The sequence below is a fragment of the Polypterus senegalus genome, chromosome 10 (genome assembly GCF_016835505.1).
Source record: "Polypterus senegalus isolate Bchr_013 chromosome 10, ASM1683550v1, whole genome shotgun sequence".
NCBI lineage: Eukaryota > Metazoa > Chordata > Cladistia > Polypteriformes > Polypteridae > Polypterus > Polypterus senegalus.
This window is the reverse complement of record NC_053163.1, coordinates 10467373-10539461: the sequence shown is the minus strand read 5'-3', so window position 1 is coordinate 10539461 and position 72089 is coordinate 10467373. Positions and strand designations below refer to the sequence as shown.

General features: G+C 41.9%; 1 protein-coding gene across 1 annotated transcript; it reads right to left on the bottom strand.

The window, feature by feature from the left end:
- Positions 1-19812: 19812 nt before the first annotated feature.
- hsd3b7 (hydroxy-delta-5-steroid dehydrogenase, 3 beta- and steroid delta-isomerase) lies at positions 19813-60848 on the bottom strand. The gene is made up of 7 exons (XM_039765149.1): positions 60746-60848; positions 52017-52209; positions 40033-40188; positions 34585-34693; positions 27582-27681; positions 23649-23811; positions 19813-21662 (listed from the first exon to the last, which is right to left on the bottom strand). Exons 2-7 carry the CDS (start codon positions 52171-52173, stop codon positions 21247-21249), a joined length of 1101 nt encoding a protein of 366 aa, XP_039621083.1. The 5' UTR covers positions 52174-52209; positions 60746-60848; the 3' UTR covers positions 19813-21246.
- Positions 60849-72089: the final 11241 nt, after the last annotated feature.

Sequence of the window (72089 nt, the reverse complement as noted above, 5' to 3'; positions counted from 1 at the left end):
AGCATGCACCGGTACAGCACGTTGCCGTACCCACCCCATAACGAAACAGCTCGGGATCCTGGTTGGCAACCCCCCATGGCAGACACATAGTTCGGTCCCACCCTCCGGAAATGACCCTGTATCTGCCACAGCTAACGTGACAAGTATCCAGCTGCAGTCAGGACAATTTTAGGCCTTTGACAGAACCGAGCACTTCAGACACCATGAGGCCTGTAACCTCCTTGAATTCATGTGAGAAACATGACAACGTTTTTACCTCTTGTATAACTGCATGATTAAATAATTTACTAACTGGATTCAGTAGACCTTTTTAATGTGATGTGTTGTTTTAACTTGAAAACTGATTCATTTACGTTTTTCGCACAAAAAAGTTATATAGTACTAGTGACTGGGAGCCCAATCGAATCGGGCTACAAATTCTAAGTTTGTGAAATCCATACTTTCTCTGCAAAGATTCATTTGTTTTTTTAAGTCCTTGAAATGATTTTGTTATCATGGCACTGATTTGTGCTTAAAATGGACCTTTTTGGCCGATGTAATGAAGAGCTTCCTGTTTAAACGGGGCTGCGAGATGTGAACTCAGCGGCACACCTCATTTGATTTTTTCCGGAAAACAAATTTTCAAAACAAACCGTATTTTACGACTCTAATCAGAGTCGGAGTAATAATTATGTTGGCGTGGTCATTTTAGATCTGAGATCGACTAAAATTTAAACAATGACCGCTGTTAATACCCAGCCGTTATTGCTCAATTTGCCAATAGATGTCAGAAGGACGGATGCCAAAACCGAACTGCCCAAAGATAGATTTCAACGTACGAAGCTAATGACGATACGTTCTAAATTATTTACGGTTCCAGAGCTGTCAAAGGGTTTAAGTCAGTCGACGATGTTAGTCCTGGAAAGTACGCCCCACCAAACCAACGTTCCAAAAAACAACTGAACTTACTGTTATCTGCTCGAACCAACACTGACTTGCTATACTCGGCCGTCCAGCGACGTCACTGAAGTATTCGAACATTCTTAGCCAATCATGCAATACTGCGTCCACATCTACCATATTATGCTCTAACTACAGAAGCAGAGTCCCATTGCATGGATCTAAATTGTATTGAGTCGAAGTATTGACGCAAACACCATACATACGGATAGTATCAAATTATATATAAGGATAAAGGGTGAGTCAAAATTATGTTAACACTAATGGATTATTTTTATCTCAACCACACCTTTCCAAGTCGATCGATAGGTCATGGTGGAATCACTCCCCTGATTTGACACTCTGTGATTTATGGTTGAAGAAGCGCATGTATAGCAGGAAAGTTCATTATATTAATGACCTGAAGGACAGAATACAGACTGTGGTATCATCTATGCCCCGTGAAATGTGCGTCCAGGCTTTAAATGGTACCGTTGCTCGTTGTTTTTTGTGTGTTGAACGTGATGGCGAACAACATGAGACATTCCTGTAAATCATCTTGCACGTATGAAGTATGTTTTATGAATAAATTGTTTCCACCATTCAAATGTTAACGTAATTTTGACCCCCCCTGTATATAAAACCAATTAGAAAAAAGACACATTCATTCTGTGGTTTTGCTTCAGATGCAGAACTGGGAGACCTCAATCGTTTAGAAGTTTAATAAATGCTGAATACACAGACATTTAACTACTGACTCCACAAGTTTGAGAACAGGAACTAAAGGCAACTGAAATCGATTTGACGGGCATGCAATATGGGCGCCAGTACACCAGCGAAACGTGGGGAGTGGCTCTTGGAAAGTGGGTGGAGTCAAATAGATGCGGCTGATTGGTTCGTCGTCTTACGGGCCTCAGCACGTCTAAGGTTGCTGAATCGTTCTGAAGCTTCGGTCTGTCTTCCCTGCAGCTGGACTCATTTGGTTTAATGTGGGTGTCACCTTGGCCTGGTCCACCCGCTCAGGTCCTCAACACTGAGGATCTAGTGAGCCAGATCACCATCGGGGGAATCGTTCTACATGGCCACAGTGCTGTAACTGACACTCCCTCACAATGCAAGTCATGTGCCTCATTCAGGACTCCGTGAGCAACACAAAGTGAAACCAGTGGTACCCAAGGATTCTCCGGAGTGATGCACATGAAGGGGAGTCCAGTCTTCATCTCAGGTCACTGGATAGCATCCATGTCTCGCAACCGTATAGCAAGACAGGAAGCACCAGGACTCTAAAGACTTGGACCTTCGTCCTTTTGCACAGGTATTGGGTAATTTGCTTGGGTAATTGAACAATTAGGGTCTTGTGATCATGATGTGTTTGTTTGAGAGTGTTTTTCAAAAGCTAAATCTTAAAGTTTATCAAACAGATTTTCAGCCGATGTGGCAGAGTAGAGTAAAAACTTACTGTAAGCATTTAAACCGCTAAAGGAGCTGTGGAGTTAGGACAGGTATTTGGTATACAATGCAGGAGAAGTTCATCCTCCAATGTAAATATAGACTTGAAATACGTTTTTTTTTTTTTTTCGACATTTTAGTAGTAAACAGATGGTGAAAATGTTGGTTAAGTATATTTAAGGAGCTTGACCGAACAGAAAGTGAAATAACAGATGTTGTAAGGTCACGTTTTTCGAAAGTTGTATGAGGAAGTTAGTACTTTCCCCACAGCTAAAGAGGATTATTATGAAGGTACTCAATGATTTGGAGATGCCGGAAATAATAAAAAAAAAAAGAGTATTTCCAGGATTAAGGAAGCTGGTGCCTACACGCTGTATACCAAGCCCTGTGACCAAAATAATGTTCACTCTTTCAAAGTTCTGGAAGATTTGCTTACACAGGAGATGTGTGTGGTTTGCCAGGAAAGGAGAATTGGAGCAAAGAGAAAGGAAAACATTAATTGAACCAACTTCCATGCCTCCTGAGGACCTCGCTACACACAATTAAACCCCTTCGTCTAACTTCCAAGCCCACTGCAGTGCCGCAGCCTTTTCCATTCACCTCCTCAGGTGAGCACTTGCCCTTTTTCTTCTACTGAACGAATGAACCGTTATACTAACTACAGGGTCACAGGGGTCTGCTGGAGCCAATCCCAGCCAGCACAGGGCGCAAGGCCGGAAACAAACCCTGGGCCGGGCGCCAGCCCACTGCAGTTAAGTGTTATGTAGGTAGGTAGGTAGGTAGGTAGGTTTGTTTTAAAATAAGCCCGATTTAGAAAAACGTGAGATAAAAAGTCACATAAAATTGTTGCACAAAATCGTTACACTTTTAGGCTTAGGATTTTGTATATATACCAGTAACGGCATACTGCTATAACGATAACGTGCAGTGAATACTCTTGACTTGTACTTTTCCTCTTCTTTCTCTGTATGTTTAGCATTCATTTGCTCAGAGGTTGATGCGCTTGCTGCTTCCTGAGCAGCTGTTCTTTTCTCCACCCTTCTTTCTTTGGCATCTTTTCGCGTTAAAACTGATTAAGTCAGTGTTTGTGTTGCAATTACTTAGTACGTTTTCTTTAATTTTTAACTTAAGCTGGCACTTAAGTCTTCAATCTGCCTCCAGAATGATTTATTATATGAAGAACTAGGGGAAGTGACGGCAAAGGTGGTAGCGATGAGAACGCCGCCCATAGGAATGCAACATACGGCTGCCCTGCTGGCCACTGCTGAGAGTTGATTCTACAATAAAATAAAATAAAAAGAGGAATAACCTTGGAGGTCAATCATCACCCGAAAAGTGGAGAGTAGATGTCACGTAATATATGTGTACCAAATTTCACGTCAGTAGTTCAAACAGTTTGCGAGGTACAGGTGATTTAAAATTCTGGACAGACAAATGAACAGTCATGGTAGCATATCTATCTATCTATCTATCTATCTATCTATCTATCTATCTATCTATCTATCTATCTATCTATCTATCTATCTATCTATCTATCTATCTATCTATCTATCTATCTATATATACACACAGTGGGATGCAAAAGTTTGGGCAACCTTGTTAATAGTCATTATTTTCCTGTATAAATCATTGGTTGTTACGATAAAAAATGTCAGTTAAATATATCATATAGGAGACACACACAGTGATATTTGAGAAGTGAAATGAAGTTTATTGGATTTACACAAAGTGTGCAATAATTGTTCAAACAAAATCAGGCAGGTGCATAAATTTGGGCACCACAAAAAAGAAATGAAATCAATATTTAGTAGATCCGCCTTTTGCAGAAATTCCAGCCTCTAAACGCTTCCTGTAGGTTCCAATGAGAGTCTGGATTGTGGTTGAAGGTATTTTGGACCATTCCACTTTACAAAACATCTCGAGTTCATTCAGGTTTGATGGCTTCCGAGCATGGACAGCTCTCTTTAACTCACACCACAGATTTTCAATTATATTCAGGTCTGGGGACTGAGATGGCCATTCCAGAACGTTGTACTTGTTCCTCTGCATGAATGCCTTAGTGGATTTTGAGCAGTGTTTCAGGTCGTTGTCTTGTTGAAAGATCCAGCCCCGGCGCAGCTTCAGCTTTGTCACTGATTCCTGGACATTGATCTCCAGAATCTGCTGATACTGAGTGGGATCCATGCGTCCCTCAAATTTGACAAGATTCCACCACCATATTTTACTGTAGGTAGCAGCTGTTTTTCTTGGAATGCGGTGTTCTTTTTCCTCCATGCATAACGCCCCTTGTTATGCCCAAATAACTCAATTTTAGTTTCATCAGTCCACAGCACCTTATTCCAAAATGAAGCTGGCTTGTCCAAATGTGCTTGAGCAGACCTCAAGCGGCTCTGTTTGTGCTTCCTCTGCATCACTCTCGCATACAGCATCTCCTTGTGTAAAGTGCGCCGAATGGTTGAACGATGCACAGTGACTCCATCTGCTGCAAGATTATGTTGTATGTCTTTGGTGCTGGTCTGTGGGTTGACTCTGACTGTTCTCACCATTCGTCGCTTCTGTCTATCCGAAATCTTTCTTGGTCTGCCACTTCGAGCCTTAACTTGAACTGAGCCTGTGGTCTTCCATTTCCTCAATATGTTCCTAACTGTGGAAAGAGACAGCTTCAATCTCTGGGACAGCTTTCTTTATCCTTCCCCTAAACCATGATGGTGTCTTCAGGTCATTTGAGAGTTGTTTTGTGACCCCCATGTTGCTACTCTTCAGAGAAAATTAAAGGAGGAGGGAAACTTATTTTGTGCAAAAGGTGGTTCTACTAATTATTGATTTAATTTATTTTTTGTGGTGCCCAAATTTATGCACCTGCCTGATTTTGTTTGAACAATTATTGCACCCTTTCTGTAAATCCAATAAACTTCATTTCACTTCTCAAATATCACTGTGTGTGTCTCCTATATGATATATTTAACTGACATTTTTTATCGTAACAACCAATGATTTATACAGGAAAATAATGACTATTAACAAGGTTGCCCAATCTTTTGCATCCCACTATGTGTATATATAGTTATAGATATAGATATAGATAGATAGATAGATAGATATGCTACCATATATATATATATATATATATAGATAATCTCGAGAGAGAGAGAATAGATTCATTGGACCAATAACGGTGCCTCTGTGAGTGAGTGTGTATGCGTGCATGCCAGGTCGAGGCTGATGTGTTCCTGGAGACCCCACCATAAAATTAATAAATCGCCATCTATCTGATGGTGTGAATCTTGGCATCAGCATGACCGCTACAAGCTAAAAGTGGTTGTGGGTATATCATGTAACGCCTGTGATGCCAGACGTGAGAAACTCCCAAGGGGTGTGACTGCCTGGACTTGCCCTATAGTTCAGATATACAGTATGAGTGGTAACAAAAGATTGAACTGTACAGGGTGGTTCAGGGAAGCGGGAAGTTTTGGAAGTAGGTGTTGGTGATGCTGTGGTGTCGGTAGTTTGGGACCAATGTAACCTCGTTCAGATCCCCTTGCCATTAGTTATAATGGAGCAGTGGAGTGGTGCGCAATAAGCATTCGCTGTGGAGACCTTTTATAAGAATGGTGATAGTGTGACTGGTATGCAAAAGGAATTTCAGCATCCTTCATGATGTTTTCTTCAAAATACAAAATGAATATTGAATGAATGTTGACTACCATCATTAATTGCATATCCTGTACAAACACATTTTATCATTAAATGCACAGGGTGGCCCATGTATACGACGTTTCACAGGCTGTAACATTTAAACTATTGTGTGAAAAGTATCGAAAATAGCATCACTGTGTAGCCTGAGAATAGGAGTGACAATGTGCTGGACTGGGCAACCCTTGCTGTGTTCGAATACAGAATGGCGACGAGTCGATTGTCGCTACAGCAGCACATACGTTATGTGCGTTTATACTCCGCAACACAAAAACTATGCGGTGGTGAAATGGAGGATGGCAGTTGAGTTTGGAGGCAGTGGCCCAAGTGTGCTAACCATCGCAAGTCAAGTCAAGTTGGTAGGCATGCACTGGTACAGCACGTTGCCACACCCACCACACCACGAAACAGGTTAGGATTCCGGTTAGCAACTCCCCAGGCAGACACGCGGTCCAGTCCTACCCTCCGGAAAGGACCCTCCATCTGCCTCAGCCAGTTGTTACGTGGACAACCCCTTGGCCTGGTCCAGCAACTCGGGTCCCCAACAATGAGGATCTTATGAGCTGGATCATCCTCGGGGAAACGCGCCACATGTCCGTAGTGCTGTAACTGACGCTCCCTCACAATGCAGGTCATGTGCCTCAATTCAGGACTCCGTGAGCACAAAGTCAAACCAACGGTACCCAAGGGTTCTCCAAAGAGACACAGTACTAAAGGAGTCCAGTCTTTGTCTCAGGTCACTGGATAGCGTCCATGTCTCACTAACTGGAAGCACCAGGACACTAAACACTTGGACTCTCGTCCTTTTGTAGAGATATCGGGAACGCCACACACGCCTTTCTAGTGACCTCATGACTCCCCATGCTCTCCCAATCCATCTACTGACTTCATAAGAAGAGTCACCAGTGACATGAATGTCACTACCAAGGTAAGTAAACTTCTCGATGTGGTCGACACTCTCTCCGCAGACAGACACATTGCTGATGGCCTTGCCCAAGAGCTCATTAAAGGCCATCGCAAAAATAAATGCAAAATTTCAACATGAGCGGTAATGTTTTGCAAGCAACCATAACGCCTTTTCAATCATCTACATAAATATGTGCCACCCTGAAATTTGTAATGTGCATATTCGTGCATTGAACGTCAATTGAAAATTTCCCAGTGCCACCCTGCAGAATATTATCAGTTACCACTTAACATGGTAAGGATAGTCAAAATTAAAAAATGGATAACACAACCATCCATCCATCCATTTTCTAACCCGCTGAATCCGAATACAGGGTCACGGGGGTCCGCTGGAGCCAATCCCAGCCAACACAGGGCACAAGGCAGGAACCAATCCTGGGCAGGGTGCCAACCCACCGCAAGACACACACAAACACACCCACACATCAAGCACACACTAGGGCCAATTCAGAATCGCCAATCCACCTAACCTGCATGTCTTTGGATTGTGGAAGGAAACCGGAGCGCCCGGAGGAAACCCACGCAGACACTGGGAGAACATGCAAACTCCACGCAGGGAGGACCCGATAACACAACCTTTTTTGTTAAAGTAATTTCTTTAACAAGAGCATAGCAATTTGGATAGAAGGTAAACCTGTATGCATGAGCAGTTGAATGAACAAACATTCGATTCCTACTTGTCTGCCTAATCTTCAGTCTTGTCCAGCATTTCTATTTTTTTTCCGAACATGGCACCATGGAGCCTTCACCAAAGGCTTAAAGAGGTGGCCGTTACTTGTTGTGATGTTCTGGAGCGTGAGGTGAATGAGGCATCGCCTTTCATGCTCGGGTGTTTTCTTCAGCAGTTCCCTAAGCTGTTTTCCAATGAGTGGACCACATCTTCCTCACTAATGTGTGACAATAACACCTCAATGTTTGACCTCATGTCAAGATAGCCCCCAATTCCCCCTCCATCTTCAAAGTAATGCGACAGAAGACGTTCAATTGCAACCTTTGTCAGCCTGACATGTAACTGCACCTATTGTATTGTATGTATTGGCCATTAATCCTACTAGAAACAGCACGCTTCCTCCCTTGGAAACGAAAGCCTGTGTTGTTAAGTTTTGTTCCTTGAATGAGAAATGTTGAAATAAAGTCATTAGCCAGCTTTGTAGAAACCTCCACATCCACAGTGGAAAGTGCGACTCAAGGAGTTTGAAGTTTTCTCCTTGGGGACCTTAGCCGATAAACAGGAATGGCTACTCCTCGTTGGACTCAGTGACCTGTGTCTGCTAAAATTCTTTCTCACATTCATATGTTTATTCCTGTCATCTTCTCTCTCTCGTTCTTCACATCCTTCTTTTCATGCCAACATCTGTCTTGGTTTGCATAATATGTTTAAGGCCGAGACATTCTTTCCATGTGAGGTTTGCATGGATTGTTTTGTTGTTTCTGGGAGGTATGCATGTGTGGGAGATTTAATGGGGGTTCCCTTCACCACAGTCTGGGCACTCCCATGTAAATATTTTTGGTTTCCATGCCACTTAATGAGTCACCAGGGCAAGGGCTTTCCTCTGCTTCCATGCCAGCTTGTGTTATGTTTGCTTCTCTTTTTTTTTTTTTTTATTTTGCTTATTATGTAGAATTTCACAATGGTGACAATCCTTAGAAAAGAAATTAGCATGTTGAGAGTCGAGCGTTAAAGGGTGGAAAGCTTAAGGTTGAGACGAACCTAAAGCAGAATCCAAGTGCGTAAAGATTGGACATCGTCTGTAATGAGTAGTCTTCCATTGTTGCATTCTCACTCTGTTTTCCATCTTCTTCTTCTTTTCTTTTTTTGACTGTTTGTTTGTGTAACCCTCTCTTTTTTTGTCCAACGGTCCAACTGTGGGCCTCTGTCTTTCATTCCACCCAATGGGTACGCAAATTCCCTTTGCTTATCCTCAAATCGTTAAGTCTCTGTTTTGTCTTGGTAGAGCTCTAGATCAGGGATCGCCGACTCCAGTCCTGGAGGACCACCGTGGCTGCAGGTTTTCATTCTAACCCTTTCTTAATGAGTGATCTGTTTCTGTTGCTAATTAACTTCTTTTGAATTCATTTTAATTTACTTGCTCTTGAAGACTCGGACCCCTTAATTGTTTTTTTTTTTCTTAATTAGCAACCAAACAATAATGAGATACAAAATGAGCCAAAACAACTGGTGTCCATCATACAATATCTGGAAATAGATAGATAGATAGATACTTTATTAATCCCAAGGAGAAATTCAGATACTCCAGCAGCAGAATACTGATAAAAAACAATATTAAATTAAAGAGTGATAACAATGCAGGTATAACAGACAATAACGTTTACCCCCCCAGGTGGAATTGAAGAGTCGCATAGTGTGGGGTCTCCTCAGTCTGTCAGTGGAGCAGGACGGTGACAGCAGTCTGTCCCTCAAGCTGCTTCTCTGTCTGGAGATGATCCTGTTCAGTAGATTCTCCATGATTGACAGGAGTCTCCTCAGTGCCTGCCGCTCTGCCACGGATATCAAACTGTCCAGCTCCGTGCCTACAATAGAGTCTGTCTTGCTTACCAGTTTGGCTAGACATGAGGCGTCCCTCCTCTTTAACCCCAGCACACCACCGTGTAGAAGAGGGTGCTCACCACAACCGTCTGATAGAACATCTGCAGCATCTTATTGCAGATGTTGAAGGACACCGGCCTTCTAAGGAAGTATATTTGGCTCTGTTCTCTCTTGCACAGATCATCAGTATTGGCAGTCCAGTCCAATTTATCATCCAGCTGCACTCCCAGGTATTTATAGGTCTGTACCCTCTGCACAGTCACCTCTGATGATCACGGGGTCCATGAGGAACCTGGGTCTCCTAAAGTCCACTACCAGCTCCTTTGTTTTGCTGGTGTTCAGGTGTAGGTACATCAATAATGATTCTCTGTGTAAGAAAGGACAGAGCCGACTATACTTCCTTTGAAGGCTGGCGTCCTCCAACATCTGCAATAAGATGCTACAGATGTTCTACCAGACGGTTGTGTGAGCGCCCTCTTCGATGCGGTGGTGTGCTGGGGAGGCAGCATAAAGAAAAGGGACGCCTCACACCTGGACAAACCGGTGTATGGAAGGCAGGCTCTATTGTAGGCACGGCGCTGGACAGTTTAACATCTGTGGCAGAGCGACGGGCGCTGAGCAGACCCCTGTCAATCATGGAGAATCCACTGCATCCACTGAACAGGATCATCTCCAGACAGAGGAGCAGCTTCAGAGACAGACTACTTTCACCGTCCTGCTCCACTGAAAAAAATAAAGTATCTATCTATCTATCTATCTATTTATCTATCTATCTATCTATCTATCTATCTGGTTTGAGTCACACCATTTAATAAAGTCTTTGATTAGGTTCCTATACTCCTCCTCCTGCCCACTCCTGATGTAGTCCATGATAGCAGTGTCGTCAGCAAATTTTGCACATGGCAGGACTCCGAGTTGTTTTGGGAGTCCGATGTATATAGGCTGAACAGAAAAGAAAAAAGAAAGATGAAGGTCTCAGGAATGTCGATCTGCTCAGGTCCACAAATCATTTTAACTCTGCTCTTAGAAAGAGAAAATCAACAATTTTGGAACTGTCTGCTATTGCACCATGAGAGTAGCAAAAAGCCACAAAACTAAGGAACGGGTTTAATTAACGACAGGATATGGCACCTCATTTAACAGCTGGTTAGGACCTCAAACTCCAACCATTTTCACTCTGACTTAGTTGGTCTTCTGATGGCTCCCTCATTTCACATTTAATTTCTGTTTGGGTGCCATTTAAGGATAGGAATGAATCAATGCAGAGGAACGATGAAGACATTCAGGGGAACAAATCTTAAAAAAACAAGTCAATTAAAATTAATTCAAAAGAAGTTAATTGGCACAAACAGGGCACTCATTAAAAAGAAAAAAGGGTTAAAATGAAAACCTGCAACCAGGGTGGTCCTCCAGGACTGGACTTGGCGATCCCTGCTCTTTATTACTCTGCTTTCCCCTTTTGTATTATTATTGTGTAGCCTTTGTCAGAATGCCTCAGATCTCACAGACTTACCACTGTGTATAAGGTATTGTAGTATAAAACATCTTCCCACCTTCCCTTCTACATTTATAACTTCAGGCAATTGGTGTAATAAAAGACAAGGCAGGAGTTAATTTACAACTTTTAACGTATTATTGATAATCTCTCTGTTATATAAAAAAATCTTGGGATGAGATGAGAGTTTTTAAGAGAGATACTTTCACATCCCATGAGGTGAGACTTTATGCCAAGAGATTTAACCACACCCAGGGCTGGAAATAAATGACAAAGAGTAGATGACAAAGTAGAACATCATAAAGAATTCAAAAATGTTGGCGTGATACACATGCAGAGCAGGTTAGAGATAACAAAAGTACTACAATTCGAAAGTCTCAAAAAAAGGATAGTAAAGATCGCATTAAAGCAAACAAAACGGAAATTATTACTTGGTGAAATAATGAAACAGCGAAAAGAGATCAGATATGATGTTTGGATTTAAACGTTAAGTCGGAGACTTGTAGATCGTCTAATTCGTGTTGCCATCAGGGAAAAGTGGTGTTTCTTCCCAATGAAGAGGCGTTTCCAGGCGAATTAAAAGATTGGTTGTTTGGTGAAAGTTAAAAAACAGACATATGTGAGTAGCAGAGACGCGAAGTGGCTGGCGCGTAGTGCAGGCCGTAGGGGGTTGGTGAGTGAAGCCCCCCTAATATTAATAAATAATAACAATAAGCAAAGTATAAGTGAATATTGGCAACTATACAACCTGATAAATGCTGATGTGTAGTTTCAACCGGCGCACAGACTTGTCTCTCTATTATAAAAAGAAATCTAGGAAGAAGACGAGACACGATTGTCTCAGAGACACTTTCACGTACCGCATCACAAGTCTTCGTGCCAAGCGATGTAACCAAACCTGGGGCCGGAAACCCTGCGAAACAAAAGCTTATGCAGAGATTTGGAAAAGTCCTGCGTGGTTATGTCAGACACATTTCTTGTAGAGAGAAAGAAACAATCACGGGCAGTTAAACATTGCATTGTCACGTTGTAATTCCAAACACAGAATCAAAATTCAATTGATGAAAAGGTAAAAGCGAAAAGAGATCGAATATATGGTGATAGGTGATATGACAAAAGTGTGCCGCACGAAATGCAGATAGCACGGCAGCAGCTGATTGAGCAAATGGAAACTGAATGTGTTTCCCATTGTATTTCCATTTAAGAGGGGGTGTCGGAGGAGCAACTGCATCTCCTTGGGGTGCGTTCAACCACCCTCTTCACAGCGCGAGCGGCAGAGATGCAAAGTGGTTGGCGCATAGCGTGTTTGGGGGGGGGAAGAGGGTGGGGGTGAGTGAGTGAAGCCCCCTAGTTTATTATTTAAAATATCTTGGCCTCATTTTTGATCAGCTTTCTTCAGAACAGACCACATGCCTGTCTCAATATGGCTGCTGAGCTATGCCTTTCATTGTGTCGTCCTTTTCATGGAAATGGTATGACAGAGAGATGCTCCTTCATGATGATGGTGTGAGAGAGAGAGAGGGAGGGGTAAAGCAAGCAAATTTCTAGACTCTCTGTCCAAACCCTACAAGCCGGCGTTGTGGTACTTAATGGATTCTAATTTAAAACCAAACAGGCAACTTTAGACCAGTAGGATTCTGGTGCAACACGATGGTTTCACACCTGCCCCCAGTACTATTTGTTAAGCTGATCTTTGCCAGCTTGGTAATTTGGCTTCCCTGTGGGGGCTGATTGAGAGAGTCCTGCGGAGAATCGCTTGCCAAACTGGTTTTAGATCCTTCCCCCTCCTAACCCTGTCATAAAAGTACAAAGACTCCGTCCTAAAGAGAGGAGGGTTTTTAACCATCAAACCATTGCTGTTCTTCTCAATAATGTAACACTAATGTTACATTTGCTTTGTCTAAGTTACAAATAAAGACATACAAAATATTTATCAACTTATATACAAACTTTCACACCCCAACTGTCTCTCAGTGGTGTTTTTCAGTGGAAACCGGAAAATGTTCATCAGACAAGATCACTAGTGAGGACAGCATATTTACTCTAGCTGTCACCAAAAAGACCATATTTAAAAAAATAGAAACGGACATCCTTTCTGGGCTTTAGGTATTAGTGCACAGACCAAATTCTTATTAAAAGACTCCCTAATGTTCAAACTGTTTTGTTTCTTTAGACCTTTGATTTTTATCTCGCCTTTTTGAACTTGGCACCCACTCGTCTTGCCTTCTTTGGTAAGGACTCCGGGATGAACTCCCAACAAGGTTTGCATCTTCTGATCCCTTTCATAAAAAAACACATTGTCTCATTCTGATCAACTAAGTAGAAGAAGAAGACGACGAAGACATTGCATTGATGTTGTGCTTTTCTAGAATCTCAATGCTTTACAAAGAGAGGAAGGAGCTGCCTCAACCACCACCAATGTACAGTATCCACCTGGATGATCCAATGGCAGCCATTCTTGTGCCAGTTTGCTCAAAACACATTAGTTAGTAGGTCATGAAGAGATGAGAGAGAGTTGTCCAATTAGAGATGGTGATGATTAGGAGGCCAGAATAGACAAGGCAGTGGTGAGAAATTTAGTGAGGACAATAGGAAATGCCCTACTGTTTACGAAATTTGCCCAGGGATGTTTCATGACCACAGTAGGTAATCAGGACCTGAAGGTCCCAGTCACTGTACTTGGGCAGTGGGATCCACACAAAGACCACAGGGTAAGCGCCATTATTACCCATCTCGGCCTAATTGTTTCTTCCATTAAAACTGTCCATCCATTATGGACTCCTGGCCAGGTAAGGTAGCGCTCTCCAACCCAGTCAGGACGTTGGTCATTCTGTGTCGCCACCAGGAGATGGGTGATCCGTTGTGGCAACCTTTAGATGAGAGCAGCCAAAAGAGGAAGATGAAGAATAAGTACCTGAAAAGGAGCATGTGACTCTGAGAACCAATCAAATCTAAAAGGGGACTATGCAGGGGCATGAGAGGGGTGAGGGAGAAGAGAGACAAGGAACAACACCAGAGAAATGTTGTTGATATTTCTGGGAAAACTACACTGCCTAAAGCAGGTGCTGGGTGATCCTGCATTCATTCATAGAAGGCATGTGATAAGGGGTCCATGGCAAAGCTCGATTGTTAAATAAATAATCGAGTTCCAGGAGTGTGTGCATGCAGGTGCCACTTTGAATTTGATTGAGGTGTTGGTAGATCACAAATTCACGCGCAAATGCGAGTGAGTCGGTCAGGTTTCTCGTTCAAACTTTGGAGTAGGTGGAGGAAAGAACCTGCACCCAGTCAGGGCTTTATTGGGATCCTGTATGGAAGAGAGGGGAGGAGAAAAAATGAAAAAAAGGAAGACATGGAGGTTAAAGCAAAGAAGGACACAGAAAAGGGCAGGAACAGGAGCGATCTGTGAGAGGAAACAGGCGCATGGAAAAGTGAGCCGTGGGTGAGGAGCGTAGGGCCAGATGCCCTAAGATGCGGGTAGAGTGGCTGCCTCTAGTGAGCACTTTTTGGAGCAGAGGCGACCAGCAGAAGCCTGCTCGAGTGTGGCATGGATGGAGAAAGGAGAAAAGCTTGGCACAGCATCCCGCAGACTGGCAACAGAGACCTGCGCCTGTCTCCACGTGCTAAGGAATTGGTAAGCATAGGAGACGTTGCATTTCAGAGTTAAGAACCAAGGCTCGTGGTTTTAAGAGGATATATTCACCCTCGATTTTAACCTCGTTTTAATGGAATTAATCATTTGGACATGTTCACTTCCACTCTTTAGCACCTGGTTTTATGGAATATTTATTTGTTTATGGACTAATTGTGATGCACTGGACTTTGGACACAGTTTTGTTGCAGTAAAAGCACTAAACCTTTGCATGGCCCATCTCAATTTATCTCGACTATCGACAGTTTCTGGTGAAAGAGGCTCCTGGGGACACCATCATGAGGGCAAGAAGTCTTGACGACACAGAGGATTATTCTACCTGTTTATGGAGAACACGGCAGAGGGCTTGACATGCGTGTGTTGAGGATGTTTTCCAGTATGGAGGTATGGCTTAGCATAACCCTCGCAGTAACAAACATTAAGAAACAAAAAAAAAAACAAACAGTATTTGTATGGATGGACATTCAAGGGTGTTTCATTTTACTCCAATTTTATTCCAATAACCCTTTGTTATTTGTGTTTTCATGTTTTAGCAGTGGAATGTCTTGTATTGTAATCTGTCTTTGTGGGGAGTGCACTGCAGCACAGAATTTGTGTAAATCGCTGATCGATTTGGTTACAATAATTTTGTTTCAGTCATCATTCTGCTTCCATGGGTGTGCTCTGTAAATGTTATGTTGGTTAGTAGAGATGTGGTGTTGGTCACTCGCACTTCAAATCGTTAAAACAGTCGAGACGAGACCAGGCCATTCAGCCCCACAAAGCTCACCGGTCCTATCCATAATAACATCGAGTCGGGTTTTCAAGACCTCTAAAGTCCAATGGGTCTACCACACTACTTGGTCGCTTATTCCCTTTGGGTGTGGTTCTCTATGTGATGAAAAACTTTCGATTGTTTCTGTGAAATTTACCCTCCACAAGCTTCCAGCTGTGTCCCCGTGTTCTTGATGAACTCATTTTAAAGTCACCATCTCGATCCACTGGACTAATTCCCTTCATAATTTGTAAACACTTCAATCATGTCGTCTCTTTATCTTCTTTTGCATAAATTGAAAAGGCTCAGCTCTTTTAAGCTTTCCTCCTAACTCGTCCCCTGTAGTGCTGGAATCAGCCTAGCCGCTCTTCTCAGGACCTTCTCTAGTGCTGCTGTGTCCTTTATGTCGCCTGGAGACCAAAACTGCACACAGGACTCCAGGGGCCTCATGTATAACGCCGTGCGTAGAACTCGCACTATAACATGGCGTAAGCACAAAAGCCGAAATGTGCTTACGCACAGAAAAATCCAGATGCAGGAATCTGTGCGTACTCCAACTTCCACGTTCTTCCGCTACATAAATCCCGATCAGCGTGAAAACTAACGCTCGTGCATGCGCATTTTGTAACGCCCCAAATCCTCCCAGAATTACGCCTATTTGAATATGCAAATCAATATAAATCGCCCTTAAGCGCAGCCTTCTGTGAAAAGACAATGGGAAAAGCACTGGGAAAATATAAGAATTTCAGCGAATACCAAGTGGAGGCAAAGGAAAACATACTATTTGTTCAAATAAACCGTGGTATAATCAACAAAATGAAGTTGATCGAGTGACATAGCGTGTTGGAGAAACTTGAAAGCTCACATTCACAAAATCGCACAGTGCCGGAAATAAAAAGAAGTCACATATCAAAGTTGCCGTGAAAAGAAGAGTTGTAAGCCCACTGTCTGAGTGTCATATGAAAGTTTATTAGGGTACAGAGAAAAAAGGCACACGGTGGGGAAAAAGCACGAAATGTCAACTTCAATCTCGACATTTCCACTTTAATCACGTAGTTTATTTTGTCATTTAGTAGAACATTATAAACTTCATCTTAAAATCGTTTAATTAACCAGTTTCTCAAATCACATCGTAATTAAAGTAGCACGTTAAATGCTTTGTTTTGTATTTGATCTTCTACTCGTATGTGATCTATGTGTGTGAATCACTACTTGCTTCTTAAACTGGCTCTCTTCCTCCAACTGGACACAGAGTCCATTACATTCGTGATATTACAGCTCTCTGAATAACTAAAATACTGAGATGTATACGTGATGTCATTTTCATGATGATAGGAGTTAAAGCACGTTATTAAACATGTGTTTCACTGCGATGAAATAATTTATTGTCGAAATTTGTCGCTGCGTTTTTATTTTCTCTTTCTGTGTTATATTCAATATATATTGGCGTAGCCGTCACTGCAGTCAGTGCTTTTCTTTCCCCAAGTAACCGATCGCCACACAATCAGCTCTGTAATAGAAGTTAAGCCATCTGTAAGCTTAGCCCGATTCTTCAAAACGCTTAAAGAACATTGAAATATCTTCGTAGTACATGTTTAATTATTCTATCCTTCACGACACTCCCAGTGAAGAATATAGATTATTTAAATGAAGTTAAAGTTTTATGTGTATAATTTAACAAACATATTTTGCTGCATTTCACCTTAAAAATGATATCGTCATCATATGTAAATACGCGCTTTATAAAGTGGCTCAGGTTGTGAGATATTATAACTGTAGTGCAAGTTTACAGTGGGGTGATTGTACTTATAAGTACAAACCGTTCTACAAGGAGCAATTGATTGAGTGCATTTAAAGTTCTTGGGATTAAACTGTTTCTGAACCGCGAGGTCTGTACAGGAAAGGCTTTAAAACGTTTTGCAGTGGCTGAGACAGCGTGTCCTTAAAGCTGTATACCGATAATTCTCTTTCCGATCAGCTGCTGCTGTGATTCACACTCAGATACAGTGATATAAATACTCCGAGTCGTGCAGTGAGAGTAATATGGAAAAAGATGATCCGCTGTGGCAACTCCTAACGGGAGGAGCTGAAAGAAGAAGACGACGAAAGAAGGTGCAGTGAGAGTAACAACGCTAAAGCAGTTATGGTATTTGGAATACTATGGTTGTTCCCTGAACCATTATATTGTTACGAGTTAATTACAATCAGATGCATTACACTAATAAACAATATGCGGTTAGTTTCTGTGTATTTATAAAGCCGCGTCATGAAAATAATGAGTAATCACACAAGAACAGTACCATTGCTTTGACGCTGGGTGCCGCCAGTTTGCAAAACCGAGCGGAGAACTTGCGTACGACAAGACATGAGGTACCGTGGAAAAGTGCGTGGCTTTACGCCAAGTGTAGGTTTTATACATTGCGATTTGAACGTGGAAAAGTTCTTACACAACATTTCTGTGCGTACGCACTGTTTATACATGAGGCCCCAGATGAGGCCTCACCAGTGTGTTATAAAGCTTGAGCAGAACCTCCTTGGTCTTGTACTCCACACATCAAGGCGCTATATAACCTGACATTCTATTAGTCCTCTTAATGGCTTCTGAACACTGTCTGGAAGTTGATAGAGTCGACTCCACTGTGACTCCTACATCCTTCTCATAAGGCGTACGTTTGAATTTTCAGACCTCCCATTATGTATTCAAATCTAATATTTTTACTCTTGAAGTGTAATACTTATATATTAAGTATATTTATTTACATTAAATTTCATCTGCCACAAATCTGCCCGAGCCCGTGTATTTGTTTATTTATTTAATTTTTGTGTTCCCTTTAGGGATCAGTAGCGCATACTATAATCGTGTCGTCTGGGGTTGAGAAAAGGGTCCCGAGGCGTGCGCAGTGCAAGCCATCCTGACCCACTGGGCATCGCATGTCCGGCATCAGTGGGAAAACAATGAAAAGTAGCCAATGAGCACCCGGAAAGAGAAATCAAGATTGCTTTATTGATTTATTTTTTTATTTGTATGTATTTTAATAAATACTATTACATATTATACAATTATTTCACTAGAATACAAAAATAAATAATTGTAAGTCATAGATACAACAAATGGAAGCAGATTAAACTTATTGCTTCTCCAGGTTACCCAGCAGGTTAGAACAAAACTTGCATTGGGCTCCCTGGATGTAGAAATGTAAATTAACAACATTTCATTGCATTTTTTTTTTTTTTTACATTAAAAAAATAATTTATAACTATATATTGATATGCTTATGCACATACACATTCATTATATGTGTGTGTTCATTGTATATACTTTATGTATACATACACACGTAGCATAATACATATTTTTTAATACTTTAAATTTTCAAGTACCATAACTGCAATTATAACAAATAGTTATTTTCTTTATTCTTTCATAATAAATTAAATATGATGATTATTGCTTCTGTATGAGTAGCACCGCTGTCCCCAACCCCAGTGACTGTCTGTCTGATATCAGAATGTTATCCCCCCAAACCCTCAACACCACCCTAGTCCCCCCCAGACTTTAAATTATGTGTGTAGGTTCTCTAAACAGACCTGGTGCCCACAATTGGGTTTAGGGAAGAGATGTGCGGATGGATGGGTTAAGAAAGTGAATGGAACCAGTAGACAGCCACTTGACTGGAACTTAGTTTACCCTTTGTTCCCATTAGTTAGTCTTTTACTGAGCCCTGTTAATCCAATGTCAGGTTTGCAAGGTGCAAGTGGCATTCCTATCACTTCTTAAAAAATGTTCATGCACTATAACATACCTTCTATCTCTTCTCTAATGGCAGCCTTTCTCACCTCATCTCCTTTTCTCCTTTCATCTGGCCTGGCTTTGTTCCCTTCTTCCACTCCTGTTACTTGTTTTGAACTTTTCAGTTGAATATCTGATGAAATGTGTGTGTGTGTGTATTGTCACACATGGGCATCTGAATATCACCTTTCAGACTCTGCTAAGGTAGGCAATACCACCCCAGGACAACAGGGGGCACTATCACTAATGGGATCAACTCTTTTTTCCCCACAGCTCAATGGGGGCAGTTGAGCTCCTCCTCCTTCTTTCTCCTGTGTGGACCCTATAAGAGCAGAAACGCCCAAAAGAAGGAGCCCGAGTTGGGGGGTGGAGTGGATGTGGAGCAGACGCACCCACATGAGCTTATAATTCTGTACGGCCAAATTGGTACAGAAGGCACCTGAGTGTATGTATATGAAGTTTCTGTGCTTTTACTTAACATTATTTCTAAATGCATTCAGCACTCTGACATTGTCAATGGGAATTCCAACATCTAACAATCACATTCTGTTGTGGTCGTGGCCACCATCATTCTTTTTTCTTTTTTTTTTTTACTTGTGTTAGCTGCCACCTAGCCTCTCTAAATGCCACAATGTGTCGTTGTGGCCACAGTTCGATTTCCTACACTCTTTAAAATTAAGGTGCCAAAGTGGCTCTTCAGAAAGAAACCATAGTTTTGGTTCCCAAATGGACCATCTACATGAAGGTTCCAGAAAGAACTTTGTATTAATTGAGGTCCATAGCAGGCTCCACAAATTGTCATGAATGGATGATGATAAATTTGTGACATACAAGTGGGTTCCTGCTTTTCAAAGGACTCTAACTGCATGCAATCACACAGGCTAAGTCCAGCTTTTCTTGATGTTTTAGGATCCTGCTTGGTAGCCTTAAAGATTTCTATTTTGTCCTCATATTAGGAACCTTTTCAAAGTCCAGAGAACCACAGACTCCAGTAAAGAGCCATTTTCGAACCATTATTTCCAAGAGTGTAGAGTCAGACTCTATTCTACTTATCTCCTCCTCCTCCTGTTTTTGAGCTATTCTTCTGCAGATACACACAATGTTGCTTTGTCACTTCCTCTGTCTGTTCTTCTTTTCCTGACTCCCCCTGGCTTGCACAGTCTGTATATGACTCTTATGACTTACCTACAGAATTCTGACAATTAAAATTAGAATGATGAAACATTTGGATGGCAGTGATGGGCAGGCTGCCCCTCTGCCAGTTTTTAATAGATGGGATGCACCCACCTTAAGGCTTCCATCTCCATTAGTCAGATTGTTTAAGTGTATGCAGTCAGTGCATGGAAATGGCAGTCTGCTAGATATGTAGGGTCAAGTAGGAACTTGTAGCAGTTTGTAGACACTGCAAAGAGTCTGAGTAAGCAGCTAATGGTAGCTCGGTCCTTAACACTGATCACAAACTCAGCAGATCCTCCTTAGTTCCAGTCTCACGTGAATTGGGAAATTCAGTGTGAAACACCACCATGGTTTCTTCTATGATAGAATCCTCTTCATATTTAACTTCTCCACCCCAATATTGAATATTCCCAAATGATCCTGCTGTTTTTTCCATTTTCTTACTACTACATTTGGCTTTCTTGGAAGCAAATACTTGATTTTGCAGTTTTATTGCATCTCATGGCAACAGGTTTGAAAAGACAATGTCAATTTAATGCTTGTTTTTTCTTCAGTTGAGAATGAGGATCCTCATACCGTGAGTGAAACCAAGAAAACCAACAAGGTGAGGAGAAAGGCAAGCTGTTATGAATGACAAAGATGGGTTTAGATGATGATTGCCAAGTCTTTTTTGATTCACCTATGGGGTGAAATTCCAGTTCTTCTCCCTCCCTTTCCACTTTCGCCATGCCTGCTGAGTGTCTGAGATAAAAGGTTTGTAGGTGGAACTGAGAAAGAGATGTTGCCACCCTTCTCATTTCAGTTTCTACTTGTCTTTCTGGAGGACAGGTTGTGCAAAGGAGGTTATCCAGCCAATGGTGCGCTCTCGACATTCGGACCACGGGTAGATAGGCTTGTAGTCAAAATGTCTTTCAGCTTTGTTGGTCTTGACGGTGAATGTGGTGGAAGCGATAGTCAGCGTGTAACGGTTCATGATAGGCGTGTAATTGTAGAAAGGCTTGAGCACCGTATGGAGGATGTCGTTGAGTCGGGCCATGAAGGACAGCACAAAATAGGGGATGCGGACTTCCTGAAAACCAAAAGAGGAGAGGAATTCCATGTTGAAATCCTCATAGCTCTTGTAGGGCGATTCATCGTAGCAGAAGTACACCTGCCCGCCTAGCACCTCGGGTGTTTGCTGGATCTTCTGAGCGGCAAGCAAATGCATCCAGGCAACGTTTCCTGGTGGGAATTAAGAAAAATGGTTATTGATCATGGAGATTATGAGTACAACAAAATGTTTGGATGAGAAGCTGGAACACACACCAAAGGATGCAACCTGTTACAAGATGGATTTTTAAAAGGATAATCCTATTTTACCGCTTTAACTTTTTCAGGGCTGATGTCAACTTCTGTTGAAACTCGGGGGGTAGAGGACGGTAATCATCTGTAATCTGCAACAAAACTCGCCCTTACATTTAAGTTTGACTCTCTTTGCTATAAGGAAAATTAAGTAGCTTTGTTGATTTAACTTTGATTCCCTGCGTCAGTAGCAAAGAGCAAACAACCTCTAAAATGGCATTGGAATCTGGCGAGAGACTAAATACGCCATGGACGTTTTACATATTATCGCGGAGTCAGACTCTGACTTGTCAGACTTGGAATTTGATGCAAGTGATTAGGAGATGGACATCGAATATTAAAGTGAGGTACCAGCATCAGCTGATCAGTGCCCAGTTGATCGCGGTGTTGAACACGTTTGTGTAGCTGCGGTCACCTGGGAGGGCCACCACTTATGATGACAAGAGGTACAAAAACCATATTGCGTTACACTGTGACTGACACTGCCACCTACTTGCTGTGTGAAGACAACCAGCCCACCGTGCATTCCTGCTGGCCATCGAGGTGCCCCCACGCAGCCACTGCCACCAGAGATGCCGAACATCCGCCAACAGCAAATACAGCCCATAGCAACAAACGTTTTATTTTGATTTATGTGTGAAACCATTGCTTTGTGTGCTTTTCAGAAAACTGAGTTTATATTTAGCCCTCAAAGAGTTAAGCAATTCTGTTATGGACCTACCAGGAATGGATATCGATCTGCTGATAAAAGGAGACCCCCTTTTGGAACCAAACGATTCTCTTTCCTTTCTTGTTAATTCTATGACATCTTATCTATAATTATTCCCCTGTTTCAAGGAGCATTTGTAACCATGATGTACACAAGCCTAGGGAATGGCGATGTCCCTAAGAAACTACTGGTTACCTACCAGCATACAAAATGTGTGGATCACAGATTGAAGACTATCAGATTTTGTCACTAAATTTTAGATTTTCAGGTGGAAGATCTTAATCTTCAGCTATTAACCATTCTGTTGGGAATGATCTTGGGATCCAAACCTAATAACAAATGTAGCGAGGCTCAAAAAGAGAGCCTACTGCTGTAAAAGAATCACTCTTGCAGTTAGAAGCTCAGTTGAGGATTAGCCAGTGGAGCTAAAGGAGAATGTCCTCCAAGTCTTAGATGATCTTTTTTTTATGGTACTACCACCAGTGGAAATGGTAGACCACAAGAGACATAAATATCAGGTCCAGGAATGAGGGGAAAGCAAAGTCAAAAACTAGCTAAATACCCCGTGAAAATATTAACTTGAGCATCGAGGTCTGTGGACCTCTATCTTAAAGATCGACCATCATGCTGTAGGAACAGGAGCCTTCAAAAAATGCACAAAAGGACTAAGCCAGGCCCCGCCGGGAGTGGCAGCCTTTCCAGGAGCTCCGTGTACGATTGTGAATTTCCCCTTGGGATTAATAAAGTATCTGTCTATCTCTCTCTCTCTGTCTATCTCTATCTCTAAAGATTGCAAAACAAAATGGTAGCATAACAAATTTACTGTAAAAAAAAATAGGAAGAAAGTCGCAATGAACAAATTGCACAGAAAGAAAGTGGAAAATTAGATTCTGCATCATCCAAATGCTAATATTAAAGACCCTCAACTGGCACCCATGGAGGATGAGCTGCAGACAGGTGAGTGAGTTCATCGCCGTAGTCAGTAGACCACTTTAAGAACGATGGTTGCTCCTTCCTCTGTTGTCATACTAATAGATTATTCTAACTGTTTTTCCCCTTCAGCCTGGAGTTGTGGAGCTGCTGTGAACCAGCATGTACAGGATCTAAAATAATGGAGAACTCGGTAAGGCACTTTAGCAAATAGGAGTGCGACTTACCTGCATATACACGGCCATGCTCGACTGTTGCTGGAATCGCCTGAGGGATGTACCCTCCCATCTTCACACCCCTCTCGTAGAACTGTTTCATCAGATCATGCCTCTCACCATAAATCCCCGTGGGTCGAAGGGCACAGGTGTACAGAGTCTTTCCATTTTTTACCTACAAAACACAAGAGAGGTTAAGGTTAGGTCAAGGAATGGGTTTGAGTTGGAACATCGCACTAAATCTAGGAAAACTTCGTTGGGGGTCTATCCAAATCCCACAAGAGCTACAAGGAGCAAGACCTGATACAGCAGGTAGGGTGTGGATATCAAAAATGTCAAAAAAAACTATCCCTAAAATGTCAACATCACTGTCTTTTGGTAAATTCCTTTCAGCTCACAGAGGCTTTCATAAAGGCAAAGAACAGAGTGAAAAGAACAGCTTGTGAGTGAATATTCTGAGAAACAAATGGTACAGTTGCGAAAATGCATTTGGAATAGAGGCAAGGCATAATATTTGAATTTGGAAATGAAACAGATAAATCTTTTCTGCTAAATGCAATCCAGGAATAGGAGCTTGTGCACACTTTAGTGTGGGGAGGTCTAGAAACTGGGTGTCATTACATAGGAATGTGTGATGCAAACATTGATGTAAGTGAAATCGGAGAGCTAGGAACTACAGAAAAGAGTATACAAAAAAAAAAAAATTTGCAGTATATCATGTAGTACCCTCTTTTAGAAAAAAAATAGTGGCACCCAGAAGCAGTCGTCTGGCAGGCAAGAAAACTGGCATGTGAGATCAGCAGGATTCACTCATCTATCCATGATCTTAATCTGACATTGAGGCCACATGGGCTGCAGACTTTCATAGCAGCAGTGAACACTAGAGAGGAACCAACCCGGAATGGAATGCCACCCTTCTGCATGGTACTGTTAGGCATTTAAACTTTCTGGATCTTATTTTGTTGTTTTTTTTTATTCTTCCAATAATGATTATTATTTAAAACGTTTGCCTTCAGGAATGACAATTGTCTAGATCGTTGTAATGTTCTAAGGCTTTTTCCAGTTTTGTGTGGGGTCACTGTATTGGACCAGCCTCCTCCATTCTCGTCTGTTGTACACTTCTTACCAGACCCTCATTCCACCCCTTCACACAGTCTATCCCGTTTCTCTTTGGTCATCCTCCTCTTCTCTGTACTGACACCTCCATACCCATGATTCTTCTCCCCACTCTTCTCATGACATAACTATGCCATTTTAACCTTCTTCCTTGTATTTTCTTTGATTTCCCCAACTTTACCGGAACATTCGATTTTCTCATTCCTAAACTCATCCAACTTTGTTTTTCCCATACATCCATCATTTCTGTAGCATCCAGTTTTGTTTCATGCACCTTTTTAACTGCCCAGCTTTCTGATGCATACAATATGTACTGGTCTGACCACTGTTTTATATGCACATGTAATTACAGTGATCCCTCGCTATATCGCAGTTTGACATTCGCGACTTCACTCCATCGCAGATTTTAAATGTAAGCATATCTAAATATATATCACAGATTTTTCGCTGGTTCGCGGATTTCTACGGACATTGGGTCTTTTAATTTATGCTACATGCTTCCTCAGTTTGTTTGCCCAGTTGATTTCATACAAGGGACGCTATTGGCGGATGGCTTAGAAGCTACCCAATCAGAGCATGTATTACATATTAAATAAAACTCCTCAATGATATACGATTTGCTTTCCGCGCGGTGCTTGATTGTTTGCTTTTCTCTGTCTCTCTCTCACTCTCTCTGGCTGACGGAGGGGGTGTGAGCAGAGGGGCTGTTTGCACAGGGGCTGTTTGCTTAGAAGATATGGACGCTCCTCTAAACAATGCCGCTTTATCGCGGTGCTTCAGCAGACTTAAAAGCACGTATTAATTTTTTGATTGTTTGCTTTTCTCTCTCTCTCTCTCTCTGACATTCTCTGCTCCTGAAGAGATCTATTTGCATTCTTTTAATTGTGAGAAAGAACTGTCATCTCTGTCTTGTCATGGAGCACAGTTTAAACTTTTGACTAAAGGGTGTTATTTCATGTCTAGAGGGCTCTAATAATGTTAACAGTGTGGGAGAGTTTATAAGGGCTTAAAATATATAAAAATAACCATACAAACATAGGGTTTCTACTTCGCGGATTTTCATCTATCGCGAGGGGTTCTTGAACGCAACCCCCGCGGCCCGCGATCGAGGAGGGATTACTGTATTATTATTTGTCAATTTACCACAATGATATTTTGCTACATCATTGTGTGGTCACAGTCATGTTGTTTTTTGACAGTGGCTTTGGTTAGCCAGGCGTATAGTTTGACACTGCACTGCATGTGACATCAATCACATGTAAGGTGGTGAAGTGCACTGTTCTGTTTCTAAACGTTTGGTTGAATGAAAGCAACAGTAAGAATCGAGTAATCTGTTATAGGTAAGGAAACGATATTTAGCCACAATTTGGCCTACAAATTTTTGCCTTACCTATTGGTTTATGTCCGTTGGCTTTTTTGATTCTTGTTGGCTGTGACTGTTGCTCATTTTTCGACTGTCCTTTGACAGTCTCTCAAAAGCTTAGTTTGCATTAAATTTGTTCTAATTTTGGAGAGATCTTTTCCTTCAAGTCCCTTTAGGTGCACACTCTCAGAGTCACGCCGGGCCAGCCAGTCATCCGCTTCTTTGAGGTTTGCACAGAGCACCAAGTGCACAAGTGATTGGGATTGCATACCAGTCATATTATTGACTGTCGCCAGAGGCCAGTACATTGTGTGGACATGGAGAAACGATAACCAGATAAGGCTGATTCGCCATCATCTTTGCACACTTGTATTTCATCTCAACAAAGGTTTGACATTAGAACACTCTAGACGAGAACAGGCCATTCAGCCCATCAAAGCTCATCAGTCCTATCCATTTCATTCTTCGAAAATAACATCAAGTTGAGTTTTGAAGTTCCCTAAAGTGCTACTGTCTACCACATTACTTTGTAGCTTATTCCATGTGTTTCACGGGTGTAGACATCTTTCATATGGGTTCAAATGACTAGTTTTATGATTGAGGATGGGCAGCTTGATGAATCACAACACATTTCGACCAGATGGATATGTCAGTTTGATGATGTTAGCTAAAAACTTTTTATGAGAAGGGTGTCGTGAGATTTGGGAAGGTGTGTATCACTTGTCTCAAGATGGTTTTGTAAAGTCTAGTGGAATGGCACCATGTATGTACAGGCAGAACTGTCAATGGATTCCAACCTCAACAGTGAAGTGGAGTCTTTTATGGATTGTGTCACGATCACCCGACTGAAAGGTTCAAAGAACTTGCATGGTTATTTACTGTTTACTTTCTAAAATAATATGATTGAAAAAGGTGGCGCGGTGGTAGCGCTGCTGCCTCACAGTTATGAGATTCGGGTTCGCTTCCCGGGTCCTCCCTGCATGGAGTTTGCATGTTCTCCCTGTGTCTGCGTGTGCTTCCTCCCACAGTCCTAAGACAAGCAGGTTAGGTGCATTGGCGATCCTAAATTGTCCCGTATGTGTGCCCTGCGGTGGGCTGGTGCCCTGTCCGGGGTTTGTTTCCTGCTTTGCGCCCTGTGTTGGCTGGGATTGGCTCCAGCAGACCCCCCGTGACCCTGTCATTAGGATATAGCGGGTTGGATAATGGATGGATGGATGGATGGATGACTGAAAAAGTCTTAAACCTACCAAACTAACAGAAAGTCAAACAGAGCAAAGGTTACACAAGAATAATAAAGATTTAGAATGAGAAGCACCTCAAAATGAACATCAAACTGAAATTGAGGCATTGCATTTCATGTGCCATAGGACTGCAGGTCCACTAGTAAGATTAAATGAATTGTAGTCATTCCAGGTACCTGGTAGTGTGGATGAACAGGAGTTGTCAAAGATGAGAGAGAGACCTACCTTTCTACCATTGGCTTCTATCACCATCTCTTCTGCTTTGGCTTTGCTCTTTGGGTACGGCATGCTGTGTATGACATTGTACTGCGTGTCTTCATCACCCCTTGAGATAACAGGAAAGAAGAAATAGAAAAGGTCAATGTTAGAGTACAATCAGACAAGCTAGTTAACATTTGTCTCACAAACTGAATCTCAGTACCTAACAAAGCATAAAATATTCTCAGATCTAACAAATTTGAAATGTTAGTATAATGTTAGGTGCAAACTTGGGTTATACCAGCTAGAACATGAGCGTAGGTTAAGGAGAAACCCAATATTGAAAACTTTATTAGAATACTACAGGGTGATTCACTCGCAAGAGGCCCCGGATATTCTGTAATAACTCCAGCTAGGATGAAGCAATCTGAATCAAACAATGTGCTCATCAGTATATGGAGCTTCGAACAAGCCGGGATGCCCCTGCATCAGAGTGATGAAGTAGGTGCCGGACAGCTGATGTTTAACCTCCATTTGCAACTTCTGGGTGCATACTGCCCACAGCCCTTCACTCAGTCGCTCGACTTCTCATCAGGATGGTGGTGTACAGTACTGAGCAGTGCATCTTCACAGTGCAAACCTGTTGGGTCACCAATTTGTTTAAGCGATGTCAGAGTCAACTGGATGACTGCGAGTTAACAGAAGGTTAGTTCCAGCAAGATGGAGAAATGTGTCACACATTAGCAAGGAGCATGGCAGAAACGGAGTTCTTCTTCGGCGTCAAGGTAATTTCAAAGGGGCTTTGACCACCACAGGCACTAGATCTGACACCACCAGATTTCTTCCTTTGGGGTATACTCTATCAGAGCAAGCCTCACTCTATGGAAGATTTGAAGGATAACATCCAACATGAAATTGCTGCTATTCCCTCCCCCCCCACCGAGACACTTGCCGATATGTTCAGGAACATGGAGTGCCGCGTCGAAATGTGTCTGGCAGAAAACGGAAACCATTTCCAGCATCGCATGTAATGCAGTCGATTACACATACGTCAAGGTATAGAACATATTTTTTTTTTTTTGGTTCAGATTGCTTCATCCTAGCAGGAGTTACAACAGAATATTTGGGGCCTATTTTGAGTGAATCTTCCCTGTACCTAAGCCATTAAGCCAACCAGTACTTGACATCTGTGGAGGAGACTTAGGCCCAAGTGGGTCACTATGTTTAAAATGACGCCGCTAGGTTCAGGAGGATCCGTACAGTTCCGATTTGGTTAGAAATGACACTTCTGGTCTCAGAGTAGTTCTCCGTGATTCTTTTTTGGCTAGGTTTGAATGTTAAATTTGAACTGATCAAGCTTGGTCAGCCAGTTGGTCAGCAGCCATCATTTTTTATATGGTTATAAGGATATGTTTCTTGGTGAGGCATGGAGGATTAGTACTAAATGGATCAGCGCCCCTTAGATCTTGTTAGACAGACATCCCAACTTCAAGCTAATCAATACTTGACTGAGGTCCTTTAGTAAATCATTATGGTTCAGGTCTATTGCTCCAATAGATCACACTTTTTTTCCAGATGTGCGATCAACTACTAATCAAGGAGTCACTCAACTCACTAAGAAATGCAAAGGTTAAGGAAGATCAATACTTTTTATATTTGTTTAGAAATGGAACATTAGGTCCAAGTAGAAAATATATTTCTTGTGTAGGAAGATGGGTAATCCTTAATGTCAAGTGGGCGTTTCAGGTCTTAGTCTTCGATCTTGTTAGGCGCATATATTCACGTACAATATACATAATTTCTCAATGTGGAAAGGGGAATTCGGATCAATGCTACATGGATCTGGTTAGATCGCTATGCCTAACTTCAAGTCAATCAATTCTCGTCATTTTCAGTGGTTGAGGAGATTTCTGTCGATCGTAATGGTTCAGATCTTCTTATTACCCAATACATCACTGTCTCTCTCAGATGTGGTGAGGATATCAGCCCAACGCTTATTAACATATTACTCATCTGGTTATAAATAGCAATTTAGGTTTCTATCTGAATTTGTACGCCTCTGGTGTGGTACAATGTGGATGTATATCTTCATCTGGATGTGAATTTCTCAGATTTGGTCTGTAATAATGATTGCAAAAAACAGGCAACCAGGACTGAAGGACATGTCCTACTCTGACAGACTCTGAGAACTGAACCTGTTTAGCCACGAGCAGTGTAGACTGTGTGAGGACCCAATCCAGGTCTTCAAAAGCATCGCTAAAGTAGATCCAGCAGAATTCCTTCAACTTAGCAGTGAATGACATACGCGAGGAAACCAGTGAACATTAAGGAGACCTACATTTAGGACTAAAGCCAGGCTAGCACTTCTTTATGCAAAGAGTTGTAGGAATCTGGGACAAATAACTGGAGACACAGAGTTGAAGTAGGAACTTTGACAACCTTTAAGAAGTATCTGGATGACATGTTGGGAGAGCTTAGCTATTAGCTAACTACAAGAGTATATATATTGAATATTTAGTGCTCAGTGAAAAGCACTACACAAATAATTGAGAAGAATTGCTCCGAATGTATACGTTAGACATCAACTCTTTCAATCATTTTCAGGAGATGATTTCTCCATTATGGGTATATAAGAACCAAAACATGTCTCTGCTGATGAGGCATAAAGACAACAACTAACATGTCCACCGCAGACCACACTCATGTATTCTCCCACACAGGCTCACTTCTACACCAAGAGTTGGAATCTGGAACAAACTACTGAGACATGGAGTTGAAAACCAGACAGCCTTCCAAGAAGATCTGGAGGACAAACAAAAAAGCTTGATAGACTGTATGGTCTCCTCTCATCGGTGTCAAATTTCTTAGGTTCTTATTTTTATTGTTGTATGGCAGGGTGGCGAAGTGGCAAGTACTCAAAGTTACCAATTCTGACCCAATCAAGTCCTTGCATTTTGCACATTTCCGTCACGTCCATGTGAGTTTTCTCCATGAATTCCTCCCACATTCAATATCCACGTTATTAAGCTGACTGACTCAGTGTGTGTGCGTTAGTGTGCCATGGTGTGCAGGTTTCTGCTTGGCACCTGATGCTGCTGAGAGAGGCAACAATCCCCCACAGCCGTGCACCGGAATGAGCAGGTGTGGAAAATGGATGGATGGATTTTTTTTACCACTTAAGCAGTTGCTGCCAAATTTATATTGACATTGCATGTCTTTTGATAGAAAAGAAAGTTTGAACACTTGGCTGGTGTATCTCATACACTGCGTCGTGCTCACTTTTCTTCCTTTTTTCAGGAATTTCTTGAGAGCCAGCTGGCCTGCATATGTGCTCTGTGTTTATCCTTTTAAGTCTCAGCACAACATTAAAAAGCTGACAGTCGAGTTGGCCCAGCTATAAAGAGACCAAACCCACCCTTCCTGTGTTAAGCCCAGCGAGACTAGTCTGAGGAATTCAATTTGCAGCCCGGGGGGTATTTGGCCTGGCATGGCCAGCAGGGTCTGGACGCTTAGTGGCCACATATTCCAGTTATTACTGCAATCCCCTGGTCTGCTTTGCACATACTGTATACTGCTATTCATTATTCATCATGGAGAAAAATCTAACAGTCTTTACATTCTGTGACGTTTTGCAGCTGGACCTCTCAGCTGATGTCAGCCAAGAAGATTAAAATGGAAACAAAGATTGGCAACAAAATAAACCGGACAGTGCCGAGTCGCTCAGGAGAGCTGGGTGGAGGCTTCCTCGCTTCACGCCGGTTGTGACTTGATGTGTCCTTTCATGCCTACAGTCCACAAGTTCTGACTCTGCCCCAGTCTGTAGGGTCCTTATTGTCACATAAACGGAGTACAATGAAATTCTTACTTGCATGTGTCAACACATTTGCTCTGCCTGCATGTCTTCTGCATTTCTCTAAGGTATTTATTGGACAATATTTGGCCAAAAATTGCCTGCGTTTTACACATTGCGAGCATACAACTGGATGACTTGACGTGTATAATGTGATACTTGTAGCTTATTTTTTCAGGGATATTTTGACCAAGGTAGGATGAAGACCCCTGCAGGCCCCTGTGTGACTTAGCTACTTAACAGACAGTTGATCATACTTTTAAAAAACACAGTGTGAGAACAATGAGCCATTTAATGTAACGCTAAGTATCTCTCACTCTTGAATTCAGCATGTGACTCAAAGAAATGCTTCACCACCACCTAGAGGAAGGGGGAACTCCCCCCTGGTCATTTCGATGTGTGGATACTCAATCACTTTATCAAGTAGGGCCTCCCCCCCCTTGGTCATTTCAGCATACCCATAATCGATTGGGGCTAGAGTTTGGCCAAAAGGCTCCTTGCCGTCACAGGCCCCTGAATGTATACCCTGATGGTAGATCCTCCCCTAGTTTTGACATTGTTTCCAGTGGCGCAATGTTCATCTCTATCGACGTCCAATTTATTGTAAAGTTTGTATTCTCTGTGAAAACCTGAGATTTAAAATTTTTCTCAGCCATATTTGCAAACTACATGAGGTAAGTAACACTTAAAAAATACATGCTTGGGACAGAGTATTCCTTTAATCACACTGTCCTTATCCTGTCTCAATAATATTAAATTAAGTGTTTCACCTTCTTGACGTTAACCCTAAGCCTCTTTCATGCTTGGAATGCTATATAAATACGACTAACCCAGAGTGTTTCTTGAGCTTGAAATTCTATGTAAATACGAGAGGATTACCCAAAAATAACCGGAATTGGTACCTGGTGTGCAATCTCGACTTAGCTGTGAATTTCGCTGCTAGGTGTAGCATACTTACAGTATTCTGTGCCAGTCTGCCAAGTGGCGTTGCTCTGTATTGTTCGTATGCCATTCCATGTTGTTTTTTCTTGGTACTTATTAAACGTGTTCTGCGATTTTTGTGATGGTGACCATAAAGAACAGCGAGTCTGTGTTAAATTTTGTTTTCTCTTTCGGAAAACAGCTGCTGAGACTGCAGAGATGCGTGAAACTGCTTTTAAAGAGGAAGCTTTAAGTAAAACGCAGGTCTACGAGTTTTTTTGTATTTCACATGAGGGGAAATGTCACTTGAAGACCAATCGAGATCTGGCTGACCTTCCACAATTAGGAGTGATGAAAATCTCGATAAAGTTTGCAATGCAATTTACGAAAATCATCGCCGGACTATTGAAGAGATTTCTGAATTGACTTGTGTGTCTTGGAGTTCTTGCCACCTTCCCTACTTGCCTGATTTTTGCTCTGTGAGACTTTTTTCTTGTTTCCACATATGAAAAAGGGACTCAAAGGAAAGCATTTTTGTACCGTGGAGGAAGCCAAAGAAAAATCACTGCAGGCCTTGGCCAACGTTCTTCTTCAGAAATTCCAAAACTGTTTCCACCAGTGGGAAAACCGTTGGGACGAGTGCATTCGTTCACATGGAGAGTTCTTGGAAGGAGACTAAAGTTTCAGTAAGTAAACATTACTAAAAGTCCTTTTGGGTACCCCCTCCTATGGTTAAGCCCAAGGGTCTCTTTGGTTAAGCTGTTATGATCCAAGTGCTAAGCCCAAATCTGCTGCCATGAAGTGGATAAAATAACATGCTGCAAATAAATCATGAAAATTTTTATGTGTTTTGCCACTCTACGGTAATTCATACACATTCATGAGTGGGGCGGAGCTTTGAACCAAAACGACCAATGGAATGTGAACAAAAAATGTAATGGCAACTTTAGAACAAACTGTAACTGAACCATTACTTGAATCAAGTGCTAGTGATGGCAATGTGAATTGGTCATCAGCCGTTGACAATAATAGACACACTGATGTATACGGCGCTGTACAACCAAACTGCCGTGATGTTCCTGGTGAATTCGATCGCATGAAGCCTCAGTGTACCAAAAAGGCAAAATGACTGCAATCAAGTAGAAAGACAAGAAAGACGTTAGCCCCCCTAGCACTATTCACAAAGCAACAACTGTCAATGTTCGTGTTGGGGGAAACATGGAAGACACTAAGCCTTGCTCTGTGGTTGCCTACGATAACACAATGGGTGCGTCGATCGTGCACATCAGGCTCTGAAATTCTACCCTCTCATGCGCAAGTAACAGAAAAAATATAAGAAAAACGTGTAAAGAGACCCGCTTGTACTGTACCATTTGCGACGTTGGGATGTGCGTTGGTGACATGTTTAAAAACATATCACACGGAAAACGCGTCTTAAATCTGCTGGACACCCCACAGATCTCTCCTACTGTGTTTATGCTGACATTTTGTTATTAACATGCTTCTGTTTTACATAATAACTTTTTTTGTTGTTGTTGTTGTTGGAGGTAAGCAACACTAAGGAAGTGAAATCTCTTGCTTTTTATTTTCTGGAGGTGGTTGCCATGCTTCACAATATTTTGCCTCATAATAATAAAAAACTAATTTAAACTGAGGTCTTCCACCCTCCACTCCCACACTTTAAACTTTTGAGCGCCTGTTTTTGGCCAACCTGCTAGAATTAAAATTACCTTCCTGGAAAAAATTAGCCTGGTAGTGAAATGTGGAAAACAGAGTGCTGCACGGAGCTCATTTTTCTAAAAAACTGGCTCTCTCAGTTACCATTAACTGACTCCTCACTGCCCTCTCACCTCGACTTCAAGCTCCCTAGGGGAGGCTGTGCTGTGTACTGCTTGGCATTCCCCTCACCCTGGCACAGAAGCACTTCTATTACTGCACTGCTTAGCTAGCTGTGCCACGTGCCTGTCAGACGCCATGCTCTTTCAACCACTGGAATGAGAGTTAGAAGAGTTTTTGGCCGATTCCTGAAAGTTTTGGGTGGCTGTAATTTTTTCTGTACACTTTTTTGGCAGAAAGAAGTGAACATTTTAAGTTCTGTTTAGAGAGTGGCTGAGGGACTCATACATCAAGACGCTGAAATACGTAAAACAGACTTTGGACATGTATCCAAAAATATTTTATTTCTTCTCATTTTTCTAAATAATGTACAAAGAAGATGTGCAGTTAAAGACAAAACCAGCTGGAGAAATGCAGCCTTACCTGAAGAACGGGTCACCCTTGATGTTGGGGCCTACCACCTCCATGCTGCTGGTGTAGATCAGGTACTGAATACTGTGGTGAATGCATGCCTGGATGACGTGCTCAGTGCCTGTCGGTCAGATCAACAAGAAGAAAGAGATTAAATTAGAGATAAGACATCGGTACTGGCATATAATACCCCCAAGAACATTGTGAATTGTGGCACAGTTGCAGTGATATATTAATAAATATAGTAGAGTAGCAGAAGATGATAGATAGATAGAGATAGATAGATAGATAGCGCCATACACATCTATCTATCTATCATCTTCTGCTACTCTAGTATATTTATAGATATAGATAGATAGATAAACTATAGCAAATATTGTTTTGTTTTAAATTCTTATCTTAACATACAGAATAATTCCAAATAAGCCAACAGGTGAGTACAGCACACCGTGCAGGGTAGGTAGGATTAGGTTACTGGGAATTCAGTGACCTCATGGCCTTGTAGAACAAGATGTCCCTGAAGCAGGTGGAGCGAGTGGTGAGGCTCCAGTGGTGCGTCCCAAAAGGCAAAAGTGAAAACAGGGGATGAGGTGATGGATTCAGCTCTCCTCAGACATCGGGTGGAGTCGATGACATGCAGCTGTGGAAGGTTAGAAGCTGTAAGGACAGGCCGCGGGAGGAGTCTGTGATCCTGACAAGGGCCATGTTAGTAAATAAATCTGACTTCCACGCAGCTGTATCATTAAACATAGGGAAACTCGCTTGTTCTACATTCGTTCACGCGTGACATTCTCAAGCCATTGTCATTCAGGAGGGTCATAGAGGCGTGGGGCTGGAGTCTCTTCTGGAAGCATCAGACACCCAACAGGAACCAAGAACTCGGGTACCTGCTCACACGGCCCCAGTTTAGGGTTGCCATTTAAACTGATTAATGACACAGGCGAGTTTCAGTTTGCATTTCATGAAACTGACAGCTAGTTTGGAACATAAAACTCACTAAAGAATGTCTTGGGGGTTTTATCACTTTTTTTTTTTGGATGGAATTCAAGAATTTTACTCCATAAAAATGTACTTACATCTCAGTGTTTGCCTGTGTTCTTTTCTGCAGCTGACATGAAATAAATTAATTTTATTCATATAGCGCTTTTCTAATCTACTCAAATCACTTTACATGGACAACGGAGGACCACTTCAACCACCGCCAATGTGCTGCATCCAGCTGGATAATGCGACAGCAGCCATTTATGCTCCAGAGTGCTCATCGCACATTAGCAACGAAGTGACAGAGATAGGAGATAAGTGGGTCGGAATGGATAAGGTCATGGTAGAAAATTAAGCCAGGACTTTTGGAAACATCCTGCTGTTTTTGAAAGATGCCCAGGGATCTTTAATGGCCAAAGAGAGTCAGGACCTCAGTTTTATGTCTCATCCGAAGATATGGCACCATTATCTACAGTACAGTGTCCCCCTCACTGCACTGGGACATTGGGATCCACACACCGACCAAAGAGTACAGTAAGTGCCCTATGAACTCATCAACACATCTTTCTCCAGCCATAGGTGGTCTCCCATCCCAGTACTGACCGAGCCCAAACACAGTTAGCTTCAGGTGGATTATGTATTCTAAAGTGTAGGAGGTACGGCTGCTGGCTACGGTATGTAGCACACACCACACTTCTGTTCAAGGCCTAACACTGACATTGCCACAGAAAAGACACACTAACTTGCACCATTATGATCATTATTGTGTTTTTCCCACAGGAAAGTCCCCCACTGCCAACCCCTTACTTTCTGCTAGCAACGACCTTTTTCTTTTCTTTGCAAAACAATTTGGTTAAAATGGAATTTGCAGCAAAACTCACCGTTTCATTTTGCAAACCCAACCAACGAATTTCGACACAAGGAAGGGAACTGGACGTTACAGATTTTAGTTCTGCATTTAGCACAATAATCCCCTCCAAACTCATCACTCAGCTTGTGCACCTCATTGTGTAGATGGATTATTAACTTCTCGACAAGACGACCCCAGGTGGTACAAGTGGGTGGCCGCACTTTGTTGTGCCGCCATTCTCTCAACACAGGGGCTCCACAGGGTTGTGTTCTGAGCCTTCTGCTGTACTCTCTCTCTACATAAATGGCAGCATGGCTGCATGTTGACTCTAACATCATTGTCAAGTCAGCTCTGGTGGGCCGGATATCCAACAACAATGAGCAGGAACAGCTGGATAAAGTGGAAAGTCTGTCACACTGGTATCAGGACAGCAGTCTACTCGTGAATATCAGCAAGACAAAGGAGGCGGTTGGGGACTTTGGGTAGAAAATAGCACAAGCACCTCCTCCTCAGAATTAACTGCTGTCAGGCGGAGAGGACGGACAGTTTCATAACACCTCGGTGCCCAAATCACACAGTACTTGACACCTGGTCCAAGCACATTGACACCTTGGGGAAGAAGGCATGGCAACGTTTGTACTACCTCAGATGCCTCAGGGATTTCCCACATACTAAAGAACTTCAATACGTCCACCATCAAAGATATCCTGATGGGAAATATCTGTGCCTGGTTTGGAAACAGCAAATGGCAGAACCGCAAAGCGATTGGGGTGGTCAGCTAAAAACATCCCCGGGTGCGCACTCCCTAACTCCTTAACATTTACATCAAGCGATGTCAGAGTACGGCAAAGAGAATTATTATTGACGCCAGCCATCCCAGTAGTAGCTTCTGTTCTGTACTGTGTTCAGGTAAACGACGATTTACTTCTGACTACGGTCCATCTGCATCTTGCATAAGGAAAGTGTCCTTAAATAAAGGATGCCCCATTGTTTACTCTCTTAAATAACTTAAAGTTATTAGTTATCACATATATACAACTCTTTTAATACTTTTTTATATTTATAAAGTCAAGAATTGTTTTCATTGTCATTTTATATTATTAAAGGCACAATCACTGGAGTTGGACAACTAAGAATTTCACTACATATTGTATTACTGACTGTATAATTTGTATGGGACAAAATAAAATTTGATTTGATCAGAATATGGTGAGAGCAACACGGGTAGACGATGCAGTTACCACACAGAAAACAACCTGGGGCATTGTAAGAGTCATCCATGGGGTGCCACCACTGTGCCAACATTCAGTCCCCAATCTTCCTTTGCTTTTAAATGCTTTGTGAAGCCCTTTACTGTAGTGCGAGTGTGAAAGGATCTCCGCAAAAGAGACTGTTTAACTCCACAACGCCAACATGATGTTCTGTTAACCAGTTGATAATCACTCTCAAGGATGGAAAAAGATGTGAGCTATTAGGGAAGGCAAGAACTATCCTAGCAACAAGCAATAAAACAGAAAACTGTGGAAAATCTGCTTAGTGAAGCCAGGAAAATCTGCATAGAGTAGCGAGGGGAGAAGCTGTTTAAAGGGAAGAATAAACCAACAATTAAACAAAAAGAAGGGAGGTTAAAAAAAGCATGCAGACTGCCATTTCTATCATTATAGGCTCACTGCTGTGCACTGAATGCTTTGTTGGATGAGATAGAGATAGAGAGATAGAGATTAATAGAAAGAATAGAAAGTGTGCCATAGTGGTTAAGATTTTGGATTTCAAACCCTGAGATTGTGGGTCAAATCCTCCTACTGTCATGGTGTGACCATGACTAAATCACTTCACATACCTGTGTTTCCAACAGAAACATTACATGAATGTAGCCAGTTGTATAACAAATGTTGTAAGTCAACTTCGATAGTGGAATCAGCCAAATTATGTAAATGTGCAGGGGGATTCACTCGAAAGAGGCCCTGAAAATTCTGTAATAACTCTCGCTAGGACAAAGCAATCTGAACAAAACAACACGCAATGTGCTCCTCAGTATATGGAGCTTCGAACAAGCAGGGATGCCCCTGTGTTGGAGCCATGAGGTTGGTGCCAGACTGCTATCACGACATTTAACTTTGGAGTGCATACCGCCAGTACCCCTTCACTCAGTTACTCGACTTCTCATCAGGATTGTGGTGGTGTACAGTATTGAGCAGCCCGTCTTCATGGTGTCGAACCTATTGGGTCACCAATTCGGTTAAGCGATGTCAGAATCATCTGGATGATCGTGAGTTAACTGAAGGTTACTTCTAGCAAGATGGAGCAACGTGTCACACATTGGTAAGGAGCATGACAGAAATTGAGTCCTTGTTCGGCAGCAGAGTCATTTCAAAGGGGCTTTGGCCACCACGGTCACCAGATTTGACACCACCAAACTGCTTCCTTTGGGGTCTGCTCAAAGGAAAAGTCTATGGGAACACGCCTTGCACTGTGGTAGATTTGAATTGAAACATCCAATGTGAATTTGCTGCTATTCCCCCTGAGATGCTTGCTGATATGTTCAGGAACATGGAGCACCGCATCGAAATGTGTCTGGCAGAAAATGGAAACCACTTCCAGCATGACATATAATGCAATCGATGCCACATACGTCAAGTTATAGAGCGTATATTTTTGGTTCAGATTGCTTCATCCTAATGGAAGTTACAACAGAATATTCGGGGCCTCTTTCGAGTGAATCTCCCTGTATAAGAGACACGATGTAATAGTTAAATGGCTATGATGGGTATCAAATAATAAATGCAACTATATGATAGACAGATTAGATAGATAGATCTGTAATAGCCACATATGAAAGACAGTATGAAAGGGCACTATATAATAAACATATGCAACACTGTATAATAAATAAAAAGAGCAGTATGGTAATGCAGTTGTAGGTCAGGTGGATTGGCCTAGCTAAGCTGGCCTGTGTGTGTGTTCACTCTGAGATGGACTGGCACTCTATTCAGTTGTTGTTCCTGCCTTGTATCTGATGCTTGCTGGGATAGACTCCAGCTTCCCTGTGATTCTCTCCTGGAAAAGTAGGTTGATAAAGTGGACAGACGAATAATAAATAACTTGATATGGAAGACACCACATAACAACTAGCTAGATAAACATGAAAGGAACTTTATATTAGCTACTTATGAAAGACACCATTTAATAGATAGCTATACAGAAATGAAATACCCTCACAGATAGATGTTGCTTTTTGGTGTAATTGGAAGGATTAGAAAATTACTGGGATTAGTCCAAGAACATACAAACAAAGATGCTCATTGATTAGAAGCTTTTCATTTGTTCCAGTGTGGGTCAGTGCTTAAATGTACGTGCTATAATGGGCCAGTTCCCTTGTGCCCAATTGTTGCTGGCATAGGCTCCAGCTCCCATTGTCCTGCTTGTTTAGAAAATGGATGGATGAATGCTTGGATGGATTATTATCCATCTGTCTATTTAGTAGACCATGCTGTGTAAAGCTGAAATCAAGACTTTGTTCACCAATAGGGGAGAGAGGTCAGAGGTCATACACATTCCAGGCTTGTTTAAAGAATCATGTAGTGAAATAAGTCATACATTGCAGTTTTTTGTTCATCAGTCACACTCACCCTGCACATTGACGTCCTTAATCTTGTTCTCGGGCACCCGGTACCACACGTCGACCAAACTGGCTGCGTGGATGACCACATCGACCCCTTCAGTGATACTCATCATGGTTGGCAGGTGGGTGATGTCCCCTTGTAGGAGTTTCACTTTTGTTTTTTCTGAAACAGAACAAATCAACAAAGTTCCTGATGAATTCTAGGATGGGGTGTTAAGAGCGGGTTGGCAGGAGATATGAAAACAGATGTTAGCCCATGATGCCTAGCTCTGTCTAATCACATGAATTCCCACAGACAAACCAAACCGCGTAGCAGCATGATCAAGCAGCGTGTAACATCTAAGGTCCGGCTAAGTGCAGACTGAAGAGAAGACAGAAGTGCTGGCTCATTCTCTTTCACAATCTCCTCGATAAGGCAAACACCACAAGGGTACCACAGGCTTCCTTCTACCACACAGGCCGGAGCGTTCACCTTCCTCCTTGTGATTCTGCTGGCTTTATTTTGAAAAGAATATGTGACTCTGTTAACTCCTGTGTTCTTCACATTTAGAAATGGGCACTCCTCCTCTAATCTTGAAAGTAAAATGTTCTCAGAGTACCTGCCAGCAGCAAACGGCACTGGTGGACGGGCAACGACAGGCACCAACCTCAGCTGCAGTGACCGTAGACCATGGCAATGACATTCAGCTGGCTGCAAATAGTCTAAACTCAGCTGGTGGTGGCACACTTTTCAAATATTCTTTAACAGATTTCTATAATGTTTTAGTAATGATACAATCTCTATGTATATAAAATCCAACGTCTGTCTGTCTGTCCGCTTTTCACGATAGAACTACTTAACGGTTTTAACCTTAACAGTGAGGGTTGTGTGTCATCTGCTGATACTAAGAGTCTACTTGGCTGGTGGCTGGAGGTGCAGTCATTAGGAAAAGAGCAGTGAAGATAACATACAGTCTTGAGGGGAGCCAGTTCTGATGGTCAAGGGGGCGAGAGATACGTCTCCCCAGCTTCTCCCATTGTGTCCTGTTAGTTAGATTCAGATGGGAGAGCTTCTTCAGCACCAAGAAAGGAATTAAAGCATTAAATACAAGGGTAATCCTGTGTGCTTTTTCACAAGGCAGCTTTGCGCCGCTCTAAGAAGCTCTCAGAGCTTTGCTGCTTCGTTGAGGGTTCCAACAGCCCTTCACTTTCAGTTTCCACATGCAACTGCCAGCAGTTCAGGTCATCTGGTCATTTTTTGTTTCCATAAACCGACTGACAGCACGACTGCAAGGAATCAAACAGTTTCTCGTGCCAAGATAGCAAACGCCGGAAAAAAAAACAAGTGCAGGATTTCTGTAATTTCCTCTCATTATAAACAGCTTTACGGCAACATCAATAAACACCACATGGCGAGGTTACCCCTGGGCAATTCAGTGCAGTTTTTCACTGGTACACCTGTAAATCGTTTCTTCTTTTATTCTCCTTGTGGCGTGTAACCATTTTATTGTTTATTTGCTTGCGTAACGCTTCTCTTCCATACCCATAGGTTCACGACCCTGAACTAAACCTGCCATGTGTGTTAGAGGGTGGGTTCCGCTGTCCCAAGTACTCCATTACAGGTATGTTCCTGATCTCCATTACCTAGTCCTCTGCCCCACACTACTAAATATTACTGATTTTACACAGGATATGTTGCAGTGGTCGATAGTCGCTACCTCCCACACTGGGATGGATAAGAGGTGTGCAGACGGCACCAGAGATTCAAACTCAAGTACTTTCTTGCTTCTGTTTTAACAGCCAGGTAACCTTCACAGAATTACGAAACAAGGGAGACTGTAGCCATTTTACATGAAGTCACAACGTTGCAGAAATGTTGTTTGTAACAGCATTAGTGGTGAGAAAAGTTCAGTTCCACTACTGTGCTGTTGCACAGATCATAACAGTTTTAACATAAAAATGTACTTTGCGGTATAACCCTTATTAACATCTCATTTGCAAACATACAGATAAACAAGATGTGTAATGTTAATGGAGGTTACATAATACAGTATGTCTACGCTTATTGTTTTGTATCCATGGGCACTGATTAGTCATAAACACTGAGGAACAAAAATGATAGGCTTCAGTGGCAATAACAGAGATAATAATATGAAGAAGGATAATAATTATCAAGCTAGCACAGCATGCATAGATAGATCGATAGATCGATCGATCACAATGTAACATATGTCACACACGTGTGAATTGGAGGCAGCTGAAGGGCTTGGAGATGAATGGTAATACATCTGCCCGGGGGTGGCAGGGTGCACTGACGCTCTTTCTAAGTTCCCTGCAGGCCTTTCCCGGGAAATCCCACCAGGAGCCACCGCCTCGACTCAGGACACCCCACTTCCAGTCCCGTCCCCGAGGACGACATCACTTACCCCAGACTCCCTGTAAAGCCTCACACCTTTTCCCTGGAATTCAGTTCTGTTTTGGACTCAGTCTTGTAAACTTGACTAAAACTAAAAGCATTTTCTTTTGCAGCCAGGACACTGTATTATACGGGTGGCTGCCCCAAACCTTGTTACTGTATGTCTTTTGTCCCTTCTTATTACAAATAGAAAGGCAGAATTTCCTAAAGGATAATATTTTTGTGTGTGTGTGTGTGTGTGTGTGTGTGTGTGTGTACAGAATTTGTCATTTTTAGAGGAATCGCACGTCACACTTTCCTCTCGTTTCCCTCACCACCTCCACATTTTACTGTAAATTATCAGAATGACAACTACATAATTGAGAAGGTGGCATGTGAGGTTGCAGGCTTTTAACTTGCATTTTCACAAATAAATCCCCTCGGTGCATACTACAAACACATCAAAAATGGAATTTCCGTTTGATACTTGATATGATCTCTTTTAATTTTTGTGGTGGTTCATCACACCCACATACAAAGCAGATTCTCAAGCTAATTGGTTAAAACGTTCTTAAGCAAAAAGAGCAAAAATCATCTGACAAAGGGATACAGGAGGGTGGGATAATCAAAAGAACGCTAATAATTAGGAAGTGTTTTGTGGCTCCGGTGTTAAAGGAGTAGCCTGATGGAGTTCCGCACATTTAACACAGTTGGGGAAGTCTGTTAAAATGAAATAACAGATGAAAATGTAATGAAATATCGAGGGTATTCAGTGCAGAAAACACATATTGTCTCTTTGAGCCCACTTGTGACAAAGACCTGCTTCCGTGCTCACCATCACTTAACTGCTTCTTTTCTTTAAACATCGCCCTCATTGTCTTTATAGTAAGGTATTGAATTCTTTTTATTGTTGCTAATTTGATGCACTTTGACAAAACTGTTACTTAGAAAGCTGCTATATTTTTGTTTAAGTTGTTTTTTCAAACCGTACTATAATATCTAATTGTATAGCATGCCAGGCCAATAAGTGGAACAATAAGTTTACCTGGATTTAACTGAATCAATAACTAAAATGCATTAATTCAAATTAAGTGAACTAATTCAAATTGAACTGAACTGAGTGCATTTAATTAATGGACATTAAAATGAATTGAAATTAGTTAAGTGAATTGTTTGCCCCCTGGAGTGTAGATGTTCACACTGACAGGGTGCACCATCTCTTTAATCGTGTGTGCTTATGGTGGCCGAGATCCTTTCTTTTAAATGATGAACAGACTTGGTTCAATACAGTTTGTGGTATCTTGTTTGACCGTCAAAGCAGGATATCACAGTGTGGGATGTTAGGCCATAACCTGCTTTTCTAGACCTTTTATTGGCTAACTACATATTTGATTACATCTTGTCTGAAGAACGGGCCTGAATTGCCTCAGATGCCTTCATATTGTAATCGATTTATTTATCCAATAAAAGGTGTCATTTTGCTTGATTGTCACTACATTCATAATGGCTAACACGGTACAACACCCTAGTACTGTAGATCATTCTATAAATATAACAAAGGTTTTGTTCTCTAAACACATTGTTAGACTGATTTGAAGGACACTACAGGTTTGTCAGGTCCGATTATCACATGCATGGTGAAGTTTTTGCTTACGTGTGCTAATCAACATGCAACATGTCACACTGCTTTACCTCAAAACGTCTTACCTGAAACACCTCAGAGCAATGTTAGTATCATAGAAGAAAATTCCAGAAGAGGTTCCGTATATTCTATTAACAACACATCTTTCAGACCAAATGCACAAAAAACAACTTGCGTCCACTGCCAGACCTCTAACATCTCTATAAGCAAACAGCGAGGTGTAGTTGGTGAAAGCTTTGGACTTCAAATCCCACTACTGACACATTGTGATCATGAGCAAGTTACTTCACCAGCCTGTACTCTATCAAATATTTTACGTTGCCTTAGATGAATGTGACAGCCAGATATATAATCTATATATATATCCTTCTATATAAAAGTGGTCAGGATTGTCCTTCCGTCCCGTGAGTGCTACGCAGGCGCGGAGTTTCATACACGCCCCGTACATTTTGCAATGCACGATGGGATTTGTAGTTTTGTTTTTCCAGGTAAAAGATGATTTTCTACTCCAGACTGTGCGATATCTTCTACTTCTTTCTTACTATATAAAAGCGGTCAGGATTGTCCTTCCGTCCCGTGAGTGGAAAGCGTAGTGGTATTCCGCTTATCACAGACTTACTTCTTGCAGCTTGCGGTACGAAGCGACATGATGTGAGCAGAGTTCTGGTGCTCCCATCTTTCCCTTGCTTTTGTGCGTGATGCGCTGGAAAAATAGACAAAATTATGTCTGGAAATAATTAATGTTGATGGAGTACAAATGCCTCACCGCGTAGTAAATATTAGGGGGGTTCAAAGGGGTGACCTCAATATAGAAAAAAAGGTCCGTGTGAGGGGGTGAGGTTGTTGGGAGTAAAGTCTTGTTTATTAAGAATAAGTTCTTCTTAAGTTTTAATTGGGACGATGTACAAGTAAAATTTAAAGCCAAAAATAAAAGTGCTAGAGAGCTGGCTGAATCCTGGTTATCAAATGAGAACGCCATCAACAGACACTTGGACATAAATCCAGCATATACAAACTCCGCTTAGCTAGCGATACCTGTTTGTTCAGCAGACATTATCATCTACAGATTGTTAAGGAGTGACGTTTGATGTTTTTGAGAGAGAGATCAGAGCTCCATGTGCTTAAGAGGGTAGCTGCTGATTGCCAGAGATATTACGGCCAGATCCTTTTCTCCCCTTGCGGGTAATGCTCTCCCATCAGAGCTGAACACGATCAGATATAGTGCCAATGTCTATTGATTTTTAAAGTTTGTCCTGTTTCGTTACTATGTGGGCGCAGCCACGGGGTACAACTAGTAATATTATATACCGTAGGTAGCATTTTCTCATTCTTGCTTGCCAGATTGGCTCACTCTTGTTTCCTCTGCTCTGTTGCCATTGAGCATGTATGCTAGTATTAGCAACATCCTTCACATCTCCTACAACTCTGTGATGGCCATTGTGGTGTCCTGGTTTGGTAGCATCACTTCAGGAGAGGCCTACGAGATTAATAAGCTGATTAAGAAGGCAGGCCTCAGTTATGGGATGCCCTCTGGACCCGCTGGAGGAAGTAGTGGAGAAGAGAATGAAGGATAAACTGAGAGCCGCTATGAATAATGCTGTAAATCCTCACACTGAATAAGAAATGCTTACTGGGGCTCCTTATATACCAACAGGCACATGCCTTTATATTATGCCTAACTGGGACTGGGAATGCTCTCTTAATCTTTAGCCAAGAAGCCAACACTTTCTGTCATTTTGAACTGCATTGTAAATTTGCTTTGTAAAGTACAGAGAGTACCAAATTTAAAATTGTATAAAACAAAATATCAAATGGTTGAATAAACAATAAAAAAGTGATTAGTTTCTATAACCATGCAGTGATGCTCAGTGACCCTGGTGAAGAGCAGCGGCCATCCGCTCGCAGATCACAGACCCTTAACTCGGTGCTTTACCTCTCCTTCCTGTCTCATCATATTTTATAAAGTTTTGACATCTTATCTAGAGTAACCACACTAAAGCCAAGTGAACTGGTGCAGAGCACCGACTTCCTGACCGCTTTCTGTCCCCATGAGCTGTTGACCTGGCTGGTGGGAGCAGCATGGGTTGGGGGTTTCCAGGTTTAAAGCATAAGAGCAAACATGATACCACTAAGCCCACCTGCACTCTTTTATTTGGATCACCTGGGCCTGTCGGCCCACTCATGTGTATTTTCCACGGGGGCAGAGGTGCATTTATGTAACTTCACTGCACCTTTGTGGAGGAGCTCTTGTGGATCTGGGTGCACATGTGAGGTGGATTAGCTACAAGGTGCGGGGGGTTTCCATGGAGCCTACGAAAGTAGGTTAAGAAAGACTTTTAGTAAATCGGAGCACCTGAGGGCTAAAAGCAGGCTTTTTTTTTTTTAAATTAAGTGGATTTCATAATTGCCACTTTTTTGGTTTTTTTATTGACTTGTTCCATTATTAACTAGGTTACCCAATGAACTCTGAAGTGACATGGAAGATTGTATGTAATCTGACCTAGAAATCCAGCCATAGATAAGGAGATCCAATGAACCGCCTGCCTGCAGCTCTGCCCCCCTTATCTCTCTTATCTTCTCTACAGAGTCCATGAGGGACGAGGCTACCAGGGTGATGCCCATCAGTGCCTTGACTTGTAACCCTGAGCAGGACAGACCTCAAATCCAATCTAATTACAAAACTGGCAGGTCAAAACAACTCACACTGTAGAGATATGGAAAGAATGAGTTATACTGAATCAGGAAAGTCACTTTAGATCAGGACTTACCATGGAAAGGCACTATATAAACGTCATGAGGTGTCCACACCACTCTGTGACTCTGACTGAACCTGCCAGTGCTCTGAATGCTGAAATGCAGGAACACTGGGGTGTCATACTGTGATACTATTATAAAAAACTTGGGACTGCAGCAAGGCTCTATACAAAATCACACCAAATGTAGTGTATGTGCGACATAAAGAGCAGGTGCTCAGAAATGTGGAAACAATGACAATAAACTGTATGTGTAAAGTAACATGAGGCAGAGTTCATGGAGGAAAGGAAAGGAGTTTTCTAAATCTTGCTACTTTTTGTATTTTTAAATGTGTCATCTAAGTTGCCAGTGTCCGTATTATCCATCCATCTATCCATTATCCAACCCACTATATCCTAACTACAGGGTCATGGGGATCTGCTGGAGCCAATCCCAGCCAACACAGGGCGCAAGGCAGGAAACAAACCGCGGGCAGGGTGCCAGCCCGCCGCAGTGTCCGTATTATAGAACCATGAAAACAATTGGGCATAACTAAGATTTCGAATTGTGTGTTACTGTGAAAAGGCACTATATAAAATGACATACTTTTTCAGTCCCCACCACTATTGCACTTTAAGACTGCCATTGTTCACACTGTTTAGATATGGAAAGTGTTTTGTTGAACCACACCTGTACAGAGACATGGACCTGTGTTCACAGTGGAAAGACACTATATAAAAACAAAAAAAAAAAAACCGACAAGGTCAATGTCTCTACCGTGTTGCTCTTAAAAAGTCACTTAATCCCCAGTGTTCATACTATAGAAACTATATGGAAACAATTTTCTTGAACTGTATCTCTCTATTATAATAAAAAAAAAATCCTGGGATGAGACGAGACTTTTTAGCCTGGGAAGAGACGTGACTTTTTCAGAGAGATAATTTCATATGCCGCGAGATGAGACTTTGTGACAAGAGATTTAACCGCACCAGAACCCAGAAATAAAAGACAAAGAGGAGTCTGAGTGTCTGGGCTTGCGAGTGTCCTGATAATAATTGCGAGCAGCAGAGATGCGAAGTGGATGGTGCGTAGCACATGCCAGCGAATCCCCTAGTATGTATATATATATATATATATATATATATATATATATATATATATATATATATAGAGTGGTATGCTGGGATAGTATTGCTATGGAAAGACAACTATATAAAATCCTAAGGCCTGCGCCACCACCACCTACTCAAAGCATCATGAGGCACCAACATTGATGGACTGAAAGCCAGAAGTCTACGTGACCATCATCATCAGGTCCTTCCATGAAAACCCTAAATACAAAGAGGACTGTTTGATTTACGTTAGGTAAATTGCCCAGAGGGGACTGGGCGGTCTCTTGGTCTGGAACCCCTACAGATTTTATTTTTTTCTCTAGCCTTTGGAGTTTTTTTTTGTTTTTTCTGTCCACCCTGGCCATCGGACCTTACTCTTATTCTATGTTAATTAATGTTGACTTCTGTTTATCTTTTATTGTGTCTTCTATTTCTCTATTCATTTTGTAAAGCACTTTGAGCTACATTTTTTTTGTATGAATATGTGCTATATAAATAAATGTTGATTGATTGATTGATTGACAAGATCAGATCCTGACAGCACGTTATACTGAATGAGACCCTTCAGCCCCTCAGCATGCACATTACGGAAACAATTTTGTCTTGTACAGTAACTTGAGCGTGTGGTCATGAAAGAAAGGCACAAAACAAAACCACAAAATCTGCTTTTGATACTGTGATATCATCATCATTATTATTCTGAAACTATATTATTTTGAATGAGTCACTTGAGCTGTCATAGCTCATGTTATAAAGGCACAATACAAAGACACTACTATTCACAATAATGAAATATAGAAAAATGTTGTGACTTGGGAGCATGTTTACAAAACAAAGATGCTACACAAAATGACAAAGTCACATTCTGATACTGTATTATTATTATTATTATTATTATTCAAATTGTAATTACTATTGCGGTTTTTATAATTTATCATTTTGAATGAGTCACTTAAGCTGGTAGAGTTCAAGTTATAAAGACATTATACAAAACCACAAGTTAGCAAGTTGAAAATATTATTATTATTACTAGGGGGCTTTGTCCCCTGCTCGCTTCGCCTGCCAACCCCCTGGCCTTTTCGCATCTCTGCCGCTCGCGTATGTGGATTTCACTTTCACCAAACAACAAATCTTTGAATTCTCACGGATACGCCTCTTCATTGGGAAGAAACACTACTTTTCTGTGATGGCAACACGAATTAGTCAATCTGCAAGTCTCCAAATTAAAGTTTAAATCCAAACAATATATTTGATCTCTTTTCGCTGTCACCGAGTAATAATTTACGTTTGTTTGCGCTAATGCGATCTTTACTATCATTTTTTGAGAATTTTGAATTTTAGTACTTTCATTATCTCTCTCATGCTCTGCATGTGTACCACGCCAACATTTTTAAATTATTTACGATGTTCTTCTTTGTCATCTACTCTTTGCCTTATATTTCCATCCCCGGGTGCAGTTAAATCTCTTGCCACAAAGTCTCATCTCGTGGGACTTGACAGTATCTCTCGTCTCAGGCTAAAAAGTCTTGTCTCATCCCAGGATTTTTTTTATATAAATAGAGAGATTATTATTGGAGTTACTATTAAACCATTTTTCTTATAGTGTATTAATATTCTGTAATGGACTGGTGTCCTGTCCAGTTGCTGTTCCTGTCTTGCACTTGGAGCCTTGCTTTTACCTGTGATCCTGCTCAGGATAAGTGGGTTTCAAAAATGCATGTATGAATATATTACTATTATTTTTATCATCATCTATTTTCCTAAATGAGTCCTCAAGCTGCCAGAATTCACTTTATAAAAATATTCAAGCCAATTGTGTTAAGCTGTACCTCTAAGGTGTTCCAGGACTGTACTGCTGATTTTCAGACTGCAGAAGAGCAGTGACGTGTTGCTCTTAATTAAACGTGCAGGTAAGAGTCTCACTGTCCTCGGTCCACGTGACAACACTGATACTAAAACTACTAAGAAATGGAGGAGTGCGGTTTCATCTGTCAATGTGAAGTGAACTTATAAGGGGGGCAGTGCTGCACGCACACACACACACATATACACACACACACACACACACACACACACGCACACACACACTATTACATGAACTTCCCTTTTGCTATCTTTCTTCATGACTACATGACAGTCAGGAAGGCCAACTGATGTTAGTTAGTTAATCCAAACAGGCGGTGTGGATTCTGTGGGCCAACTAAAGATCTCGTTTACCGTTCACCTCTTTTCTTCCTTCACATATTTGCCCAACCGATTTGCTAAATAACTGACATTTTGTATGAGACAGTTTGTTCTGCTGCAATTTAGCATTCTCTTCCTGCACGCCTTGCACTTACCTAATTGACCTAACAGTTACATAAAGTTATTACAGCTTTGCAAATATTTTCATTTCACAAGACCAGGAGCCAACAACTTGAAAGTCATTGCAGGGTAGAATTTCCTCCTGTTAATCATAGAGAATCCACTGCATCCACTGAACAGGATCATCTCCAGACAGAGGAGCAGCTTCAGCGACAGACTGCTGTCACCGTTCTGCTCCACTGACAGACTGAGGAGATCGTTTCTCTCCCACACTATGCAACCCTTCAATTCCACCCGGGGGGGTAAACATTAACATTATACAAAGTTATTGTCTGTTATACCTGCATTTTTATCACTCTTTAATTTAATATTGTTTTTTATTAGTATGCTGCTGCTGGAGTATGTGAATTTCCCCTTGGGATTAATAAAGTATCTATCTATTGGCTTTTTTTTTTTGGAGGAGAGAAAATGAGGTTTGGAAGAATTGATTCATGACTCAGAAACTGAGCCTACATATAGTCGGTTGAATGACAGCACTCACCGGCCCACCAGTCTGCAGAACACTCCAGACTAATAATGCGCACTTTCAGTTAGTCTCCTAATCCGTGTGGCACTATCAGAAGTTACAGAGCCCTAAGAACTTGTATCCATTATGTCTCAGTGAAGAGGACTACAGAAGAATGAACAGAACAGAACTGATTTAGTACTCGGAGTAATACCCAAAACAGTAGGCCTGAAAATGTTCAGTGGTGGAATTGCATTGGCCATGTCAGGGTGGGTGGTCCTGAAGCACCTGCTAGGTTGTGCCAGATGCTGGTGCCAAGTCTATAACCAGCCTGATGGAACATTGAGATGGTTACACTCCAGACTAATAATGCACACTTTCTGTTAGTCTCCTAATCCGTGTGGCACCATCAAGTTACAGAGCCCTAAGAACTCATATCCGTCACATCTCAATGAATAACAGGATAGAACTGAGTAAGTACTCAGAGTAATACTTAAAATCATGGTGGTAAACTAAGAATAGTAGGCCTCAAAGTGTTCAGTGGTGGAACTGCATTGACCGTGTCATATGGGTGGGTCCTGAAGCACCGGTTAGGCTGTGCCAGATGCTGGTGCAAGTCTATAACCAGCCTGATGGAACATTGAGATGGTTACACTCCAGAGATAGACCTTCATGTTCATTTTGAATCCAACTTAAACATCATGACCCCCACCTCAAATTTGACCATCTAGGAGAGTCCAAGATGATAGTCTGAAAGGCTACGTGGGCCACCTACCAGAACAGTGTTTAACAACTGAACGATGGTACACAGTGGGCTGGTACTCCATTGCAGGAGCCTCAGCAGGGTGACTTGGACTACTGTGTTTCACGAGAGGACCATAGGTCCGAGTGTTTCTAGTAATATTTAAAACAATTAAAAGAAAGCAAAAGAGTCCCATTTCTAAATGTGATAACCATGGAAATAATGAATTTACCACAGCTATAAAGTTTATTTCATTAATTCCTTTCACAATCTTGGTGGACTGAGCCGCCAAGTTGAGTTGCCAGTCTATTGCCGCGTACACTCAATGTCACACTGCCATGTGGCAGCAGCTTATAGTTACCAGTCCACCTACCTTGCCCATCTTTAATTTACCTGCCAAATTACTGAGATCACAAGGATGTCGTTTTTGCAACCTCTCTTTTCATTTTACAAAACATTGATGCAACACAGAAGTCTGCTGTCATGCCTGTCAGCCGTGGTTCCCTGGAGCGGAAGTGAGCAGGGTCCACTCAACCCCTCCAACTCTGCGCTCAGCACCTTCCCTCCGTCCCCACTCACCCGTGCTCAGGTTCTCCAAGCTGTGGTCCACACGCAGGTCGAAGAGTCTGATCTCCGAGATGTTGTGTCCTCGCTCAAGAAAGAGCTTCACCAGGTGGTAACCGAGGAATCCGCAGCCACCGGTTATGAGGTACACCAGGCCGCGCTCTTGCTCCATCTCCTTCTGTGGTGTGCTCTGGATTTCCAGTGGATCCTGAGGTATCAAAACAGAAATATCCAGGATTTTTATCAACATGATGGTATCACACACAAATAGCAAATCAAACTAAATGTCTTGAGTTAATTTAAAGTAAGACAAGATTCTTGGGTTCATCAGGGCTGTGTTCTGCTCCTACTCTGTTAAATGCTTGTATGGACTGGGTGTTGGGCAAGGCCGTGGGGTCTAGCGGCTAGGGGGCATCTGTTAGAAGAAAGATTCACGGATCTTGACTTTGCTGACAATGCTGTGATCTTCGTGGAGTCAATGGAGGCTCCAATCGGGGTTCTCGAGAGACTGAGCAAGGAGTCCGAGTGTCTGGGCTTGTGAGGGTCCTTATAAAAACCCAACATCCAGGCCTCTAATGACCTCTTGGGCACAGCCATCAGCAGTGTGTCTGTTTGTGGAGAGAGTGTCGACCTCGTGGAGAGGTTTGCTTACCTCAGCACTGATATTCATGTCTTTGGTGACTGTTTCTATGAAGTCAGTAGACAGATTGGGAGAGCATGGTGGGTCATGCGGTCACTGGAAAGGGGTGTGTGGTGCTCTTAATATCTCAGCAAAAGTACAAAGGTCTAAGTCTTTAGAGTCCTAGTGCTACCTGTTTGTGGGACATGGACGCTATCCAGTGACCTGAGATGAAGACTGGACTCCTTTGGTACTGTGTCTCTTCAGAGAATCCTTGGGTACCATTGGTTTGACTTTGTGTCGTTCATGGAGTCCCGAATGAAGCATATGACCTGCATTGTGAGGGAGTGCCAGTTACGGCACTGCAGCCATGTGGCGCGATTCCCCAGTGGTGATCCAGCTTGCAGGATCTTCATTGTTGAGGACCCGAGTGGCTAGACGAGGCCAAAGGGACCCCCACTTAACACCAGGCTGCGGCAGATAGAGGGTTATTTCAGGAGGGTATGACTGGACCGCATGTTTTGTCATGTGGTGGGTGTGCTGTACCAGTGCATGCTGACCTGACCTCTCTCATGATGTTCTACTTATTTGCACCTGATCCTAATTTGAGGTGTTTGAGGTAGTGGCAAGTGTTGAGGTATGCTCAGACTTTTTCCACATATAGAATTTGCGGTTATGTTTATTTAAATCACACAATGGAAACATAAAAAGTAAATGTGTGCTGAAGTTTGTTAAATTATATCACCTTTATCTACAGATTGTTACACATGCACATCAGATGAACACCTTCCATGCTCATCCAAGGTATAAGATACAATACCCCACTGAAGCGAGAGGAGGTGCTAATGCTAACACCACCATCTTTATTTCTCCCCCACAACACTGAGGTACAACTAACCCCGGCCCTTCCGGTCAGAAGACTATAAAATCCCGACATTCCCCGAATGCCAGCATCTCATTTGGAGCTGGACTTGCTCAAGAATGGAGCTCCACAAGCCAGGCCCTCTTACTTTAAGAAGTCAGGAAGGTCCTCATGAGCCTGTTGAGTTTATTTATAATTAAAAGGGGAGACCCAAAACTTCCTTGGACTCGCCTGGTGTTCTGTCCACCCATCTACAAATTATTGTTCAAATGAAGAACAACTCTTGCTATGTCCACCACATATGTATGAAATGAATTAACGTTTCATGGGGTGCACTCACATTTTTTTTTTTTTGTTTTTTATATAAACGTGGCTGTAATTTCACAGCCGCTCGATCCCGGTGTGTTTGTTGTTCCAGTTGCATTACGTAAATGTAACTTGTGCAAAGTTTAACAAATGAATCTAATTTTAACTGACAAATGCTTACCCAAGCCTTCACCTTAAGCTCTTTTCACAAAGACAGTACATTCAGTAGAGACAAACTTCCGAGTACCATTTTCATATCTTTACATGACTCAAAGGCAATTTTTCAAATCCCATTTGCAGTGTTAATCGGCCTCATGAATAAAACACAATTCGGCAAAAGAGCCGCTTGCTTCCAGAACCTTCCTTCCCTTCCAGCTTACTTTCCCCCAAGCTGATTCACAGTTTAAGTTCTATTCATTGTCCAGATGGCTTCAAGTTTCTCATCACAGTTACTCGCACAGTGCCACTGTAAGTTTTAAAAAAATATTGAAAATGTTGCTTGGGACAACTTGTGTAATTCACTTGTTATCTTGGTAATTTTTTATGTGGAATCATATTTTGAAACCCTGGAAAGATGAACCGTGCCAGCTTGTAGGACTCATAGACTGGGCTTGGGCTTGAAATCAACATTCCTGTGGAACTCAATAACCACAATAATGCGAGTGTCAGAATTACTGGCACAACTTCAGCTATACGCTAGACCCGAGTGCTGCTGATATACGCCTTGTCTTTTTTATTTGTTCACTTGGTCTTTCAAAACACTTTCCAGATTTCTTCAAACATTTGCAGGTTAGAACATTAGAACACTCTAGACGAGAACAGGCCATTCAACCCAAAAAAGCTCGCCAGTCCTATCCACTTATTTCTTCCAAAAAAACATCAAGTCGAGTTTTGAAAGTTCAAAACGTCTTACTGTCTACCACACTACTTGGTTGCTTATTCCAAGTGTCTATCGTTCTTTGTGTAAAGAGAAACTTCCAAATGTTTGTGTGAAATTTACCCTTAAGTTTCCAACTGTGTCCCCGTGTTCTTGATGAACTCATTTTAAAATAACAGTCTTGAGCCACTGTAATAATTCTCTTCATAATTTTAAACACTTCAATCATTTCTAATCTTAATCTTTTTATTTAAACTGTAAAGACTCAGCTCTTTTAATCTTTCCTCATCACTCATTCCCTGTAGCCCTGGACTCAGCCTAGTCGCTCTTCTCTGGACCTTCTCTAGCGCTGCTATGTCCTTTTTGTAGCCTGAAGACCAAAACTGCAAACAGTACTCAAGATGAGGCCTCACCAGTGCATTATAAAGGTTGAGCAGAACCTCTTGTGACTTGTACTGCACACATCAAGGCGCTATATAACCTAACATTCTGTTAGCCTTCTTAATGGCTTCTGAACACTGTCGGGAAGTCGCTAGCTTAGACTCCACTACAACTCCTAAGTCCTTCTCATAAGGTGTACTCTCGGTTTTCTGACCGCCCATTGTGTATTCAAACCTCACATTTTTACTTCCTATGTGTAATACTTTACATTTACTGACATTAAATTTCATCGTCCAGAAATCTGCCCAAGCCTGTCTGCTATCTAAGTCCTTCTGTGATGATATAACGGATTCCAAATTATCTGCTAATCCACCTATCTTGGTATCATCTGCAAACTTAACCAGCTTGTTACTTATATTCCTATCTAAATCATTTATATATATTAAAAATATCAACGGCCCTAACACACTGACCCCTGCTGGTCACCACTCTTAACATCGGCCAGTTCTGATGAGGTTCCTCGCACCATCACCCTCTGCTTCCTGTGTCTGAGCCAATTCTGCACCCATCTAAAAAATCCCCCTGAACTCCCACTTCTTTTAATTTGATGCCCAACCTCTCACGTGGAACCTTATCAAATGCTTTCTGAAAGTCCAGATAAATAATATCATATTTAAGGTCAAAATAGGTTAGGTTAGGTCAATGGTGTGACTCTAAAATTATAAGAATGAATTAATGGACCTTGTGACGTTCCTGCTGGGGTAGACCTCAGCTCTGGACAAACCTTACGGAGGTTAGATTAGTGGTTCCCAAACGAGATCCTGGGGACCCCCTGTGGCTGCAGGTATTTGTTCCAACCAGATTCACAATTGGTGATAATAATCATTTTAATTAACTGGTCTTGTTTATTCTTCTCTTATTCTGCATTCAGAAAAACACAAGAGTATGGTTTACACATTTACTAGCCGTCCCCCACGGCCTCGCCCGTGTAGAGTAGTGAAACAGGACAGCGAGGAGGGCCATGCCCGGCTCCCCACTCTGACGTCATGCTTCATCCTCCCCTTGGATTACTGTGAATATATTGCTCCCGCAAGCGAGCTATGATTCTTAACGTGATGAGAGAAGTCGCCAAATCAACCGGAGCAAATTCAAGCAAATTCTAGAAAAAAAACAATCTAAATCTGTTCTCTCGTTCGCTAGCTAAGCGCAGATTTAAGATACACACCGAGGCTGGCGCGTGAGTGAGGAGGTCCCTGTTGAGTCTCTCTCAGATTCACGCAAATATATCGGTACCACAAGTAAATTATGATACTTAGTGCAATGAGAGAAGCAAAATCAACTGGAATGTTCAAGCAAATCATAGGAGAAAAAAAAACGACAATCTAAATCCGTTGAGTAGTTCTCTCGTGAAAAGTGGACAGACAGATAGACATTGGATTTAATATACAGGGTAATCCAGATCTAATTATGCAGATTCAGATCGTCTGGATGACTTTGATTTATACGGGGACGATTCCAGTTCGGTGCGAAGATGATTCTTCATATCGTCAGTTCGCACACTTCTCGATGGTCCGGGATTTTTCCAGTGAATTTCTATGTAATAAACTTAATAAGTTATAGTGTAATAAAAATGCATAATTAGATCTGGACCACCCTATATATATAATTTCTATTTCTATTTTTTCTAGCATTTCTATTTTTTTTCTAAAGCTGGAAATGCTTAACTCTCTCATGTTGTTTCCCTATTGATTTACCCTTTTATGTGTTGTTTGCTCCCTTCATTTAAGCCTCTTATTCTTTCGGCTGCTCCCGTTAGGGGTCGCCACAGCAGATCATCTTCTTCCATATCTTTCTGTTCTCTGCATCTTGTTCTGTTACACCCATCACCTGCATGTCCTCTCTCACCACATCCATACACCTTCTCTTAGACCTTCCTCTCTTCTCCTCTTCCCTGGCAGGCCTATCCTTAGCATTCTTCTCCCAATATGCTCATCATCTCTCCTCTGCCCATGTCCAAACCAGCGCAATCTCGCCTCTCTGACTTTGTCTCCCAACCGTCCTACTTGAGCTGACCCTCTAATGTCCTCATTTCTAATCCTATCCATCCTCGTCACACCCAATGCAAATCTTAGCATCTTTAACTCTGCCACCTCCAGCTCTGTCTCCTACTCTCTGGTCAGTGCCACTGTCTCCAATCCATATAACATAGCTAGAGTGACAATTAACAAACAGCACTACAGACACCCAGGATGATGAAAGCTGCAACGGCTTCAGTGTCAGACCCGCTAATTAGTAAATAATCAATTAGATAACAAAAAAGCAGAATGAAAATTAGGTTGAAAATGCTGTTAACGACTTCAACAAAAACCTATCTATTCCCCACATATTTTTATTAAAATGTAATGAGCAAGGGCGGCATGGTGGCACAGTGGTAGCACTGCTGCCTCACAGTAAGGAGACCCGGGTTCGCATGCATGTTCTCCCCATGTCTGAGTGGGTTTCCTCCCACAGTCCAAAGACATGCAGGTTAGGTGCTCTGACGATCCTAAATTGGCCTTAGTGTGTGCTTGGTGTGTGTGCACTGTGGTGGGCTGGCACCCTGCCCAGGGTTTGTTCCTGCCTTGCGCCCTGTGCTAGCTGGGATTGGCTCCAGCAGACCTCCCGTGACCCTGTGTTAGGTTATAGCAGTTTGGAAAATGACTGACTGACAGTAATAAGCAAACTTAGTTTGTAATTTCTACATTGACTCCAAAACACAGAAACTGGGAAATAATGACTCACTTAATTAGGCTAAGAGTCCAATGAAAAACAGAAGTTGGTTGGAACAAAAAGCTGCAGCTGCAGTGGGCCCTTCAGGACCGAGTTTGGGAAGCACTGGGTTAGATAATTGAACAGTTACAGACATATTACGGTTCCTTCTGGTAACTGCGAGACCCAACTTGATTTTTGGTCATGCTGTGTGCCTGGCCTGATGCTTAACATGCTTAACCACTCTGAGGCGTATTTTTTTTTTCTGATATAGCATATAGATAAGTAATTATTGAATACATAATTAGCTATAATAATCTGTTTTTATCTTAGCAATATGAATAGCAGAAATGGGTGTGTCTCTCTAAGGTGATGTTCTCTGGGGATTTTGCTGGAATTTACAGCCATTTGGAGAAAAAAAAGATGAAATCAGCAAGGGGGCAAATACTTTTGCACAAAACAATTTTTCAAACTGCTGACTGGCAGGATCTGTCATTAATCCTATGACAGGAAGCATCATTTCGACAAAAAACATGACAAACGAGAAGACGGGCTCTAGCTCTTCTAAATACACCAACACACACACACACACACACACACACACAGAGGGTTCAACTGGGAACAGCAGCACTTAAAAGGTGGCCGTTTGTATTTCACAAGGCTTCACTTTGGGCAGATCAAAAGGGACACAGCTTCTCCTATTTGATAACTCAGAGTGAAAATGTCTCAAAACACAAGTGCAATTCTGACCAAGGTTGTTTTCAGCCTCCATTACGGGAATCTGCTGGGTTTCTTGTTGTTCGTTGAATTCAAAAGCCACCGAGTGCCTTGTTACGTTAAGTCGTACATTTAGGGAAGGCCCCTGGGTTCAGAATGAAGAAAACAAACAAACCTCACTTGGTATTTCTGGATGTTAAATAATCACACGCTGCCTTCCTGTTCTCTATTTTTATTCTTCTTTTGATGTTCAGTTTTTTCCTCAGCCATCATAAGGTTTACTAACCGGTTTATGTATATTTTCCTATAATTGTAATTTGGTGATTAAAAAAAGAAATAAATCATAAAATATTCTATTAGCAAAGACACCAATAAACTGATCAACACTAAAAGCAAGAGGTAGTATGAATACAAATTTTAATTAAAAAAATAATCCTTCATTCATTCTACCATCCTATCATCCTACCGTCTACTCCATACAGGGTTGTGAGGAGCCAGAGACCATGCCAGCATCTCGGGGTTCAAGGGGAGACCACCATGCATGCAAAGCAACTCTTAGCTCGCAAGGACCAGACTGGAGATGCCAATCTATCGAAACTCCACGTCCTTGGGGAGTAAGAAGAAGCTGGGGAACCCGATGAAAAGCCTCACCGCTATGGAAGGACTGGGCAGACAAACACGGACAACACAGAAGACAGAAGCCAGGCAATAAGAGATGTTAGTGCTAAGTGTCGCACTAAGGGCCTGCTCTGTTGTTATTACTATGATATAATATTATTATTTTTATTATTATTATTATTAGAGTAGTAATAGTGTTGGCTCCAAAATGGAATGGCACTCTGTGCAGTGCTGGTGCCTGCCTTTCTCCCAATGCTCCTGAATACACCATAAACAGACAGACGGATAATAATTCATCCATCCATCCATCCACTCATTTATTTTCCAAACCTGCTTATCCAGACCAGAGATGCAGGGAAGCTGAAGCCTATCCCAGCAGCCACTTGGCACAACTAACCTGGTCCATTAGAGGTCATACAATTAAACATTGACTCATACTGGACAAATGTTACGGTCCCCAAGCAATTTTAGCATGAACGTTGTTTGTATGTTCATACACAAATCCCACCAATCTTCTAATAGTGCCAGCTACAATAAAATCAGCATCTGTTAATCAGATTATTTAATTTCTGTCCATTACATGCTGTGTCTTTCATATGCAAAAATTACATAGTGCCTTTTATATTTATATAGCTACCAATCTGTTACATAACACTTTCATATTTATTTACTATCCATCCATTTTCCTAGTCCTGCTTATCCAATGTAGGTTCAGAGGAAACCTGGAGCAGAGTAAAGTCATACGTCAGGGGACAATTTAGCTTCACCAACCCACCTAACCTGCACAGCTTTGGACTGGGACAGCAACACCCATGAAGACTCCATGCAAGGAGTACCCAGAACTTGAACCCTGGTCTCCATGTTACACGGCAGAGGCAATACAACTATGCTACTGTCCTGTCATCATTATTTATTACTGTATATATTGCTGTATTTATTATATAGTGTTCTTTCACAGTATCTTTCATGGGCAACTATGACAAAGTGATTTCAAGTCTATCCATCCATCTGTCTGTTATATAGTGCTTTTCATATCCATCTGTTATATAGTGCCTTTCACCTCTGTCTATCTGTTATATAATGCCTTTCACATCTAGATGTCTGTCTGTTATATACTGCCTTTCACATCTATCTGTTATATAGTGCCTTTCATATCCATCTATCTGCTATATAGTGTCCTTTATATCCATCTATAGATCTGTATATCTGTTATATAGTGCCATTCACATCTATCTTTGTTATATAGTGCCATTCACATCTATCTCTGTTATATTGTGCCTTTCACATCTATCTGTCCGTCTGTCGGTTTCTTTCTATCAATCTCCCCACGTAAGCCAGCCAGGCCAGCGCGGGCGTCGCACGTTGTCACCCTGCAATGTTTATTCCCCTCGAGGTCCGAATTCCTGGTAGCGGAGGAGGCCGTGGGTGACCAGATGGGAACTTACCCTGATGTGATTTTCAGGGCTATCTGGTCACGCCACGCCACGGCACGGAGCGGACATTGGAGTCTACGTGATTTCTCGGATGTGCTTAGGAATGCAATAAGTCCGCACGCCCTCAGATCGTAAGTCAAACACACACACGGGAAAATTTTTTTTTCAGCATACACCTCTTACCGAAATGACTCGTGTGGTGCCGAGGATCCTTCACCGAGCAGCAGTGCTGTCGAAACTGTGGCCGGCGCGGCGGCGATGCCTGGTGCTGTGTTCGCGGTGTGACTTTGCTGATTAAGAGGGAACTCCGGTGGCACTCGGCCCCTCCATATTAGGCACAGAAGAAAAGAGCGTCACTTAAATGTAAACGAACAGTTTCAGGCGCCGAGTCGCAGGTTAGGTTGGGCTCTTGAGCTGCAGGTGAGGTGAAGTGAGGCGTTCACGTCTTCATTTATTTTGCATTCACTTTACCGGGGTGGAGCTTTAATTAACATTGAAAGTCTAAGTAAGCAGCCCGAGATCATTCGGTTTTGGGGCACAATGGAAATTTGCTTCACTACTGACAGACACATTTCATGCCTTCAAGGACATATATGCATTTATGTCCAGCATTCCTTTTTTAATTTCTGGAAGGAACTATATATTTAAAATCCTCTTCTTTCTTAAAAACATCGCACAAGTTTAGACAGAAACTTCAATTGCTGAATCTTGAACTTCCAAATTATTTTGGGGGTGGCTGGGGGGACTTGTAACTGCATGCAGCAGCTCCATAAGAACATCAAGTGTGAAAATACAGTTAGGTCCATAAGTATTGGGGCAGTGAGGCAATTTTCACACTCTTGGTGCTGCACGCCATCACAATGGATTTGAAATGAAGAAATCATTACACCATTGAAGTGTAGGCTTTCAGCATTAAATTCGAAGGCTTTAACAGAAATATAATATGAGCTATTTAGGAATGACAGCCATTTTTTCTTCCTACAGGGTCCTCTCATTTTCAGGGGCTCAAAAGTATTTGGACATTTGGCTGACAAACTGTTCCATAGCCAGGTGGGAGCAGGTCCCCTGTTATATCATTAACTGTTAAGCAGGTAAAAGGTCAGGAATTAAGTGTGGAATTTGCATTTGGAAGCTGTCACTGTGAACTCGGAGGTCCATGAAAGTAAAAACAGGCCATCATTAGGCAGAGAAAACAAAAGAAACCCAGCAGAGAGATATCAGACAGACACACCAGGAGTGGTCAAATCAACCATTTGGTAGATTGATATAGATAAGGAACACACCGGTGAGCTCAGCAACACAAGAAGGTCAGGAAAACCACAGAAGACAACTGTGCTGGATGACTGCAGAATTGTGTCATTGGTGAAGAAGAACCATTCACAACATTTAACCAAACCAAGACCACTTTTTACGAGGCAGATCTATCATTGCCAAAGTCTACAAACAAGAGAAGACCTCATCAAAGTAAAGACAGAGGGTTTACCACAAGGTACAAACCACTGGTACATCTCAGGTGCATCTCAGTAAATTAGAATATTATCGAAATGTTCATTTATTTCAGTAATTCAATTCAAAAAGTGAAACTCATATATTATGTAGATTCATTACACACAGAGTGATATATTTCAAACATTTATTTCTTTTCATTTTGCCTGAATGTGGCCTACAGCTAATGAAAACCCAAAATTCAGTATTTCAGAAAGTTAGAATATTGTGAAAAAGTTCCATATTGTAGACTCCTGTGGCTTCATGCATAACGGCATGCGTAGAATTCACACTATAACATGGCGTAAGCACCAAATGGAAAGGTGCTTACGCACAAATAAATCCAGATGCATAAATCTGTGTGAACGCCAGCTTCCATGTTCTTCCGCTACATAAATCCCAGTCAGCATGAAAAGTAACACACGTGCAAGCACCTGCTGTCCCGCCCCCAACTCCTCCCAGAATTATGCCTCTTTGAATATGCAAATCAATATAAATAGCCCTTAAGCTCAGCATTCAGTGAAAAGACAATGGCAAAAGCTCGGGTGGAAATAGAAGAATTTCAGTGAATACCAAGTGGAGGCAAAGGAAAAACGTACTATTTGTTGGTTTAAACAGTGGAATAAACAACAAAAGGAAATTGATCGAGTGACATAGCGTGTTGGAGAAACTCAAAACTCAAGTTCATAAAGCCGCATAGTGTCCGAAATAAAAAAAAAGAAGTTGTCAGATATCAAAGTCGCCGTGAAAAGGCAAGTCGTAGCCCACCGTCTGAGTGTCATGTGAAAGCTTATTAGGGTACAAAGAAAAATATAAAGGCACACAGTGGGGAAAAAAAGCACGAAATGTCAACTTTAATCTCGAAATTTCCACTTTAATCACGTAGTTTATTTTGTCATTAAAGTAGAACATCATAAACTTCATCTTTAAATAGTTTAATTTACTACTTTCTCAAATCCCATCGTAACTAAAGTAGCACAATAAATGCTTTGTATTGTATGTGTTCTTCTATGTGCTTTGTGTGTGTGAATCACTACGTGCTTCCAGGCTTTCTCTTCCTCCAACCGGACACAGAATCCATTACATTCATGATATTACAGCTCTGAATAATTAATATACTGAGATTTATACGTGAGATCATTTTCATTATGACAGGAGTTAAAGCACGTTATTAAACATGGGAACACAGTGGCGCAGTGATTGTTCCTGCCACACGCAAGATGCTTGCTGTGCCGTGCGTGACCTTCGATTAAATACTTTATTGCAGCAGTCCTGTCTTTTTCAGACGTACTAACCTCCAATTCCTGTCCTTCCTTTTCTTTCTCCAAATACCCAATCGCCACACAATCAGCTCTGTAATAGACGTTAAGCCATCTGTAAGCTTAGAACGCCGATTCTTCAAAACTTTTAAGGAACATTGAAATATCTTCGTAGTACATGTTTAATTATTCCATTCATCTATCCATCCAGTGTTGCTTCAGCACCAGCAAGAATACAGCGCGAGGCAGGAATAATCCATGAACGGAGAACCAGCGGCTCGCTAGCGTGTCCTCACATGTTTAATTATTAACAATATAGATTATTTAAATGAAGTTAAAGTTTTATCTGAATAATATAATAAACATATTTTGCTGCATTTCATCTTAAAAATGATATTGTCATCATATGTAAATACGCACTTTATAAAGGTTGTGCAATATTATATTTGGCTCAATGGACAATTTGCATATCATTGATCACATGGCCCATTGTTAGTCACTGGTGCTAGTTTGGGCATTAGGCCAAGATACTGTTTATGGAGAAACCTGCAGTCAACTGAGATTGAGGAAGTCACTTGAATGAGTGATGAAACATATCGGTTGGGGGGAAATCATGTCCAGATGAACAGAATCAACTGTCTGGAAGGCGCATCAGCAACAGGGATAATGGCAGCCTTGAGAGGATTGTGAAGAATTTGGGGGAAGATTCCCAAGGAGTGGACTGCGGCTGGAATCAGTGCTTCAAGAGCCACCACACACAGACGTAATGGAGACGTGGGCTACAACTGTCACAGCATTCCTTGTGTCAAGCCACTCGTGAACCGGAGAGAACGTTAGAAGCGTCTTATCTGAGCTCAGGAGAAAACTGACTGGACTGTCGCTCAGTGGTCCAAAGTCCTCTTTTCTGATGACATTCAATTTTGCATTTCATTTGGGAAATCAAGGGTCCCAAAGTCTGGAGGATGAGTGGAGAGGCACAGAATCCAAGTTGCCTGAGGGTTCAGTGTAAATTTTCCACAGTTAGTGATGATTTGGGGAGCCATGTCATCTGCTGGTGTTGGTCCACTGTGTTTTATCAAGTCCAAAGTCAGCACAGCCATCCATCTACCAGGACATTTTTGAGCACTTCCCTCTGCTAACCAGCTTTATGGAAATGCTGATTTCATTTTCCAGCAGGACTTGGCAACTGCCCACACTGCCAAAAGTACCAAGCCCTGGTTTAATGACCATGGTGGGTATCACTGTGCTTGATTGGCCAGCAAACTCACCTGACCTAAACACCATAGAGAATCTGTGAGGAAGAGGAAGATGAGAGACACCAGAGCCAACCGTGCAGACGAGCTGACAGCCGCGATCAAAGCATCCTTGGCTTCCATAACACCTCAGCAGTGCCACGGGCTGTTCGCCGCCTCCACGCCACACGTGTGCATTGATGTAGTCATTCATGCAAAAGGAGCCCCGACCAAGTGTTGAGTGCGTACATGGACTTCATTTCTGTATTCAAAATCATATTTTTTATTGGTCTTATGTAATGTTCTAATTTTCTGAGATACTGAATTTAAAATTTTCATTACCTGTAGGCCATAATCAGCAAAATGAAAAGAAATAAACACTTGAAATCTATCAATGAATTTATATAACATACGAGTTTCACTTTTTGAATTGAATTGCTGAAAGAAATGAACTTTTCGATGATATTCTTATTTATTGAGATGCACCTTTACAGTAGGAAGGACAGGTTAGACTTTACCAGAAAGCATTTCTTAAAAACACAGTCCAGTGTTGGAACAATTTCCTTTGGGCAGATGAAATTAAGCTCAATAAATATCCGAATGATGGAGAGAAGAAAAAGGGATGGCACCCGATCTAGAGCATTCTACTGTGAAACATGGCAGAGGCCGTGTGATGGCCTGATCATGCATGGCTGCCAATGGAAGTCGGTCCCTGGTGTTTATTGATGATGTGACTGTGGACAGAAGTAGCAGGATGATTTCTGAAGTGTCCAGGCTGCTATACTATCTGCTCAGATTTAACCAAATGCTGCAAAACTGATAGGACGACACTTGCAGACGGACAAGGAGCCAAAACACTCCGGGACAGCAAACCAAGTGCTTTTCAAGGCAAACAAGTAGAATATTCAAGTCAATCAATTGATCTCAACCTAATTGGACGTGCAGTTCACTTACTGGGGACAAAATGGACGACAGAGAATCCAGCAAACAAGCAGCACCTGAAGACAGCAGCAGTAGAGGCCTGGCAAAGCATCAGTAGGGCGGAAACCGAACACTTGGGGATGGCCAGGGGTTCAGACTTCAGGCAGTCATCAACTGGAAAGGATTTTCTACAAAGCACTGAAAATGATCATTATATTCACGGTTATGTTAAGTTTGTCCAAATATTTTCAAGCCCTTGAAAATGGGAGGACCATGCATAAAAATAGCTGCCTTTTCTAAATTCCTCAATGTTGCTTTTGTTCAAGGCCTTAAATTAAAACATCAAGTCTACACTTCAATCACATCCTGATTGCTTCATTTCAAGTCCCTTGTGGTGGCGCACTGAGCCAAAAATATAAAAATGTTATGCGTGTCCAAATACTTACAGACCTGACTGTATGTGAATACGGCAGGTGGCTTAGTCACTTGAGCACTGGACTGACCACAAAGCTACAGGCTCAGTCGCCACTTCTGGCACACCGGGTGACCTCGATAGAAACCCTTAACCTACTTGCATTGGCACTGCTGAGTATCGCGTAGGCAGTGCTTCTTAAGGGCCTTTTGGAAGGCGTTCAGCTAAAACAAGAAAATGAAGGCATGAAGCCAAGGCTTTGGGTCTAAGATATGCACAGTGCTTATAAGAACACAAGCATAACTATCAACAGCAAGAAACTGTGTTTCTTATTAAACATAACACTGGCAGAGAAAATATTAGATCTAAGATACTGTCATGTGTAAACAATATGACGAAATTCTCACTTGTGTGTCTGCTCAAAGCAGTGACAGTCATACAAGTTAAACAAAAGCCAAAAGCAACAGGAACAATCAACATCTGCACAGTGTTTGTATGTGCATGTACTTTAAAATGAAACACTAAAGCTCTGGGTGTCCAAGCAATCCGATTGGTCAGTTTGGCTTGCTGACGCAATCGAAAGAGGAAGTACGAGACACACGAGGAGGAGTAAAAGGAGTATGAGGCATGCTGGGAGAGGCGCCTTCAAAGACAACTGCACAGGAGGTGCCAATAAAACGACAGAGTCTGAGAAGAAGGCATCATGGGAACATCCTGGTTAAGAGACGTTCAGACACACGCAGGTACACACAGAGGAAAGGCGCATGGAGGTACATGGAGGGCAAGAGAGGGAATAATTAAGGAATATTTGCTATTATCTGTCTTTGACAGGTACCATGGCTAGGATATATAGACAATGTATAAATTAAATGTGAGCCGAATATCACCTGAGCAAGTCCCATATTATCATGGGGAAAGGAACTATATAAATTAAATATTAACTGAATATCAAGTAATCATGTTGCACATTATGTATTATGTAAGTGTGTTGCACAATACCATAAAGAAAAACAGCATATAAATATGAGCTGAATATCCCATGAGCGTGTCCCATATTATAATGGGGAAAGGTGCTATATTAATTAAATATGAACTGAATATTACGTAATCATGTGGCACATCATCAAAACAAAAGGTGCTATATAAATTAAATATGAATATTATGTAAGCATGTTGCACAATACCATGGAGAAAGACACCATATAAACATTAGCGAAATATCACATGAGCATGTCCCATAGCATCATGGGGAAAGGCGTTATATAAATCAAATATTAACTGAATATTACGTAATCATGTTGCACAAAATGAAAGGTGCTATATAAATTAAATATGAATATTATTTAAGTGTGTTGCACAATACCATGAGAAAAGATGCCATATTAATTAAAAATGAGCTGAATTTCCAAAGAGCATGTCCCATATTATCATGGGGAAAAGCGCTATACTAATTAAATATAAACTAAATCTCAAGTAATTATGTTGCACATTATCAAAACGAAAGGTGCTATATAAATTAAATATGAATATTATGTAAGCATGTTGCACAATACCATGAAGAAAAATGACACGTAAATTTAATATGAGCTGAATATCCCACAAGCATGTCCCATATTATCATGGGGAAAGGCGATATATAAATTAAATATTAACTGAATATCAAGTAATCATGTTGCACAAAATGACAGGTGCCATGTAAATTCATCCATCCATCCATTTTCTAACCCGCTGAATCCGAATACAGGGTCACGGGGGTCTGCTGGAGCCAATCTCAGCCAACAAAGGGCACAAGGCAGGGTGCCAACCCACCGCAGACTATGTAAATTAAATATGAATATTATGTAAGCGTGTTGCACAATACCTTGAGGAAAGATGCCATATAAATCAAATATGAGGTGAATATCATGTTAACACGGTGAAAGGCACTATATACATAATAAACAAACCAAAGTGTGTTACAAATCATCATAAAGGAAAGGCACCATATAAACTAAACATGGAGGAGGGAGAGTCGATAAGCGTGCTACAAGTTCTCTCGCTTTCCAGCTCCTCGATGGACTTGAATGCCAGCGTCACGCTGACCTGTGCCCATCCATGACTGACGTTTTCCTTACAGCTTTTCCACACTTGCTCAATGTTCTGTGATTTGCAATCTGCTTTGTATGCGCCAGCCAGCAATGGTGACCTCTGATAAACGTCAGAACAGAGGGAGACCTTGAGGGTTTTAAAAAGTCACAAGTGTAAATGCTTACCTTTAGATATCACGCAATGTGCACACTTGACAGTGCAAAGACAAATGAGTCAAAGGTCAGTTTTGTTGCAGGACAGCCTGGTGAGGGCACCCTGGCAGAGGAGAGCTGCTCGATCAGCCTGCCATGTCACCGAGGCGTGTGTCTTGTGTGGTGGGGTTCAGTGGAGGAAAGCTGTGGCGTCCATTTATACTAATGAAAGCACAGGCAAAAAATATTGCCTTTATTAAACAATGATTTACTTTTTTTTATTTCCTTATGGCGTCGCCCCGAAGAACCGCTTTTGCCCCCTTTTTTTTTTTTTGAGGCTGCAGATTCTTTATCAAATCAGATTAATGTAATTGCCAAGTTCACAATAACACCATTTTGATTCGTTTCTTCTCACAGTGTGTGCGGAGTCAACTCCCGTTCAGAATTTGGTAGAAACTAAGAGAGAAAACGATTTGAGGCGGATGTGCCAGGAGTTAAGTAACGAGTTAATGTTTGCTGTTTCTTATCAGTAGACGTTTATTCAGGTTGTAATATGATTAGCCAATTATTGTTCAGGCTTTGATGCCAGTAAAGATATGAGATTCATAGCAGCTGTCAACAGCATTTGCCTTTATAGCCTTACCACTTACAGGTATGGGGGTCCTGCAGCAATCTGTGTGTGTGTCTTGGCAAGTCTCCAGTCCACCCCACCCTGCCACTGCTCGTTCACCTAAGCCCCAGTTTCTTCATTCATGTATGGCCTCCTTGCCTTGACCTTCTTCTAGTGCGTATTATAACTGATTAAACCTGACAAATATAGATTAACAAGCGACACAGATCAGGTTACTGGAGAGACTCTGCACCATTAACTAGATGGCCTTCTGGGTTGCCCTTCACGAGCCTCCTTAATCTTCTTGGATTACAAAGCCCAGTGTAGTCAAGGCCAAGATATCGTAATTACAGAAACATCCAAAGTGTGCTTGTGGTTTACAGCATTATCAGTAATTCATCATCATAAATAGCCAGACCACAAAAATAAAAAAGGATTTGGAGTCTCTGACTCACAGTTTGTTTTATTTTTAAATGTCTGTTTGACTTCAAGGTGGCCACACATATGTTTAGCCCAACGTGAGGATCTCGGGGACCCAGGGGTCTATTCTGGTGGCACAAATCCTACATAGGGCCCACTCATGCCAGTATCCCCACTGGGATTACTTTAGATGTGACAATTAGTTTAGGGGGCGGACAGGAATAGGGGGCAACATGAAAACTTCACTCAGACAACAACCAGACATTGGAATTTAACTCTGATTACAGGATCCACGAAACGGCAACACTAATCACCACATTACTCACCTTACGATGTCTCCATTTTAAACCCTCAAGGTAGAAATTAAAGGAGTGGTGTGTGTTTTGACTGCAGGGCTGATCCTCTAATGATTGTTTTATACATGGCAAACTCAAACAGTCAAAATACATTTTTATATTTAGAAGCAATGCTTTCATATACAGTACAAGTGCTGTTTAAACACTGCCAATGCCAGTACGCATTCCCCTACCTGAACCACTAATCCAGCAGATTTATAAACCGGCAGTAACTGCTCAGCAAATGCAAACCAAGCAACTGGGGAAACACATCGATAAATCCAGATCAGGGTCGTGGGATGGGGGCTGGAGCGTATCCCAGCTAGCATAGGGTGCAAGGCAAGAACAGACCCTGGAAACGGTGCCAGTCCATCACAGGGCAAGCACACCAAACGGCCACATTGGCATCACCAGTTCGTCTAGCATGCATGTCTTGCCCACACAGACAGGGGATGAATTGGCAAACTTCACACAGGGAGGCCCCGGGAAGGAAACCCAAGTCTCCTTACTGCAAGGCAGGCGGTTACCAATGCACTGCGTTTAGGGACGCGTCATTCGTTCATTTCATTTGCCGTATCTGCGTTACGGGTTTAACTCTTTAAAGTGAGCCCCAATGTATTGGACCCACTGGTGGGACTGAACAATGATGCATGTTTTATTAAAAAAAAAACAGTATAAAATCATTAAAAGCTGCATAAAAGCATTCATTTCCTCGCTGCTATAATTAAAGTACAGTACTTCAATACCACGTTGCAATGTTTCTCCTTTTTCCCCTCAAAGATGGCCGCATTGCCATATCGTAGCAGCGCCATGGATTTCTTGAACAATTTGATGGACAGATCAAACATGGGGGGGGGTCTAACATATAGATAATAATAATAATCATAATAATAGGGGCAGCACGGTGGCACAGAGGTAGCTTTGCTGTCTCACAGTAAGGAGACAGAAATTAATTGAATGAATAATGCATCTCCAAAGGCAGTGCATTGGTAACACTCCTGCCTTGCAGTAAGGAGACTTGGGTTCGCTTCATGGGTCTTCCCTGCATGGAGTGTGCATGTTCTCCCCGTGTCTGTTTGAGTTTCCTCCGGGTACTCCGGTTTCCTCCCAAAGTCCAAAGACATTCAAGTTAGGTGCATTGGTGGTCCTAAATTGTCCCTAGTGTGTGTGCTTGGTGTGTGGGAGTGTGGGTGCCCTGCGATGGGCTGGCACCCTGCCTGGGAATTTGTTCCTGCCTTGTGCCCTGTGTTAGCTGGGATTGGCTCCAGCAGACTCCCATGACCTTGTGTTAGGATATAGCGGGTTGGGTAATAACTGAGGGCGGCACGGTGGCGCAGTGGTAGCGCTGCTGCCTCGCAGTTAGGAGACCCGGGTTCGCTTCCCAGGTCCTCCCTGTGTGGAGTTTGCATGTTCTCCCCGTGTCTGTGTGGGTTTCCTCCGAGTGCTCCGGTTTCCTCCCATAGTCCAAAGACATGCTGGTTAGGAGGATTGGCAATTCTAAATTGGCCGTAGTGTGTGCTTGGTGTGTTTGTGTGTGTCCTGTGGTGGGTTGGCACCCTGCCCAGGATTGGTTCCTGCCTTGTGCCCTGTGTTGGCTGGGATTGGCTCCAGCAGACCCCCGTGACCCTGTGTTCGGATTCAGTGGGTTGGAAAATAGATGGATGGATGGTAATGACTGACTGACATGACATAATAATAATCTTCAAAGTAGCAAAATTATAGAACACTCAAATGTGGCAAAATAAAATTAAAATTATCAAAACCGCAACAGGGCTGGCGCTCCTCAATGCCTTATTACAGGCAGATTTCATTCAAAGTATAATCACCTCTTACTTGTTTTAAAACTTGGCAAATATCATTCTCCATTTCTCATCCCCATCTAGAACGTTCCATCTTGGCAAGCTAAAAAAAAAAATCTCCCCGAGGCTGTGCATTGTTTGAATCGTTACATTGCCCCATTTGCTTTTGTTAGCGAGTGCACTGCGAATACGACAAATAAACAAATATTAAAAATTATCATTATACTTTATGTTCATTGAACTGTGTGACTAAATTAAGCTTGTCAATTTATTTCAATAATGTAAATTAAATGTACATGTTTATGGAGATAGTTTTGGTACAGTTATAATTAGATTGTCACCGTCACTGTAAGCTACCTGTTAAAAAGCTGGTGGCTTAAATTTTGTCTTTATAGGTGATAACTAAAAGGCACTGCATTGCAATGTAATTAACACATTGGATTGCTTTTTGATTATAATCCGGCATACCCAGCCTGAAGATGAAACGATTTTGCATATTCATCCATCCATTATCCAAACTGCTACATCTTAACACTCCCAATCCAATCCCAGCCAACACAGGGCACAGGAACAAACCCCGGGCAGAGCGCCAGTCCACAGCAGGGCACTCACCCACACACCAAACATACACCAGGGACAATTTAGGATCGCCAATGCACCAAACCTGCAGACAAATCGAAATCACCAAGGAGGACCCTGCCAAGATCACGTTCTTTGATGTGACATCCAGACAGGACTCTCGCATGTCACGGCTTATCACACCACCTTGATCTGCGGCTATGCGGACCACAATCCCTCTTAACAACTTTACTGGCACTTTATGGTTCTTTACTGG

Bases quoted from the DNA above. Each gene is read 5' to 3' on its own strand.
- hsd3b7 (XM_039765149.1), bottom strand. From the start codon at position 52,173: ATGGAGCAAGAGCGCGGCCTGGTGTACCTCATAACCGGTGGCTGCGGA. The intron at 34,694-40,032 runs GTGAGTGTGACT...TCTGACCGACAG, and splicing joins TAAGGACGTCAATGTGCAGG to GCACTGAGCACGTCATCCAG. The intron at 23,812-27,581 runs GTAGGTCTCTCT...TGTGTTTTGTAG, and splicing joins TAGAAGCCAATGGTAGAAAG to GTAAAAAATGGAAAGACTCT.